Raw genomic sequence first — 72,089 nt, forward strand, 5'->3', positions numbered from 1 at the left:
CGATTATCTCCAAACCCACTTTGCAAGAAGATATTTGTTATTAGTCTTAAATATTTAACCCCTAACCTTCCACACTCTTTAAAAGTACTAACCTTAGTCCAATTTACCCAAGAAATCTTCTTTTTACCTTCAACCAGAACCCATAGAAATTTCCACATCAACTTGTTCATTCGCTTTTCAATGCTCACCGGGAGATTAAAGAGATACAGAAAAAAAACAGGTAAACTAGAGAGACAACTCTTAATAAGATCTAGAAGGCCTGCCTTGTTAAGAAATTTCTTCTTCCATGAAGCAAGTCACATTTTCATTCTCTCTAAAACAGATTCCCAAATAGAAGTACTTCTAGAGAAAGCACCAACTGGAAGACCTAAATATTTGATGGAAAGATATTCTGTTATGAACCCCAATTCCTAGCTAAATACGAGATAACATGATCATCCCCCCACGCTTACCATGGTATTGTTTTATAAATTCAACTTCATACCTGTCAATTGCTCTAAAATAAAGAGAACGAAAAGTCTAGTTATATCCTCCTCTTGAGCATTAATGAAAACATTAGTATCGTCCTCAAATTGAAGGTGTGAAATTACCGCACCTGTATCAACAACTTGGAAACCATTAAGATGAACTCTTTGAATGGAATCACCCATGAGCTTTTAGAACACCTCTACAACTAACAGAAAAACATACAGAGAAAAAGAATCGCATTGTCTTAATCCTTTAGATGGCTTTAACTTTTTCGTAGAAGAACCATTTACCAAGACAGAAAGATGAGCTGAAAAAATACACCATTTCATCCAAGAAATCCATTTATATCCAAAACCATGTTTATTTAGGATATTAAATAGAGCATTTCAATTGACGTTATCAAAAACTTCTCCATGTCAATTTTGCAGATAGTACCCGAGGTCTCAGACTTTATCTGTTGTCTACACACTCATTTGCAATGAGAAATCCATATAGATCATTTTTCTTATATTTTATAAAAGCACCTCGATAGTCTTAAATCCTTTAGTGTACAACAGTCTTCTTTTTTGGGAATTAAAGTAATGAAAGAGAAATTAAGTATCCAATCCGTAGATCTGTACCTGTGAAAGTCATTAACCATACTCATGAAGTTGTCACTTATAATGCTCCAACAACATTTTTAGAACTCATAAGAGGAACTGTCAGTCCCAGGCGATTTGTTGCATCCTATCTTTTTTATTACTTCCTAGACTTCTTTTTCAGAAAAATTACTTTCTAACCATACCTTCCTATCATCTTCAATCTGAGCAAAGTAAAGAAGACACAAAGACATATTAGAATATTTTTTTAGAGGAAAATAGATTTACATAATAGTTCCTGAGTTTTTCTTTTATCACCAACTGTTCAAAGCAGTCCAACCCATCATTTTGAATATTAGCAATAGTATTTCTTTTCTTCCTTGTTCTAGCAATTCTATGAAAATAACTAGTGTTATAATCCACCCATCTAAATCCATTTTTCTTTTCCCGAAGTTGTCACTTCCTTGCTTCCAGGTTCTCTACAGTTTTTATCTTGAGTTTGCTTTGAAGCCTAATCTCATACTTGATGAGTGCTAAAAAGTGCATATTTCTACATCTTTTTCTTGGCATTTAACTCATCTTTTTTGCATTAATTCTACATTTTATCCCATATCCTGCGTTTTCGTTGTTTTCAAGAATAAATATTTTTCTTAATTAATTTTGTATTTTTAGGTAATAAATAAAGTTTGGATGAATTGCGGAGCGAAAAAGAGCAGAAAAGTGGTGGAAGCCGAGAGGAATCACGTAAGGAAGCCGCGAAGAATGTTGTGCGTAAGACCAAAAGGCTAGAAATGGGCTTGAAGAGGAAGAAGTGTTCTTAAATAAGATATGGACTTGGCGTACCCAAGGCTCAAAACCCCCACCCAAACCCATTTCCAATATCCATACCCGCCTTCATCTTCAGGCGTCAGATTGGATCATCTCAGCATCCTACGGTGGATTCATCATAGTCCATCAAAATCTAAAGTTCCTCTCAAACACAATAGCACCTAACTCCATCTTGAGCCGTCAGTTTCGTTGTACTTCCGAATCAAACGGTCCATCCTCGATTCCTTCTATATTGCCGTTAGATCAATCCATCATCTCCACATCCGACAACTCATTATCGTTGTTCATCAAATCCGCTACTCCCCGACTCACACAATAGCACCTAACCCTATACCCATCGAAACCAAACACTCCCCTTGTCTCTTCTCCATCGACCTCACCTCTCCCTCACCGCTGCAGAAGCCATCACCACCACCTTCTCCCCTGCCATCTCCACCAAACGCCACCAACAACTCTCTCCACCAAACCAACCAGCACCCATCCTTCCCCGATCATTACCCTAGCCTTCTACCCATCTATTTCATCAATCTCTCATCTTTTCTATCTCTGAAACCCTAGGTGAAAGATTGATGAATTAGGTCGAGTTAGAAACGCAATTGGAAGGCATGGAGAGGAGCAGGAGAATCAGAGAAAGAATGGGTCGACGCTATAGGTAAGAATTGACCCATCAATTCTCTCAAATTTGTAAACCTAATTTTCACTGTTGAATTTGGGGGGAAATGTAAGAACCCTAATTTTGTATTTTGGGGTATAAATAGAGATGGGGGTTAGTGTGTTGAGGGTAAGCCTGTACTAGCCAGTGTTTCACCCAAGAGGACTAGAATAGCCTGTGCCTCAAGGGTTCAGTTAAAATGCAATTCCATGTTTTAATTTACATTCTTAGTATAATGGTTCAGTTGATTTTGATTCTGTAATTCAGTTAATGCTTTAGTTTCTTTTAGTTTCTGTTACATGTTTTAATTCAGTAATGTTTTGTTAATGTTTTAGTTAAAATTTTAGTTCATGTTTTAGTTCTTTTTTAGTTATTGTTTCAGTCATGTTTTAGCTCAATGCTAGGCCAGATGAAGCCTTAGTTTTAGGCCACAACTTAATGAAGTATCTTTGTGACTTGTAGTGCATCATGTCTAAACTAGTTAGAAGCACCTAGGCTTTCATCCTCATTGGGTTGTCCCTTTAAGTAGCCAACTAGTGCTAGGGTGAAAGAGCTCTAGTCTGTTATTCTTCCTAGTGACCTGATTTGATCCCTGGGACAAATGCAAGATGGAACTTGCATCCCTGCCTAATACCAATGGGACAAGAAACATAGAGATTTAGGAAGCTTGGCATGAGACCTACAGGTGGATTCAAAACCTAGTGTTTGCTGTTTCACATTGTTTTTGTAGCTGTAATCTTTGTCACTGCCCTTGGCTCAATGCCTTGGTTTGCTTCTTTGTTTCACTGTCACTGTTGCCACTGTCAATCACTGCCTTGTATATAACCTTAGGAAAACAACATAAAACTTCAATTACACACCCTAGTCCCTGTGGAATGACCCTGCCTTGCACACTCACTACAACAGACAACTGTGCACTTGCAGTTTAACATGTAGGCCTTTCTGTCTCCCCTTCTACTCCGATATGATATTATACATACACAATCACAATGCCTACCAATACTTCTCAGGCGGTAAAGCACCTTGCTCTTCTAAAAGGTTCGACTCATTTATTTGATTGGTTACAATCTTCTTCTCCCTCTTCACAATACCAAATACATGCATTCCCTTGGGCTTGATAAAAAACTTCAAATTTTGAAGTTTGAGAAAGAATATGGAGCATCCACTGCCCGAGGATCCCCTAGCATCCCACCATATCTTCACATTAGTGAAAAAGTTCTTGTGTTGGATCCAACTTATTTCCAATTTAAAGTAGCCTTATTATCTACAGCGGGACAGGTATTAACCAGAATGGAGTTACGTTCCGAAATTGTTCTCGTCAATGCAATCTGCAGTGCATTAGAAAAAGCATCATCAAACTCTACACTAAAGAGGAATCTGTCTAGTCTGCAAAGTAAAGGTTCTTGATGGTTATTAGACTATGTAAAAGCTCCACCAACCAACGGCTGATCCACCAGATGCTGATATAGAATTTCTACTATCGCAATATCCTATATTTCTTTCTTCATCCGTCCTTACAGCGTTAAAGTCTCCTAAAAAATATTGCGGTCCATCCCACCACTCTCTAATCACCATAATGTTCTCCCAAAAGTCTGCCCTGGGATTATAACTATCCCGTGTAGATAAGAAACCTCATTGACTAGATCCTACAAATGGAAAGTAAACCCAATCAAAATTTTCTACATGCCATAATTGCCTAATAAACCAATTCGAAAACTTTATGATCTTGGTTTCCTGTATATTGCAAATTGCATATCTTTGACTAGCAATAATGTTTTTAAGAGCCGTGATTTTGTCAAAATCGTTCAAACCCATAACATTCCAGCTTAAGATCTTAAAATCCATTACACAAATCCTTCTCCCTTGCGTTACTTCCTTCGTCAGCTGCCAACATATTATTTACTTCTGGTACAACATTATTATCACCTACTTCCTTATTAAGGTTAGCTCTTTCCTTATACTTAAGGACCAGTTGAGTCATATTAATTATCCTTCAGTAATCTGAAGTTATCCTCATTAATTTTTCCTTAACTGCATTCCAAGTTGACAAAAGCGATAACATCTTTGTCTACAGTGTCCATTCCATCGTCATGATTTGTAGCGTTCAGGTTCACTACCACCGCATTCTCCATCAGGTTTCTGCTTTCACCATCATCCTAAAGATTATTATCATCTTCCTCCAAGTTATCTTCTCTCGAAGTCTCATCTGCTCGTAAAGGAGAATATATTGACCCATACTCAGACGTAGAATGTGGATTTTGTACATTAGGTATTGAGGCTGAGTTTGAATCCCTCGTGGACTTATGAACATATATACAACTCCCTTGTTCGTTTTTTCCTAGATAATTTGACCTGAATCGGTTTGTATATGTCCAACTATTTATTTAGTTGAAACAATCCTCAACACGACTTCATCCTGACCTCAGATATTTTTTTCTCAAAATAAATCAAAGATGATGTAAGATCTTTCAGTTTTAGGTCAAAATCTTCAACTTTCCTTCGATATTCATATATTGTTACCTCCAATTTAGGAGAATTATTAGATTCCCATTCCATAGTCAATTCCAGCCTCTCACCATCTATTTTTGTTAATAAAACTGCTGGGATATAATTGAATTCTCCTTTAACAACAATCCTGAAAAAATGCAACTTATTGGACATGTTAATGGAAAGAGTCTCAACTGAGATTGATCACACCTACCAGGGTAATCAGACACGGTGATCACATATCTTCCTACATTTTCATCATATGTGCGGAAATTCTATCAAAGGATGGGAAAAGGCGCCCAGGCGCCAAATTATACAGCAATATGGGTTTTTTTAAATAAAAGGCGCTCGCCTTAGGCGCTAGGCTTGGCCCCTCGCCTCGCCTAGCGCCTTTTACAACATAGATTGAGACTGCAACGAAAAATATACAGTCAAAAAGCTATACGCATAGATAAAACCACCAAAGTTCCAGTTCACAGTTGGCCTTCCTAATACAAAACAGTACAACCCAACTGGAGACTAAAACTAAATAAGATGGTAAGTAAAGATGCTTAGAAATCCAATATTTGCAATAACCTGTAGTTTAGTTGCCTGGGAGCTGCTGAGACTGATTCTGACCAGACTGCTGCATCATATGCAACTTGTTGCAGGTTTGGAGGCATCAGCTGTGGAGAAACAGAGGCAGTGGACCTGAGGCTGGGAAACTGGCACTTGATCCACTGAACCAGATGAATGCGGCAATGGAAATGGTTGATTAAGGGAAGGTAAAATGGAGGAATTGGAAATCTGTAACTTGCCTTGTTGTGTTGATGTCGTAAGATGATACTAGCGTGTTCTGGGAGTGTAGTTGTACCGGTCAATATAGGGTTTATTGAAATTTCAAAAAGCTGAAAAGGATACATTAATTAAACATATCTGTTGGGGAACTGGAGATAGTAAAGGTGCAAGTGTTGGATGAGAACCATTTGTAGGACAACCAAATCCTTTCATGGGGCCACTCTGAAAAAATTTGGTAAGGGAAGATGAAAATTTCAGAAGAGTCTCCGGCGAGCTCCAAAGTTCAATTATGGGGATTCTCTTTTATAAGAAGTTACAATGCTAAACTATGTGCGGCAAACACAGATGGAAAACTTACGGTGGCAGATGGAACTGGTGTAACACCACTTCTAGTACCCAACTGACCACTGAAGCGTTGTGCATTTGCATCAGAAGTTGGAGACGAAACCAGGACCCCGAAATGCAGGAGACCCCCTAAGAAAGAGGAAGGAAGTACCCATCTTCGTATTAGGAAAGGAAGTACCCATCTTTGTACTCCAAAAACAGATAAACGATGAACATATAAAGAGATTATCAAGACCAAAAAAAGCAATACACTCACCCAAGTGTATTGACTGTGCAAGGCTCTAATGACCCTCTCAGCATCCTCTGAAGTTGCATATTTTACGAAACAGCATCCTGCGAAGTAAAAGAATTGGCATCCGAACACCATTAGGACACTACAGGTCATCTATCAATAATACATGCCCAGGGCTAAGTAATATACTAGTATGACATCAGCACATGGCTGTTGTGCTCTAAAAAAAAGTAGGACATGTCAATACTAATCACTGTCACGAAAAATCAACAATACTGAGAGCGCACAAACTAAGAATAAAATTACATCAAAACTGGTCAAACATCAAATATGCATTTCCATGGGAACCTATCATAACCGCCCCCTTGACTAGAAGAAGATACAAACTGCCATGCGACAATAGAAAGCCTCCGCCAGTCTTTCACAGCAGTTGCAATAACTTGCTTAATTCTGCATTGGTGAACATCCCAGTTGTACACCCGAGTGATAGTGACCTGGTACAGCAGCAACCGATGATTAGCGAAGAATTCAAACAAAATAGGATAGAGAGAGTTGGAAGTTACAGATATACCTTTGTTACCGGTCAATATAGGGTTTCTTTTCTTTTTTGGGTTCCAGTTTTACTATAGTTCATCACATTCCATGCCTTCAGCTCAGTACTAAATAACAAATTACTTATATTCTCATTTTTTTGTGATTAGGATGAAGAGAGTGTAGAGATTATCTGACTAAGAATTGAGCAGTGTGAATCAACAGTTCCTTCTCTTCCACTCAATACTGGTTACGGTGCACACATATGCATGCATATCTAATTAACTCTTTGACAATTACACAACATTAATTTATGATTTATAAGCATAACATGGCAGTAACATTTCTTTTAAAATGTTTTCCATAAAACACAAACTAAATTCAAGTTTTTTGCAAGAATGTTTCCTCGAGGACACACTAAATTTTAACTGTCCAAGGGTCCAGAAGAGTGACTTTTCGTCAAAAAGAACAGCTTCATGTACTGCAGTACTAATAAAAGAAGAAAGCATTATCACTGATATGCAAATTCTCAATACACGGACCTCTTCACCTGTGTATTCCAGCATGACATCTGCTCTCAACCATAGATCGGACCCGTGAATTTAAATCGGCTATTAGTTCCTGCAACCAGGTAGAATGAGGAAAAACTGATTATGAACCAATGATGCGAAGAAAAAGTATCAATAATGCTATGGAAGCACCAAACATAGCTTACTAAGATAGACCCCCAACTGAACCACAAAAAGTTAGTCGTATCAGAGCAAGACAGTATATTCAGCTCTGAAGAAGCAGATGGTGGTGGCTCCACGTGATTAAAAGCAGGAACTCAAGTTGTTCATAAAAATTTCAAATTTGAACATCCAGTAAAAGGATGCAGGTCCCATGGTAATGCATTACACGAATAATAACTTATCAAATCCAGTTTGAAAATTTATAAAAGAAGGCAGCACTGCTAACTGTCTTTCTGGTAACAGACACCCAGGAGTGGTCCAGAGAATCTGACAAAAACTGATACAGCTGCAAAAACTGATCGTACAAACTCACTTTTGTTTATAAGACTCAAATTACTCTCACAGTACTTACACCTATACCTCACTTTGGGTATTCACTCAATTACAACTCAAATGGTTACAACTGATGCCTATTTATAGGCTTTGATTGACCGACCTCTATAAGGTCTAGAACCTTCCCTAACTCTCTACTGTATGACCTGCTCTAGAAAACTCTAGTTTTCTTACATTTTTTTTACATCTAATTGCTGACTTTGACTCTAGATTTCTCTAGTCTAATACTTGTTCCAGAATGCTCCATTGTCACATTTCTTCTACATTTTCTTACTAATTAAGCTTCTAGAATATTCTTGATTAATCCAAATCAAGTTTATTCTTTCAACATAACGAACCTCACCAGTACCCTTCCAAGCTTGCAAACTAGCAACTACATCCAAACACTTTTCAACGCGGAAATTTTCGCCTGGTTATCAAAGAGAAAAAGAAATGCGATCAGTTGTGCGGAAAAGCCATCTTACTTCATAACAACAGCATGAAGAAGTAACATTACTATAAAGTTTAAAGTCTTCTCTAGTTAAGGTGTCGAGAGAAAACACATATCAAAATTATTAGACAAGCAGGCTTTTATTGTGCTTTTCAAGTCGAATAAAATGATGGTCCAAATTAACCGAATAACATTTTCAAGTTTCAATCAGCCACTTAGCTTATTATGAATTAAAAGTGTCTACAGACTATGCATATTCTGCATCGATTCGGTAGTTGCATTCTGAGCTACATATACTAATATCTAGCTCATATGAGATCTGAGAAAACCAAAGTAAGTCAAGGACCTGATGTCCCCACTGCTGAGCAAGAAGTTTATCTTAACACCATATTTTTCAAACTTTTTGCTGTGTTGGCATGTATTGACATTTGTACTTATGTCAGACACATGCGTAAAGGGCTATAGTTCTGCTAGCTGCTAAAATTTAATATATTGGCATTCTATAAAGCTTGAGAATATGGCAGAACAAAGAAAAGAAAGAGAATGAGAAGACACGTGACTGCCTATTACAGTCTTACTTCGTTGTTAGCCTGGATATAGATATCTTATTTCCTACACAGTATATCCGCACCAAAATGTTCTTTACATTAACTCTAAGTCCATTGTGTTTATATGTAGCTGTGTCGGGTACCTTTTATAGTTACAAAATCACCGACGCCATTGTTACTTTGCATACTTAAGAGCGCCACACCAGTATCAGACACCGACAGTCGCATCCCTAGAAAAACTATTCACAATTCTACAAGTCTTACCAAAAAATTATAAGTCTCACAATTCTACTAACGAATCATGTCCCATAGACCGAACTTTGGACCGAATTTGGGTTTTAAAAAACCATACAATACTCGTATATTTATCGTTCCGTATGTTTGCCGAATCCCGAATTGCTAACTAAGGTGCGGAGATGTAGAATCAAGGAGGCGTAAATGAACTATATATACATTTCTTATAAAGTTTAGGGTTAACTCTGACCGTTGAATTATTTGATCTAACGACAACTCGCATTCTGATACACTCTTTTAAGGAGCTAACTTGGCTTGGCTCGGTGTGTTTTGAGTTTGGCGTCACAGCCACCAAGCCGTAGCTTACATTGGCTTAATGCCTTACATTAAGCATTGTACTTTGCTACACTCTAGACCAATGTAGTCGATTTCGGATTCCGGTTTGTCTCGATCGCGGGCGAGACACTGGTACAACGTAGTTTCGGGGAGATTCCGTTTCCAAATCTCGGTGTAATCTCGGTACAATTTCAAAGAAGGAAATTTTGTAAAACATGATTATTGTCTCCATTGTTCTCGAAATGTTCTAATACCGGAATTTCATCCGAGATGTCCGGAATTTCGTCCGAGATGCCCGGAATTCCAGCCGAGATGCCCGAAATTTCCGATTCCTTTCCGTCTCGACGAAATCTTGCGTTTCGTTTTGTGGTGATCCGAAATCCGAAATTTCGCCGGAATTCCGGACGAAATGCCCGAAATTGACTACATAGTTCTAGACTCTGATAAGTGGATATATTTTTAGCAGGAAAATAAAAAGTTAATAAAATAAACTGGTTGCATTTATCATAAATCAACATTTTTGTATTTTTCATTTCCGCCATGGCTCGACTCTGGATCTGCATTCACAATACTAAGCTGACCATGCGCCTTCCTTGTTAGGAGCTGTTGCTGCTCTTATCTCATTGTAGTTATTACTGAATTTGCCCTGATTCCATTTTAACCAATGATTATTGTACACAAGTATTTTTTTAATCATCAAAATGATATAATTTACATAAAAGAATAATGAATTAGATAGTTACGATGCCTCATGACCATAATGGACCTAGGTGAAGGAAAAAGTAAAAGATTCAACAGTAAAGCGACTACCTCCCGACTAATTCTTCCCATTTGAAGACTAACGTTTCAGATCTAATGTCGCTAAGCGTCTTGGAAGGAGGGATCAATACAAAATATTTTCCTTAATTTCTAATACGATCTTTAGAGCGTCTTTCTCTTTTGCCTTTACGACAAACATCCATTGATTGTGTTCTTTCCAAATATTCCAACAAATAGCATAAGAAAGGATGTTCCAATTAAAATTCTCCGTCGTTGCAAAATCAATTCTATCTCTATTTTTAAAATAATCCTTTATGTCATCTCCTGGAGGTCTTCCCACTCCAAAACCATTTAGGAAACCATCCATATAGAGTGAGCCACTTAACAAAGAAGGAACAAGTGATTTATAGTTTCTAATTCCTTCGTGCACATACAACATCTATTTACCAACGTTTTCTCTTTCCTTTCGAAATTGTATTGTGCTAGTAAGGAATTAAGATGGACGTACCAACTACGTAAAGAAGCTAACCTTGGTCGGTACATCATTATTCCAAACAATCTTGTGGGGAAATCCTGCAAAGGAGGGCGGAGGAATTAGAGATAACTAGCACGAGCGTACCGTGAATGCGCCGTCAACTGTCCACTTCCAAATTCTCTGGTCTTCATCTTCATTTAAATTCACGTCTTGCAACTTGTGCGACAGATCCCTGGCTTCTGCAATCCCAATATTTGATAGTCTCCTTCTCAAGTCCAGATTCCAATTTGAATGTCCTTCATTATCGCTGAAGTAAAAATGATTGACTACATTATTCTTCTCCTGGCTTGATTGAGATGTAAAAATAACTATACCACCAAACCCAGGGTTAAAGTAATTGTTTGAAGATTCAATTTTACCATAAATTATGGTGGAAAAAGTAGCGGTGGCATCTTCAGTTTAAAAATCAAGGAACACGAGAAATTTTAGTCTGGTGCTTCGGAAGGGTCTAAAGAAAACTTTCCTTTGCTTTAATTCCGCGCTTCCTGTACCCTATCTTCTCAAGAAGAAACTGAATTACCAGTCATTTCTCCTCTGATTCAGCTTACATATATTCTTCAGGGTAACGGTCATGCACACAGATTGTTTTAGTGTTTACAGTGTGTGTTGAAGAAGTTCTGGATTTTCTTATTCTTTGAACCCCCCAAAAAAGAAGACATTATTGTTCATGTGAATTGGCGTCGCCATCTAAGGGGATCGAACCCTTCACCACGGGATTAAAAGTCACTGAGCTAAGTCTACTGTTGTCCTATCGTCTCATTTCTAGATATGCTCTCTAAGTTTTGTGATAATTTTCCTTGTGAGAATCTAAAATCCAAAATCTATTTGACTTCAGCGATTAAGGCTTGATCGAGGTAACTTTTCCGTTTTTTCCTTGCAAGATCTTTTTAAGGACGCCACAGAAAGTGAATCTATTTAAAGAGCAGAAAGAGAAGACATCCATTCCTCAATTGTTCTCTTCAGGTAGCCTACGTAACTTAGGCCATTCATTTTCTAGTTTTGCTCCAATGAGTTACATGGAAGTAGTCAAATGAGATTTCAAATGATTTTTTGGAGAGTTTCCAAATCTACTGTTAGTCAATAAAGATTTTTGGAGAATCTCCTAACGTCTCTTGTTATTAGTTAAAGATTTTTTTTAAGTTCTTTAAATTCCCTACAAATCCATGTTATTGGATTACGATTTGAGAAGAGTCACTCTGACATTCCCGTTATTAGAAGAAGAATTGAAAATCATTGGTTTGTTGTTTTCAAAGATTTGGAAAATAAGCATGGTAGAAATCTCCCCTGAAGAGGTGATATTTTTGGAAACTTGAAATTTTGGGGAATATTTGTTTTTAAGGGTAAACCAAATTTTTTCCCATTTTTGGAGTGGATGACTAGGACAGAGCCATTTGCGCACTAAATGGAAAACCAACGGCGAGATAGCATACAAATAAAATTTGGAATGAATGAAACAAAGAGAATGAAAATTTAGGCATAGGACAACAATGAGATTTATTTTGACAATGAACACATAATTAGCTAGGTTTCTGTGGTATTTTTATTATTATAACGTGCATGATAAAATGATCGGTAGAAGTTTTAAATTTTTGATTAAACATTTTCCATTTTTTTGTCTCTACAAATCATACAGACTCTTTACAAATCTCATTTTCCCGTCTCGTTATCTCTTGGGAGCACATCTTTCTAAAGAAGGAAACCAAATTAAATGGAATTTAATTCCGAAAAAAATCATTCTTCTTCCGATATAATTGAATCTTATTCATACTTGTTTTGTCTTACTCCGGTGATCTTCTTTTTCTCTTATCGAATTTCTTGGTATTATACTTTTACGGTATTTTCTTATTATTTTGTATTCTTTTTTTGTTTTATCTAAAACTCATTATAACCTCGTTAATATAATGGTTGCTTGTTTATCAGGAAAAAAAATAGCTGGTCAGGTCGATGTTTCAAATTCTCCACATGTATGTTGACTAAAAATCACAGCCGTCTTGAATTCAATTCCCGCCAATCACAGATTACGTAATGTCCGTCAGATAAGTGAACCCTATATTTGACGGCACTTATAAGTAGTCATTTAGATTTAATTTTCTGCAAAAGGAACCCTGAATTGTGCCTCCCATACTCTGTGTAGAGAGAAACCCTAAACAACAACAAAAAAACAGATCTGCATCTACAAAATCATGGCAGGATGTGGTGTTAGTTCAACAGCATCAACAACAATGAATTATCTTCTGAAAATCTTAATTTTCACCATGTCCTCAACATTTCTTGTCAGTTATCTCCATATGTGCCTGAAGACTTTTTTGGTTTTTTCTTCAGTTTTGTTCTCACTAATTTAAAATTATAGATTCAGTTTCACCTCACTAGGACAGAAACTGAATCTGCTAGTTTATTTCTTCATCTCCATAGTTTAGTCTTTGTTTTTTAATTCACGAAATGTATGTAATGTTACGTAAATCCAATTTCAGTATGTTACCTATTAAAAACTGAATTGTCATTGAGTTTGTCATTTATTTGTATTGATTCAATTTCAAAACAGCACCAGCAAATGTAGAATCTTCCTCCGAGCTACTTGTTTGATCGGATGTTCACACCACCAATGGGTTGAAATGTTGACACCAGTGACGGCCACAAGAGATGCAAATAATTTGCAGATCCTAGATCCCTCAAGCTCTCCTGGAACCCAGTTGCCTAAATTCTAGGAATCAATAAGACTAGCGGAACTGTCAAGGTAACTACTGATGGGAACTTGGGAAGCATATTAGTTCAGTCTATCTAGCTTATGGAAGCACAATAAATGCTGTGCATTATGGAATTGTGATAGACAACAGAGAATTGGTGGAAGAAACCATCTGAAGGTTACTCATTCGTCAAAAGTTTGAAAGCCAAATAAGTTAGAAACCCAATAGAACCAAGGACCAGATTTCAGCAAGTTCCTGGTATATCAATGTAAATTTATCACCAGTGTTTTGCGCATATTTTGTATACTATTGTAGATATAAACGAGGGAATAAGATGGATTAGATGAGAATGGCTAGCAAGAATCCAATATTTATGAAATCTATGTGAATGTATCACCTACAGTCTCCTACACGATGACATAGAAATACCAGCACATAGTGGTATGAAAGACGCTCACACGTGGTTGGGCCTGGAATCCTTATGTTGCCACAACTTCAGCAATCGGAAACCAGTCCATAGTGTCTGTGTGGAAGTCCTGTTGCAGGTACGAGTGAGGCACCAGCATTGACCACAAGATCAGGTTGGGAGTATAGGTGGGTAGTTAGACCAGTGGATAGAGAAACCATGAAACCTAAATCAGGGAACACTTGTGGAGTTTGGAAACAGATTTACACACATCTCAAAACCTTCAAGAAATGCACCAATCTAAATCTAGTAGATGGCAAGACAATCAGAATTTTGTGTAGGGGAAGAAGCATTCAATGCAGCATTTCCACATTTATTCCATTAGTTCTACTAAAAACTGGACAGTTGGAAAATGTGCTGCAACGTTATTGAAAGGTGGCTCTTCGAACCTAGCTTGGACAGAAGACTATCACAAGTTCAAATTGATGAAGTCTCTACTAATTTGCTAGTGATGATAGAAAACTTAATGGTAGGTTCCAATGAAGACTCGTTTGCCTGGTCTATTGACAAAAAGGAAGTGTTCAGTGAAATCTGCTTATTCTTGGTTTGCTAAATTTAAGCATTTGGTCAAGAGCTTGGCCACACAAAGTGGGGTTTTTCCTGCGGCAAGTTTATCATAGAAAACTAACTAGCTACAATGGATATTCTTTACAAGAAAGGTAAATTGTTGGTTAATGGTTGTCTTTTGTGCCATTGCAGCAGAGAGACTACTGGCCATCTTCTTTTCCATTGCCCATTTGCTTCTTTAGTTTGGCAGCATTTTATGTCGCGTACTAAACTTGATTGGGTAATTCCTAATTGCATTGATCTTCTTATCAAAGGATGGAGAGTTAAAAATCCATCTTGTATAGGTAAAAGTCTTTGGCAGGTACTGCCGGCAGCCATTTGCTGGTGCATTTGGAACTGCCGGAATGAAATCATTTTCAACAACGGGACGTCGAGATTCACGACTCTTGTAGAAGACATAAAAACTCAAGCTTTCTTCTGGTGTAACAAACTTGGATTCTATGAAAGGGGTCTCTCTTGATCAAGTCCTTGTCCATTGGGATTCTTTTCTTTTCGTAACTTAGCTTTGGGGTTCTTTCTTTCTGTAAAAGGCTCTTTGAGGTGTAGGGAGGTTGAGCCTGTTCTTCCTCCCTCTTTGGGTTGTTCCCTTTTCCGTTTCCCGCTTACTCTTTGTAAGCTTCTCAATATATATTTTTGCTGAGTAAAAAATGAATTAAAGCACTGTGTGGCTTTTTTTTTTTTTTTGATTGGTAGCTTCTTGCAAACTATGAATACAGTTTTGTCTGTTGCAGAGTAACATTCAAGTTCAGTAGTAAATGCTAGTGAAGAATCTTACTTAAAGAAAAAACCAAGTCACTGAACAAAAACAAGAATATGTTTCTGTTCAAGTTCAGTATGTATATGTTTACTAATAACAGACTACTCATCTACTAACACAAACTGCAGATTGGGAGAATATTATAGTTATTTGTCGAACGTCAACCTTTCTCATGCTTCACTACCATTTTTTCGCTCCTTCATCACCACCAAGTTTCTCTTCGGCGGACGGCAATAGTAGGCCAAAGTATGACAATCCTCGAGTTCAAATTGATCCCATCCACCCTTGCTTATGAATCTCTCCGGAAAAGCTGCTATGTTTTTCACTGTGTCCTTCCAGTCTATTTGTTTAGTGTTCACATAGTACTTCACATCACCAGAGTTAAAGCGATCTTTTATGGCAGCAAGCGCCTTTAGTGTTTAGTCTATTTGTTTAGTGTTCACCAGAGTTAAAGCGATCTGAGCACAGACAGATTAACAATCTCAATTGCCTCCATCGGGAACACAGTGAAGGGTGTTTCTACAAGCACAATTAGGTCATATGGAGTCAGGGAAAAGGTGGGGTGTGATTTGACGACTGATCCCTTCCAGTGAATATCCCCACTAAATTGGTACTCCTTCGCTAGCTTAACAAACAGACGAGGTGATATAGGCAGGGTATCCCATCGAGCATGAACTTCGTCGACAAAGTTCTTCAAACGTTCGTTGTCCAAGATGTTTTGCTTCCCTTTCTCAATCTTATCTGAATCATGATAAGACCTCGTCTGTCTATTCTGTCCCGGAGGGCATTTCACCAAATGGAATTCGAACTCTTTTGTCTCTTCCTTCTTCTTCTTCTTCTTCTTCAAGGGGGGATGCATATGAAAATGTAAGAGAGGCGGCATCATGCTGTCCCCAAGTCGGAAGAAGGAACATTGGATATCGTCAAAATAAAAATGCTTGTGGAAACCAGGGGCCGTGTATATGAACCCGTTTACATGGGCTTCAAGGGTACCGGTAATGGTCTCTCCTTTTCCACCTTGTCCTCCTACCTTGGGAAGGATCACAACACCATGAAGCCTTATTACCCTGTCTTTTTTTTCATGCAGAAACGAACCAGTGACAGACCCAGGTTGTCTTCTTCCAATTTCAACCCACGGAACATTTTCAAACCATGGTTTCTTTATATACCCCAACCGATACGTTATTTCAGAACTATCTGCTTCGCTGGATTGAGTAGTAGTAGCCAACAATCTTCGTTCATCTTCCTTCTTCAACCAGCGAGCAAGTATTGCCTGATTTTCCATTCGCATCTCCTCCCTTTCATCCTCTGAAAGTCTTTCAACAAACGGTGTACTTTGGAAATTTTCCAAAATGAATACATAATGTGCGTGGACATATTTATAGACCGGAGTAAACATTCATGTAGTGTGAGACACTAGGCGCCAAGCCCTTCGCCTTGCCTAGCGCCTAGGCGGCCTAAGGCGACTCGAAGAAGAAAAAGATTAGGTAGGCGCCCCTATGATGTAATTACCAAGTACAGCAACCAGTATAGATCTAAAACACGAAAACTAAAATAAGCAGATGAGCACTAACAGATAGCAAATAAATAGTACATATACATGAGTTTCCTGTTATCTATAATTAGCCAACTCCGTGTTAAAAACTCTTCTCCGACTGAACAATAACGCGAAACCCTAGATCAAAAATTAGGGGAAATCAAAGGGAGCTAAAAAAAAACTTAAGATTTAAAGAAATATCATCTGCGGGATTCGTATCGTACATACCTAAAACGTTAATCAGAAGAAGAAAAAAAATCTGATTTTTGTGATCTCGTCTCCTACTCAACGGAGCCTTAAAACTCTTCTTTTGATTATTAATGAAAATACAATGGTACCCAAATAAAGCTATCTATACCCGGTGCGTCTAGGATGTGGTCGGTGATCTCTAACGGCTTCCTTTATGGATGATTTTGTTTGGCTTAATAAAAGAAATTACATGGTCTTAGGAAAGATAATCCATGGAGGAAAAAAAATCTATCTCTAAACACATGCCTAATGTTTTTTTCTTCTTTTATACCTGCACCAGGTGACGCAAGAAAGTCACATTAGTTATGACCCTCTATATCTCTCTAGAATTGATCAGAAGTTTAGAATTTTGATTAATGGTTTTTATTTAATATTTCGGGAACTTACTGTTGCACCAAAGCCTGCGGAAACGTTAGGTTTGCACTACTACGAGGTATCTCAATATCGCCAAGAACACAATCACATACACAAGAAGAACAAGTATTTAACGAGGTTTAATCCTCGGGAAGGAATAAGCAATTTTATATATCACCGTATAGGTTGGAATATACAAAGCCTTTTTACACGAGATGAAGAGAACTCTTACTTAGCTCTTGATGTGTTTTCTCTAGTTCTCTCTATGGCTATTTATACACATCAATAGGAGTGGACACATTCCTTAACAAGGAATACTTTTCTACAAGTATAGGGTTTTCTAATCTTAGCTCTAAAAACAAACGTCTTAAACTTCTATACTTAGGACACAAGTACTTGGTTTCCTTGATCAACTAGATTTCCTAATCTAGTCCTTGACCATCCTACCAACACTTACCGTTTGTCTTTTGCCAAGAAACTTAAAACTGTTGAGAAAAACAGTTTAGCAACATCATTTTGTAAATGAACCTGAGTTCGGTTGTTATTTTTTTTTGTAAAAGAAAAAATAAACACGACCAAAGGCTGAATGTGGCATCGTTGATGTTACTGAAAACCTGCCACCAATCTCTCTTTGAGGATTTAATTCTCACGGTTTTCGTATTACTCCAACTGATCATTCTTATCCAAAACTGTGTGAATCTCTTCCATTATATGAGAATGTATAACAAAGTCACCTCTTTATGTTTTTCTTCTTACTTGACTTTGTTTCTCATGTAAATTTACCCCAATGTATCTCTTTTATTATGATATTACATGGTGCCTGAGGATTATATGGTTTAACATTTGACATGATTTTATACCGGACATGAATGATCACAAATAGTTCCTCGAGTTACTTTCTGATAATTTATATACAAAATGAAGTTATCCAAACACAAGGCTGAATCGCATGTATGTTTCTTCTCGTGAGAGGATAAAACAATCCTTGAGTTTATCATATGTAGACAAAATAAACCTTGTTGTAGCGAGTTACAGATACTTTAGTCCTGCTACTAGAATTCGGATAATTCACTTTAGTTTTTAAACCTATTCCTGTTTTACGGCATTTTTACATACATAAAAGACATGTCAGAACAGTCTTCTTTTACAGCTGATTTTTTAGTTTTTTACTCAATCAATCAAAGCTAGCTGAACGTAGTCTCTCGAAAGGCATGTAAATAACTGCTAATATTGTATGCGGAGATGGCATAAGTCTAAGTTTACAACTTGGTAGTGAAAACTCTACAGTGAAGAAGTAGGAAAATAATTGGTTTTGTCCTACCAATCCCACTTAAAATATCAATAATCCTTCAATGTATGAAACTGACATCAATTGGTGTAACTGATATGAACAAAACTATAACAGTTCTGGAATAGTAACATACTGTGCTCATGGCTCAACGGAAAAATGTCTTATATATAGGGTTCATTTACACCAAGCATCAGGAAAAATGTTAGATTTGATAGTAACCACCCCATTACAATAATAAAGACACCCAGTGTTTGGTTAAAGGCTACCTACTTCTTGGATTACGCTAAATACTGGCATCAAAATGATATGGGCACTCTCCCCTAGGCTTGGGACATGAGTCATGACATAGTCTAAAAGCCTTGTGTAAAAACTAGAATCAAAAATGTTCTTACAGTGATTTATGTTTACCACATTAGCCGATTGTAAGTAGTTCGTTGTAGAGGTGCAGAGTGCAGTTAATCAGTTTATAATGTCTTACCAAAAGAGGTGATGTCACTCCAGTCTTACTTTATAGCTGAGTTTTTTTTTTCACTCTCAATACCAGTGTTTACTGCTAGTTTTTCCACAATCAAAGCTAGCGAAGTTTAACTGCCAAACCTACTGGCTGCCCCTTTCGGTTTTGGTGTCTAGTCTCCTAAAAGTCATGTAACACGCCAATTAGTTATAGCTGACTGTGAAGTACTATGAGAAGTCAAATGGGTCTTTCAAACTGCTTTTTGTTCATTTAGAAAGTGATCTTATGTCCGAGGCAAATGAAAATACGTTCCTGAAGAGTTTTATTGATTACTGATTGGATGTGCAACATGTTATCAAAGATTGTTGGAAATGATTTTGGAGTTAATGGGATAAATGGGTATTGGATAATTTGAAAATGGGCTCACAACACTCAATAAAAAAAAAACTGAATTTTTATTTCTCTCTCAAAACTATAGTTGTACATACAACTTCTTACATAAACTCACTTTGATTTTCACCTTGCCACTAACTTTGGTTTTCACTCAATTACACCTTCACTTGGTTGCACTACCTCCCTATTTATAGCCAACCTAAGAATTCTCTAGAACTCCCTAGAGAAATATCTATCCCCAACTAACTACAACATGTGCTAGATATTTCTAGATAGTTTAGAACCTTTTGTACATTCATGAATATTCTAGTAAGCTTGGGCCCTCATAGCCATGAAGTCTCTAGATGAGCTAGAGTATTATGGAATAATCTACAATACACTAGTTGGGCCTAGATAATTCTAGATAATTCTAAACTAAAATCAAGTTTATATTTTTAACAAAGATGGATCTAACGAGGGTTTCTTTTTCCAGCTGCTTTAATGTTTCATCTAAGGTTTTTGAGTGTAATTTTGGATGCAGTCAGTCATGGAAATGTGATTCTTCCTGCAGTTAGTCGAGTTGGGTCGTGTCGGAGCATCTAGGGGGCAATGGTATCTCTGGTATCGGCAGAAGTCAGGTTGGACCTGACACAGCAGAAGTCAGGTTCATTTACAAAATGATTTAGCTAAATTTTTCTTGCCACACTGCGGTAAGGGGACATAAAGGGTTGTTTATCCTTTTCTGCAGATAGAAAATGGTGATGCAAAATGTGAATTTCTTAAGGAAGTTGAATTACTTTAGTCCTGCTGGTAGGATTCGGATAATTCACCTTATTCTGAAGCAGTGATGGTAGAATCTTGACGTGCTGAGATTTTTATTCTTTTGCACAGCCTCTTATAGGAGTTTGGGTAAGAGAACTCTTGGACAGGGCTTACAATAACGCAAAGACCATTTTAACTACACACAGTAACAAACTCCACGCACTAGCTAACGCTGTACTTGAGAAAGAAACACTCACAGGAAGTCAAATCAATGCTTTACTTGAAAAAAAGCAAATGAGGTTTACGCAGCCTGTTTTGGATAACCCTAAACTTGGGAAGGAATGAAGAAGTGGATATCAGGGAAAGAAGCGGGCAATAGTCTAATACTTGTAGGCTGTTGCCATTGTTCAAGTTTGCTTCTCCTTCTCATAGGATGTTGTTGCCTTTGTTTTATCTTTTTTTCCTTCACTTTGTGGTGTCTCTTATACTTATCCTCCTTTGCAGGACTGAATCCGGAAATGGAGGGCAAGTCACTTGGAAAAGCAAAGTGATTGAAGCCTACAGATCAATGTCGCCTGAGTTACCCTAAGAAGGTAGTGCAGTTTGAGAAACAAAAAAAAAAACGCAAAATCACAAAGAAAAAGCATTGCGAGCTTATTGTATGAGAACTCTAGCAAACAAGCTGCAATATTTATCTTTTGATTTTTGGTAGGGGGTGCGCCAGTCCTTTGCAGTTGTTCTGCAACGCAGATGCGACGCATGGGAACCCCCCAGCAGCAAGCTGCTGTGGTGGGAACTCCCCCATGAAAAAAAAAATTAATACCTTGCCGTCGAAGAGACCTGCACTATCAGATATTAATCTAATAAATCTTAGCCAGAGGGCCGAGAAAGGTGTGCTTAGACTCTGACTTCAGCTTCAGTTTTTAAAGGTTGAAGTTCTCAGGCATCTGTTTTAATAACATTGTTTTGGTTTTGCTCTGCTTGCAGATTTTTTAAGTTTCAGGCATGGCCCTAGTGACCATGGAATTAACAAGAGTTGAAGCAAACTTCAGCTTCGATGGACATGGAAAAGTCCTCAAAATTCAGTAAAAGTCTGGACGGGTTTACCCATAAGTTTCGCAATAGATTGAGAGCTTGAGAGAACCAAAAAGGTTTCAAAGTATGGTACAGGTTATTTGCATCAAACTTGGCTATTAAGTAATAACTAAACTTGTCTAACAAGTATTAAAGAAGTCTATCTAAATAAGGAAACTAACTGGTTTAAACCATTCATAAGCAAATAAGGAAACTAATATACTGGAGGAGTTGGCACCGCAACAGAAAGGGACATTCCTTTTAACTGAAATTGGAGTGATACTTTTTTAAATTGTTTTGTTGAAATCCAAAATGGTGTACTAAAAATAAAAAAAATAAAAGAAGGTTCCTAGTTTAATTATAATATTTGCAATAGGATGATCAATGCATAAAGACCTCTTTTCAGTAAAAATAAAGCATGCCGAGTCGAACATCTCTTGAAAGTGTCCATGCTATAAGCGGGCTTTAGAGATAGCTTGACAATAGGCCGCAAGTGGCTTTAGATTTTTAAGTTTTACAATTTGTGTATTCTTCTGCTGATACTCTTTGTATCGCAGAAATTTCTTTGCTTTATCTTTATTTTTGTTTTGTTGCATTTTGTGTAGGTTTTTCTCCGTTAGTCAGTCGTACTCGTCCGCACACAATTTTACGTGCATTTTAATATATTCTCTTTGAAGGATCAAAAAAAAAAAAAATTAGCATGATACCTAGACTTGTTGGTTTAAGAACTATTGACTGCACATTTTCATACCTCTTATTGCCGCAGCATCCTTGTGGTGACAGACCTATAATGTATCAGAGCGTGATTAATGGTGACAGGTCTATGACTAGACCTTGTGGCTGTACGTAGATGATTGTTCTCAGCTTGGCTTTGGTTTGGGCTGCTGTGATGATCGTGCGGTTGTCTGACACTCCATAATCTTATCGTTGGGTTCAGCTAATGGGAAAATTGTCTTTTGGCACTATAAACGACCAGGGCTACGAGTTCAAACAGATTATGAACTCTACGGATTAAATCATCGCAGTATGGGAAGGTGTTGAAGATCCACTTCAAACTCAAATCGAATCTGTTTCAGTAAGTACACAAAATGGATATCAAGTTTTGCGAAACTTTTGTGGGATTCCGGTAACGAACAAAAGGAATCCAACAAGCACCAGTGGTCTAGTGGTAGAATAGTACCCTGCCACGGTACATACCCGGGTTCGATTCCCGGCTGGTGCATTTTTATTTTTATTTTTCTTCTCATCCTTGTGTGCTGCATTTTGCAGTAGTCATTGAAGTCCCACATTGCTCGGTTTGAAGGAAAACATTTCGGTTAAATACAACCTGCTGTCGTTTAACGTCCGGGCAATGATATAATACGCACAATGTGGATAGGGTTCCCATAATTTTCGGATTCTGAAGAAAATGTGCCCATATGAGCTCACTGTTTTGCTGCAATCGCGGTTCCTTATCAAATGCATCCTTAAGCCGCCGCAGGTATTAGCTAATTTTGTCGTAGTTTGGGGTGTTTTGACAGTCATAACTGATTTCTGGAGTTTGTGCAAGAATTCTTTGTACTCCGTGGGGTATCCAGCTGATCAGAAGGTTAATTCGATGAGACCATCCTTCCAAGAATTCTAAGAAGGTCATTTACTTTAAAAGTGTGATGACACTAACGATTCATTTGCCAGACTCTAGTCAAGTACAGGTCTCTTTGTTTGCCTTTCTAATTTCCTTTTGTTGAAGCTGTTTGTTTTGGTGGCCCTTTGTTACAGTTTGCCCCTTCAACAATCATTCTTGTAGCCGTTAGAGCAGCTTATAAGTTGAACAACACGACGTCACGGTTCACACTTGCAGTGCTCAGCTCAGTAGTTTCGGCTTTTACTAGCACTTACTGGGATATCATTGCAGGTTAGGGACTTCTTCGGAGGAACTCCAGAAAAAACATTTTTGTCCCACGACCAAATAATGTATACTTCGGAGCCATTGGTAGCTAATACTGGCACTAATAAGTTGATATTCTCAAGACTACTTGAAGTTTTGTATGTAACTGGAATTCAAATGCAGGTAATGAATATCTTGCTTCGGTTTGCCAAGAATTCTGCAATTTACAATGAACTAAAGACGTGTACGTATTTTAAGTGGAAATTCAGGTTGATATGAGAATGGTATATTCGCAGGGGGTTCACGTAACTATACAATTCAATATTTGCACAATGAAAGGATTTTGCAGCAGCATGGATAAAAAATAAATTTCTCTAGCTTACACAATGTGTTGGAATATTCACAAGATAATCCGAAGACTTAGTCTGTTAGTCTAGTATTCTAGCAGCATAGGCCTAGTCAACTATCTGTTGGAGAAAATGAGTTTTGATTAAAAGATGTTTTGGTCATGGTGTGGGTTGATCTAATAACCTAAGAGCATCCACAGTGGGCAACTAAACCCAAATATTTGGTCTTTCGAACAGACGTAATGGGACGTACTATCGATCAAATTTGGATCAACGACTAAAGCCTAGAGTATATTTAGTCTGGGACCAAGACTAACCCCTAATATAGTCGAGCGTTGGTATAGTCCACGCCCCACCACCAGGCGGACGTATAGTCCCCGTCCCAAACCAGGCGTTGGTATAGTCCACGCCCCACACCAAGCGGAAGTATACTCCACGCCCCACACCAGGCGGATGTATAGTGCACGCCTGGTTTGTTTTTTTTTTTTCTTTTATGTGGGGCGTGGACTATACCAACGCCCCACTCTTAAAATTTGCAACTAAATTTGGGGCGTTGACTATACCAACGCCCCATTTGTTTTTTTTTTTTTTAAAAATCCACTTATCTGGGCGAACGTATAGTCTCCGTCCCACACCAGACGTTGGTATACTCCACGCCCCACACCAGGCGAACGTATAGTGTACGCCTGACCAAATTTAGTCTTTCCACCGTAGCGTCACACAGCAGACTAAACCCAAAATTTAGTCTTTTTTTTCCTCTTTGATCTTTGGTTATACTCGCACCACTGTGGATGTTCTAAGGGTCTAGGAAAACTTACTCATATTTTACTAGTGAATGAAGTGAACTTTAGTCTCACATCGGATAAAACTAAAGAGTCTCTCCACTGTATAACCATATCTTTATGGATATACTTGCAAACTAGGGCAATTAGAACGAATAATCTTGTTTTAATAGTTTTTTAATGAGAAAATATAAAAATAATCAATTAAATGGTCGGTGCAATCAATTGGAACGAATAATTCCGGTTTAATAGTTTTAGTTTTTCTACTTTAGGAGAGCTTGGTCGAGATACTATGTGTTTTTTCAAGCGCTTGAAAAATTGCTTAGTTAGCAATGATGCTAGTAGTGGCTTTGGTAGTTTTATTTTCCATAGACTAGGTGTAGCTATTCAAAGAGGGGCTGGAGCTCATTTTGTTGCTAGGCTACCGATCAAACGTTTTGGTTGATTTATTGTTTTATGTATCAATAATGAGAAAACATAAAAATAATCAATTAAATGGTCTTTTTGTTCCCTACCCTAAGTAGTCACTGGTCAACAAAAGAGAAAAATCATATTTTCTCTCACCTCTCTTAATCCCTACCCTAAGTAGTCACTGGTCAACATAAGAGAAAAAACGGCAAAACAAAACAAAAAACAGAAAAATTAAAAAGGCAATCAATATGAGGACTTCCCAAAAAGTCACCCATCTTAGTATTACTCTCGCCAAAGCACACTTAATTGCAAAGTTCTGGTGCATTATTGCTGGTATGATCGATTGCTGAAATTATTCCACCAATTCTACTACGTAACATATTTCCAATGCAATGGCTCGATCAACCAATTACGACAATCAGATGTTCGGGCAATTCCGTTCCCAGCAAATGGCGGCTCGTTGAAAACCTTACGACGACGGACGAGATCGTGTCGGTGCAACCAATTAGAACGAATAATCCTGTTTTAATAGTTTTTCAATGAAAAAACATAAAAAATAATCAATTAAATGGCCTTTTAATTGGTTCAGATTTTCACAAAAGTCCCCGTACGGACAAGATCGTCTCGGTGCAATCAAACGGAACGAATAATTCCGTTTTAATAGCTTTTTAATGAAAAAACATAAAAATAATCAATTAAACGGTCGTTTTGTTCGGATTTTTCACAAAAAAGGGCAGACGCCATTGCAGGTGAAAAATAATCAATTAAGGCTAACTGATGCTATGATCATCCTTCCCAAGGTAGGATGCCAAGGTGGAAAAGGAGAGACCATTACAGGTACCCTTGAAGTCCATGTAAACGGGTTCATATACACTGCCTTCGTTTCCGTAAGCATTTTTATTTTGACGAAGCGGACAGAAAAGACAAAAGATATCGAATTCCATTTGCTGAAATGCTATCCGGGACAGAGAAGAAGACGGAGAAGACAGAAGAAGTCTGATCATGATTCAAATAAGATTGAGAAAGTGAAGCAAAACATCTCTGATGACGACGTATAAATAGGTTTGTCGACGAAGTTCATGCTCGATGGATTTCCCTTCCTATGCGACCTTATTTGTTTAATGTGATAGAGGAAGAGAACGAATTTCAGGGGGTTATTCACTGGAAGGTATCAGAAGTCAACTTAGCCACCGGCACCGCCTTTGCCCTGACTTCAAATGAGCTAATTTTGCTTGTAGAAACACCTTTCACTGTATTCCCACTAGAGGACATTGAGATTGTTAATCTGGCGCTGCTCAGACCTGGGATAATTGATATGACAATCATTTTTCGGGACTTTAAGGAGGACAATGTGCTTGAAGTCAAATCAATTCCCTTAAAGTCACTTGCTGACATAAAAGATCACCTTAACTATGGTAACGTGAAGTACTATGTGAACACTAAACAACTAGACTGGAAGGCCAAGGTGAAAGATATAGCAGCTTTCCCGGAGAAATTCATAAGGATGGGTGGATGGGACAAATATGAACTCGAGGGACAGTCATGCTTTGGCCGACTACTGCTATCCAGAGAGGAGGAAGTTGGCGTGATGAAGGGAGCGGTGGATCAGATGGGAAGAGAAATAGTAGTAAAGCAGGATGAAGGCTGATTTAGACAAAAATGTGCATCTCTTTTGAATGTTACTCTTATTTTTGTTTCAGTGGTTGTTATTTTCTTTCGATGATTTTAGACAGAGACGTATAGGTCTTTTTTGAATGTGCATGCAGATGCTCGTAGTATTGAGATGCAAATGAGTCATCTATTATTACTTAGCAGATGCAATAAAAGGGTCACCTTTTTTTTTTCTTTTTTTTGAATAGTAGAAGAGACAAACATTGCAGCCTGAACTATTCATTCAAGTCGCGTAGCACATTCAACATCTGACATACTCTGTCATGCAAAGAAGCAAATTTCAGTTGAGACTTTGCAAATCCATATTTGTTTGAAGGACAAGTAGGCTCAATCTCAAGGTTTATAGTTTCTAAAGCATAAACGGTAATGAACATGACTGAAGAGAGAAAGCGAGGGTCCAGTAACTAATTCCCACTATCTTACGAGAATTTTGAGTCAAGAGTGAGGTCTCTCTAGATTCTAGTACTAGTACGCTATGATCTTGTTATCTTATACATACGAGTTCTTCTTTTTATTTGGTTTCATAGAAAGCTTCTTGAAGGTTTTCATTTAGCGCTCAATGATGGATCCAGGGATTTTACCCGATACGATAACCTTTAACATATTGATAGAATCACATTGTAAAGATGGGATAACAGAAGATGCTTGGGGGTTATTTGAACTGATGGAAGAGATAAATATAATACCTGGTCAGATTACGTATAGCTCAATGATCGACGGTCTATTTTTGGCTGGTCGGCGGTTAAATTGTTTGACCCGATGGTGGATAAGGGCGCACAACCGGATGTTATTACTTGCAGTATTGATGGATGGTTATTGCAAGAACCCTAAGTTGGATGAAGCTGTGCAGTTATTCAAGAAAATGAAACAGAATTGATTGATACCCACGATAATTACTTACACTATTCTATTAAGGTGAGTGTACCGAAATGGAATAATGAAGACTGCAGAAAGGTTTCTTAATGAGATGTCTTTTGGTAAATCTCCAAATAAAGTGACATACACTACCATCGTGGATGGTCTCTGCAAGAACAGAAAAATGGAGGAGGCAATGGAATTGTTTGAATCCATGGAGTGTGCAGGAATCTCAGCTTATAATTACAGGTATAGCATTATTATACATGGTTTGTCTCGGGTTGGCCGGTTGAAAGATGCAAGAAAATTGTTCAATCGGAATCCAGGCATAATTTCAGTTAGGTTAGAGATATTTCATGGTGTTCTTTAAAACAGAACACTGTAATAGGAAGACCCATTATTAGGAGTAACCAAGGTGTTAGTTGCAGTTGCGAAGAATTGGTGGATCACTTCATCAACAAACACTGACAAAGAGGAGGCACTGGAAACAGCTTCTGTCGACAACTCAAATGATACAAATGCTCCAGGCTTTCCTATTAGTATGAGCAAGGTTGAAGATGCAATATCTTTATTATAGTTGGTTCCAGTGTGGGCCATATGTTTGATATGTCCAGTGATAATTGTTGTAAACATGACCTTGTTTACAAAGCAAAGCAGCAGGATGGGCAGATGATTTGGTCCCAAGTTTCAAAATACCTGCTGCATCAATTTAGCTCTTCATTGGCTTAGCTATCAGTCTCTTTGCTGCTGTGTACGACCGTCTATTTGTTCCTCTTTGCTCGACTTATTGCTGGCATATTATTTTCAGCAATATCCATGATGATCGCAGCTGTATTGGAGCATAAAAGACTTCAAACTGCAATGGACTTCCGCTTAGTCGGTACAACAAATGCAACAGACCCAATGAGTATATTGTGGTTGATTTCGCAATATGTGGTGTCTGGTCATGCTATTATTGCATTCACCAGTATCGGTTTACAAGAATTTTTTGTGCGATCAAGTGCCAAAAGGATTAAAAACGACGGGTCCCTCCTAATAGCGTTTTTGGTGCAGGAAATTTCTTCAGCGCGCGGCTTCCTAATATCCAGTGTTCAAGAGGTAACTAGTGGATGACCAATATGGTTGGTTCACTGATAACACATCTGGATTACTTCTATTTGCTTCTTGCAGGACTTAGCAATGAGGACATTATGAAAACTAGATGAGATGTGCAAACAAAATACACCACTAATCCTGTCACGAGTCGAGTTTTTATTTTAGCTGGAAAACCGAAATTTCTGCTATGCCACCTGAAATCAGTTCAAGCAAGATTAGGCCGAACCAGTAGATGCCGGATTCCTGAGTGAGTTTCTAACCTCCAACAAATTCAGGTGCCGACAGCTGAAAAACCTTGCATGGCTAGACTCGTCTTGTGCTGGCGAGAAATTGTTATAGATGTGTACACAACTAACCCACTCGCAAAAGATCAGACAACAAGAGAAATCAAAAGGAATTAACCTTTTTTTTTCTACAGTCAAATATTTCAAATCCTTAGTTCTATTTTATAAGGAGTTATTTTTGCCAATTACGGGTTCGAACCTCTACGACCATTAGACCACTTGATGGTCGTCACAAATTTTTTTAGTTGGATCCTAGTAAACTAAAAGCATTCAGACACTACCTCGTCATCTTATTCCATGGATCCACATGTAAAATTGACAACCGAGTTGTTTTCGCTATTTGTTTTTTCTTGATTTGGATTAAGTTGAATGATTTTTCTCAATATTTATCTTATTTTTTAATCATGCCGGTAACATTATGTCGGAGAAAATGAGTTTAAACTAAAATGTTTTTTTGTTCTTGGTATGGTTTGATCTAAGGACCTAACGGTTTTATGGATACACACTCTTTTTTTTTGAGTAATGAATCTCTTTAGCCCCGTACTGAGCATACGAGAGAATATGGACCATTATGTAACTATTTTCTTATGGATATGTAGACATTGCATTGAAGACACATTAAGTAATAAAATCGGGGAAATATTTTCAGCAATCGATCATACCAGCACTAATGCACCAGAACCCATCAAAACTCTGAAATTAAATGTGTTTGGGCGAGAGTAGTACTAAGATGGGTGATCTTTTCAGAAGTCCTCGTGTCGATTGCTTTTTTGAATTTTTTGGCATTTTTTTAGCATTTCTTCTTATAATGACCAGTGACTACTTAGGAACGGATTAGGTGATAAAGGATACGATTTTTATGGCAGTATGTATGGGAGGGGGCACCTACTATATGTTTTTGAAAATCCAAACGAAAAGGCTATTTTAATTGATTATTTTATATTTATTCATCAAAACGGGATTATTTGTTCAAATTAATTGCACCGAGACAATCTGCTCGTCGTAAGGTTTCCAAAGCACCATCATTTGCCTGGATCGGGGTTGCCGCGAAGATATATTTGGCGTTAAGTTAATCAGGCCATTGCATTGAAGACACGTTAAGTAGTAAAATTGGTGAAAATAGTTTCAGCCATCGATCATACCAGCACTAATGCACCATATCTCATCAGAACTCTGCATTTAAGCGTGAATTTTGGGAATTCCTCGTGTTGATTGTCATTTTTTATTTTTGTGGCATTTTTTTAGCGTTTTTTCTTATGATGACCAGTGACTACCTACGAAGGGATTAGGTAAGAGAGAAAACAATTTTTATGGAATTATGTATGGGAGGGGGCGCCTACCATATGTTTGTGAATATCCAAACGAAAAGGCCATTTTAATTGATTATTTTAAAAAAATTCTATAAAACGGGATTATTTGTTCAAATTAACTGCACCGGAACAATCTGCTCGTCGCAATGTTTCCAACGCACCATCATTTGCCTGGATCGGAGTTGCCGCGAAGATATTATTGGCGTTAAGTTAATCAAGTCATTGCATTGAAGATACGTTAAGTAGTAGAATTTGTGAAATAGTTTCATCTATCAATCATACCAGCACTAATGCACCAAAACTCATCAGAACTCTGCAGCTAAGCGTGCTTGGGATAGAATAGTACTAAAATGGGTGACGTCCTGGAAAGTCCTCGTGTTGATAGCCTTTTGTTGATTTCATTAGCATTTTTTAGCGTTTCTTCTTATGATGACCAGTGACTACCTACGAAGGGAATAGATGAGTGGGGATACGATATTTATGGAATTATGTATGGGAGGGGGCACCTGCCATATGTTTGTGAAAATCCAAACGAAAAGGCCATTTAATTGATTATTTTAATATTTTTCATTAAAATGGGATTATTTGTTCAAATTAACTGCACCCGAGATAATCTGCTCGTCGCAAGGCTTCCAACGCACCATCATTTGCCTGGTGGTGGACCCGGAGGAGCGTATAAATTAAGCACAATAAAAACGGGCCTACAGTAATACCGCAAGTGCACGGTCGTCAGTTGTAGCTCGTGCAAGTACGGGTCGATCCACAGAGACTGGGTGTGTTTGGAGTTCTCTAGCTATTTTGGGCTCTAATTTGTTGTTGGATTTTTGAATGGTTAATGGGCTTTTGAATACCAAAAGGGATATGGGTACCAATGAATTATGGGTTTGTTTGATAATGAAGTGAACTGAGCTTGGGCTCAGTTGATCTTGAAATGCACTAGGCTTGACCTTTGAAGTGCAATGGAATGGACTCAATTGATTTGGTCTTGGGCTTTTGAGTTTAGGCTTTTGGATTAAGCCCACAGTTGACTGAATTGGGCTTCTAGATTAATCCAAGACTGAACTGGGCTTTGAGCCTTAACCTAAACTGTGGCTGGGCCTTGGGCAGCAGGACAGTGGCCAAGGCAGGAGCTGGAGAAACAGCAGACAGCAGGAGTGGAAGCAGACAGCTGCAGTAGCAAAGCTGGTTGAGGTAGCAGCAGCAGCAGCAGTGGAAGGGAAGCAATGCAGCTGTCAGACCAAGATAAGGCTCTAGGCCATGACACTGGCCAAGGCAGACTAGCACAAAGGCTAAGTCAAGATAGCTAGCTCTAGGACCAAGCTGAGACAGGGCAAAACAGGGTCAAGGAAGTGCAACAATGCAGTGAGTTAACATGGGAGAATAAGGCATCAAGCCAAGACAATGACATAAAGAAACCATGAAGCATAGGGCAAGGCTGCAGTGCTTATGTACAAAGTAAGGTTACAGTGACAGTGGCAATGGTGTTGCATATTTACAATGTGGTAATGGCAATGACAGTAGAGAAGTGACAATGCAGCTGGAGTATTTACAAAGGCCAAAAACAATTATGAAACTAAGGTGGCATTTACAATGAATGGTGACATAGTGCTAATGTGATAGTGCAAGCCAAGTAATAACAAAACAGAGATAGTTGCAAACCAAGGCTACAAACCAAGGGCAGTGGGAGAACAAGGCACAAAGGAAGCTAGCCTAAGACAAAGAGTGAAGAAAGAACAAGATACAAAAAATGAAAGGCAAAGTTGGGAGCCTAGGCATACAACTAGAGTGGGAAGAGAACCAGTTTTCTCACAGTCACTAGTGAGCACTAGTTTCTCCCCACTGCTCAATCAATCCAATGCTTCAAAGGCTTTAGCCTAACATTCACACAAAACAGTAAACATCACAGAGATAACATAGTAACATACACAAATCAGGAGCATTTACAGTGAAATTAAACAGTGCAACATTCTAATTAAACTATCCTAACATAGATTAAACAATGAAACATTAACAAAAATTACAAAATAAAATTAACAGTAACACAGACAATTAACAGCAAACACTAAGAATAAAATTGAAAATTGAAATTAACTGAATTTGAAATTAAAACTAACCTAAACATGGAATTAAACAATAAAGTATGGAATTGAAATTTGGACAGTGGCAGCAAATGAAGAACCCTAAATTAACAGAACCCTAACTGTTTATGAAATTGAAATTAGAATTTTACAAACTAAAATTAAACCTAATTGGTAACTTGGCTAGTCCAAGAACACCCTTCTCTCTACACATCAGTTGCCTTTTATAGTTTTACAAAATATCCCCAAATTTCGAAACCCTAACTTGCAAACCCTAATTTTTGAATTGAAAAGTCCACTCACCTAATCCCTGAATTGATGTCGACCCATGCTTATTCTCTCTTCTCTGCTCCTCTCCATGTCTTCAATTGCGTCTTATAGCCTCACCTAATTTATTGATTTATCACCTAGGGTTTCAGTGGTGAAAAATCAATGAGTTAGATGGCTATAGAGGTAGGGGAGGTAGCTACGGCGTGTAGGTGGTGTTTGGTGACAGTGGAGGAAGTGGCGATGGCAGGGTGGTGGTGCGGCAGGGTATGGTGGTGGTGGCAGTGAGAGCAGGCGGAGAGGGAGTTGCAGACAGAGAGGTTGAGAGGGAGGAGAAGACTCGAGTGTTTTGGGATGTAGGGAGTGTTTGGTTGGGTATAGGTGCTTCGGTCTAGGGTGTGAGGCAAGTGTAGCGAGTTTGATGCACAGCGAGAGGGAAATCATCGGATGACCAGATTTGGATTTAAATGAACGGCGCGATGGGATGAAGCTTGGAGAGACCGTTGGATTGCGAGATACAACTAAGCTGACGGCTCCAGATGGAGTTAGGTGCTGTAGTGTTTAGCAGGAGCTTCAGACTTCGATGCACGATGATGAAGCGACCATTGGATGATGAGATGGATCCAATCTGACGGCTACAAAAGAATGGGTTTGGGTTTTGGAGTTCTGGGCTTGGAAAATGGGTTTAGTTTTGGGAAATAAGTTTGGGCTTGGGATATGTTGAGCCCACTTCTTCTTTAAGAACAAATCTCTTCCTTATTAAGCCCACTTTCTAGCCTTTGGTCTTGCACACAATATTCTTCGCGGTTTCCTTGCGTAATTCTTCTCGGCTTTTCACCACTTTTCTGCTCAAGTCATCCAAACTTTATTTATTACCTAAAAATACAAAATTAATTAATAAAAATAGTTATTCTTGAAAACAATGAAAATGCAGAATATGGGATAAAATGTAGAATTAATGCACAAAAGATGAGTTAAATGCCAACAAAAAAAAGATAAAAATATGCACTTTTTAGCACTCATCACCTGGATCGAAGTTTCCGCGAAGATATAATGGCGTTAAGCTAATCAAGCTATTGCATTGAAGACATGTTAAGTAATAAAATTGGTGAAATTGTTTCAGCAATCGATCATACTAGCACTAATGCACCAGAACCCATCAAAACTCTGCAATTAAGTCTTCGTGTTGATTTCCTATTTTGATTTTTTTGGCTTAGCGTTTCTTCTCATGATAACCAGTGACTACTTAGGAAGGGATTAGGTGAAAGAGGATACAACTTTTATGGCATTATGTATGGGAGGAGGCGCCTGCCATATGTTTCTGAAAATCCAAACAAAAAGGCTATTCAATTGATTATTTTAATATTTTTCATTAAAACGGGATTATTTGTTCAAATTAATTGCACCGAGACAATATGCTTGTCGCAAGGTTTCCAACGCACCATCATTTGCCTGGATCTGAGTTGTCGCCAAGATATAATTAGCGTTAAGTTAATCAAGCCATTGCATTGAAGACACGTTAAGTAGTAAAATTGGTGAAATAGTTTCCGCAATCGACCATAGTAGCACTAATACACCAGAACCTATCAGAACTCTGCAGTTAAGCTTACTTGGGTGAGAGTAAAACTAAGATGGGTAATCTCTTGGGAAGTCCTGGTTCTGATTGCCTTTTTTGACTATTTTGGCATTTTTTTAGCGTTTCTTCTTACGATGACCAATGACTACCTAGGAAGGGATTAGGTGAGAGAGGATACGATTTTTATGGAATTATGTATGGGAAGGAGGCCTGCCATATGTTTGTGAAAAATCCAAACGAAGAGGTCATTTAATTGATTATTTTAATGTTTTCATTAAAACGGGATTATTTGTTCAAATTAACTGCACCGAGACAATCTGCTCGTTGCAAGGTTTCCAACGCACCATCATTTTCCTCGAATTATGTAACGGAGGGGGGCGTCTGCCATATGTTTGTGAAAATTCAAACCAAAAGGTCATTTATTTGATTATTTTAATGTTTTTCATTAAAACGAGATTATTTGTTCAAATTAACTGCATCGAGACAATCTGCTCATATAAAGGTTTCCAACGCACCATCATTTTGCATTGAAGACACGTTACGTAGTAAAATTTGTGAAATAGTGTCAGCAATCGATCATACCAACACTAATGCTCCTGATCCCATCAGAACTCTGTAGTTAAGCATGTTTTGCGAGAGTAGTCTTAAGATGGGTGATCTCTTGGGAAGTCCTTGTGTTGATTGCCTATTTTGATTTATTTGGCAATTTTTTAGTGTTTCTTCTAATGATGACTACTTAGGAAGGGATCAGGTGAGAGAGGATACGATTTTTATGGCATTATGCATGGGAGGGGGCGTCTGCCATATGTTTGTGAAAATCTAAATGAAAAGGCCATTTAATTTATTATTTTAATGTTTTTCATTAAAACATGATTATTTGTTCAAATTAATTGCACCGAGACAATATAATCGTCGCAAGGTTTCCACCGCACCAACATTTGCCTAGATCGGAGTTGTCGCGAAGATATAATTGGCGGTAAGTTAATCAAGCCATTGCATTGAAGACACATTAAGTAATAAAATCGGGGAAATATTTTCAGCAATCGATCATACTAGCACTAATGCACCAGAACCCATTAAAACTCTGCAGTTAAGTGTGCTTGGGCGAGAGTAGTACTAAGATGGGTGATCTTTTGAGAAGTTCTCGTGTTGATTGCCTTTTTGAAGAAAAAAATTGCATTTTTTTTAGCGTTTCTTCTTATGATGACTGGTGACTACTTAGGAAGGGATTAGGTGAGAGAGGATACGATTTTTATGGCATTATATATGAAAGGGGGGCGCCTGCCATATGTTTTTGAAAATCCAAACGAAAAGACCATTTAATTGATTATTTTAATGTTTCTCATTATTCGAAGCTGCGTTCAGCAGGTTGCATATAGCAACACTTTGTATGGCTACAAAGAGATTTTTATGCGATTGTTAATCAGTAGGTTTACTAAAGCAGGTAAATTTTTCTATAAACCCTAAGAAATCTTATTGATCTTTCAACTGACACGGGTTTATTGTTTTTTTGGAGTTTCTGTGATGTTGTTGTTAGAGTTTATATGAATTTCAAATAGAATCAAACGGTATATGTATTAGTTGTTTGACGATTTTACCTAATGATCCGGCAAGTTTATTCATCTTAAAAAACATAAAATCGCATATATTCAAAAGTTTGCTTAACAGTTTTCATTCTTTTCAGGAAGACATCTTAAGGATATAAAATGATTTTTCTTTTCAGAAAGACATCTTAAGGATATAGAATGAAATAGATGATACGAAGTGGAATTTTTTTATTGGTGACGATGAAAGAGAGCATTTAGATGGTTCAACTCGATATGGTGAAGGTACAAAAAATAAAGAGGTTGGTGTTTTGGTTTCAAATTAATTGTTTATCTTATGCAATTAATTGTTTATCTAATGCAATGGTCACCTGGTTTGTTTTGGTTTTGGTATTCGCGAACATGTTGATGTTTGAACTAACTAAATTCTTAACCACCATCTTATTCCATTTTGTTTTCTGTTCTATTAGATAAAGCACCAAGGAACGCAAATGGAGCTACCAGTAAAATCGTCAATACCTTATTTTTAACAATTTAGCAAATAAATGACGAAGTATAAGTTAACACCTACTTATCGACGTTTGAATTGCGGAGAGGTCTTTTTGTTGGGTAAGTCAAGAAAAAACCCGTTAAACTCTATAATTTGATTTCCCTATTAACTCATGTTTTAATTTGGTTTGCTCATTTTCTTTATTTTCTTTTGATTTATATTTATGAATTTCTTTTAATTTATTATGCATATTCTTTTGTTTTTGTTGATTCCATTTTTTTTTTTGAGTTGTTTGGAAAATGTGCTCGGTGTATTGTGTTGCATTGTTGCAAAAGTATTAATAATTTATATTCTTTTAATTCCCTATTGCACCAGTTAGTCGCACCTCCTGCCAAGCAAGTCTTCGTAAATTTACTTCGTATCAAATATATATTGTAGTTGCCATACGAATTCTTTGAGGTTTGTGTTTGAATATTTATTTATTTTGTCTATTTTAACTTTCGGCGACTTGGTATTGGCAGGGTAAAATTTAATCCATCAAGGTTGTGGTGGTAGTAGGCAAGCAGCTGTCCGCAATTATGAAAGATAAATTTGTTGTTATGACTGGACTTTCCAAATGGTCAAGCTTTAAATCATTTATAATGTTTGTCCATCTGATTCATGTTTATTTAATGTAAATGGACAGTTTTGTTAGTTTTTTCAGGATTATTTTTAAATGTATTGATTCTTAGTTATCCAGTTGGTTTTGCTTAACTATTTTATGTGTGGTATGTTCATGCAGGGCGTAATTGTTGGGTCCATCACACGCAATTTCTACGTGTATGAATCATGTAGGATCACTTCTTTAGAGACATCTTTCTGAATGCTTTACAGACATCTTTCGGAATATGATATTTCATTGCAAGAAGTAGTTTGTACTGAAAACTTAGCATTTAATTGATGTTATTACAGGATTCAACAAATCAATGCTTGAAATCGAATTCTTAGTTTTGTGGATTACTTTGTTCATCATTGTTGGTAACTTTGAGAATATTTCTTTATGTGTTCCATAATCTGAGAAGCCATATAAATTCATGGATGTTTCCATAAAAAGCTAATGACAATTCTGTCGACCATCTTATAATTAATAGTAAATGTTGATTCACAATTTTACTGAAATAGCCTTGATAATTTAGCAGGTTACAGGGGAGCAATGCAATAATCTCAGTTGTTGGAATGTGCGACATGCATTGCCTGATATTGTCTTCACCGATCCAGGTATAGGAGTATGGACCTGATGAGGTTCTTTAAAAAGAATATTTCTCTCTGTGACTTCATGAAATCCAGGTATTTCAACAATAAATATATATGCGTTTGCGCATTTGTAGAAGAAACTAATAAATTTCCAATGTTTCTCCAATACAAGAATGAGAAGTTAGGAGTCATGTTGTTTGCTGCAGGGTTTTTAGTTGGTAGCAAGCAGCATCCATCCATTAGATTCTGAAAGATGAGAGTTGATGATCATTTCGTGAAACATAACCACCATTAAGGTAAATTTCTACATGGGGCCTAAATATTTCCCCCTTACTTTCTTCTCCTTAGGTAAAGCTTATAAATGTTTTTCATGTTTTCCTTTCTAATTTCCGGGGATGCAAGTATCTTTTTCGCATTGTAATATACAACATGCAACACACTCATAACTTAAATAATTGATGCTTACAACCCCTTTTTATTCAATATATACCTTTGGTGATATCTCTTAGCACAACGATGAAGTACAATAGGGTATTGTTACGTTTCTCTTAACATTTTCATTGGGAAACTGCTGGACATTTGTTGGCCGAACTTACATCCGTGTTGACCTCCTTTGCTAAGCATTACAGTAGGATTTGGTACTGTATAATCGCGAGTTTATTTTTCGTTAGATCGAATTTTCATGTGAAACTCTTTAAGCTCGACAAAATCCTTTAAAAAATCTTATTTAACCGGTGTGATTATGCATCGTCTGCCATTTTTGCCCTCCTTAAGAAATTGCATATGCTGCCAACCATATTTTGGCCTCCATAGGAATGCTCATATTTTTAATTTCAAAGGGAAATGGGTAGAGGCAGCATATAAGAAAGGAAATGAGGCGAAGGAAATTTGAAGAAGGATGATAGTTGCAAATTGAGAACAACCATGCTATTGTTTCCTCCTTTTTAATTATTTGACATACTGAACAAAGATGTCATTCTGACCATTTTATAATCCTTTTTGGCAGGGCCGTTCCTGAACTTTATTTGCCCCAAAGCGAAATCCACAAATGTTGCCCTATTGTAATTTTCATGAAGCGATTTGAGAGTATTTTCTTCCCACTTTGAAAGATAGAACAATGCAGAGGGGGATAGACACAAAGACCAAAAATAAGTTTCCATTTTTTTATTGAAATGATGATCAAGATCTGAAGTTGATAACCGGTAGACATTATATTCTATATTGGGACACACACTTAACAATAGTTACAAGAAAATTCATGGAAACTATAAGATCTTGCAGAAACCACATTACCACTACATAGTATGCCTATATTAGTGTCCGCAATAAATGGAATTTTTTGCCCCCATATGCTTGATGCCCCAAAATGGGGCTTGTCCTGCTTCCCCTTCAGGACCGGCCCTGTTTTTGGACTCCACTTCACGTTTTAGTCCTATTTGGACATATTGGTATATTATGTATGATGGAATGGTATGAAAATATTTAATTAAATTATGTGTTGTTTAATCCTGGTATGGAAATGAATCGGGTGTCTATTCGGGATATTCGGGATAACAGTATGGAATGAAGGTTTTAGAGCATTGAACAAGGGGTCGTCTCTTAAGTCGCTGAAGGTCAGACTTCTTCCAGGTTCCAAAACAAGTTTCGTCTATATTACTTTTTTTGTTTTTGTTGTTGTTTCTTTTTTTTTTTTGCAATTTTACTTTTTAGTCAAGGTATTAAGGGAGATGAAAGGTTTTTATAGTAGGTAATCATTTACTTTATCAATTATTAATATCAGTGGTTAACTAATATGAGTTTTGTTGGAAAAAAATTGGGTTTCACAAAGGATGAATGACACAGAGAAGAAATTGTTGCACTCCAAAACTTTCAAGGCTTGTATAAATTTCTTTTAGACAAATATTTCTACCCTCCCAATAACAATTGGCGATTACAACAGGTATGCGAAATATTGCCTTCAGGATACAATGAAAGCCCTGCAACGAAAACTGAATTCAAGGTTTGTACCCCTTGATTCAATCAAGAACACACAAAGAGATTTCTGATTTCTGATGATGCTTTTTGAAACAGAGAAAACAGATTGATTTTTCTTATATCTTAAACGAAACTGGGAGAAGCTATTTATAAAGGGTTTTGCACCTGTTGGGAATAGGTTTTTTTTATTCGCCAACAGGTTTCTATTCACGAAACGTCAGGTTCCTTCATCAACAGACATCAATTGTGTCTTTTGGATTCGAAATTTTCGAACAGGCTTTTATCGGCCAAATAAAACCTTCAGTTCGAACAGGCGATGCCCCCCAGGACCCCCCTTTGGTTAGCGGCGTTGAAAATATTCCAACATTCTCCCCCTATTTTCAAAAACCATAAAACAAAGTTAAAACTTTTAAATCAGAGTGACTGCATCACCGAAGTGACTGCCTACGTACCCGAGTGGGATCAAGCCAACGTAGTTCAAGCGCAATTGAGACTAAGCATCATCGTTGAAATCAACACATAAATGATAGGTATTTTTTGGATTTGAACCTTCACTTAGTGTAAGAAACTCAAAGCCTTATCGAGGTTCTATGGTGAAACCAGTCTTGAACCAAGTACCCCTTATGATAAAACCGGAGTCTCCACACATATTGATTTCATAAAATCATGTGTTCTGTAGCCAAGCACGTTAATGGCCATGTGCTTATATCCTTGTTCATGAGTCTTCTTTAGAGAACGGTCTTCTTCTCTTAGGAAACGGCCTTATTTCCATACTCATATAGGTAAGTCTCGAAGGTGTTTCTGCGATACACCTTTTACTAATCATAGACTCATTAAGGATTTACATCCATCCTATTTTCTTGCAGAAACCAGCACTAATAAGAAATGGGAAGTTTTTATATTAGTGCTCCATAATCCACATCCATAACTTGTTGGTACCACATTGAACCTTGTTTATCCTTTTCAAAACATAGGTTGGGTTTCTGCTATGGGAGATCAAACTTCCTTCACAGACCTTAGTCCCATTTCTTTCCTTTTTATTGAAACCACTGAACTTGGTAGACTTTTCGTAAATGGGTCTGCCAAATTCCTCTTTGATTCAATAAAGTTAACCGTAACTACTCCCCTCTTGAGTAGTTGTCTAACCATGTAGTGTCTAAGACTTGCATGTCTATACTTTCCATTATAAGTCTTATTAGAGACATTATAGATTGTAGCTTGATTATCACAATTAATCAAGACCGCCGGAGTTGGCTTCTTCCAAAAAGGAATTTCCATAAGTAGGTTTCTAAGCCAATCTGCCTCCTTACATGCATCAGTTAAAGCTATCAATTCTGACAACATTGTTGAATCAGAGATACAAGTCTGCTTCTTGGAACTCCAAGACACAGCAGCACCCCCTAATGTAAAAATCCATCCAGAAGTTGACTTGGAATTTGATTCTACATTGTTCCAGTTAGCATCGCTGTACCCCTCTAGTGCAGCGGGATAGCCTTGGTAATGCAAACCAAAATTTATTGTTCCTTTCAAGTAAGCCATAACTCTTGAAACTGCTTTCCAGTGTTCATATCCTGGATTACTTGAGAAACGACATAATATTCCCACGGCTTGGGCTATGTCCGGTCTTGTGCAATGCATAGCGTACATAAGACTCCCAATAACACTAGAATACTCAAGTTGAGCATGAGTACGGCCGGTGTTCTTCATTAACTTGATAGTATGGTCTAAAGGAGTAGGTGCTGGATTGTCATCAAAGTGACCATATTTCTTGAGAAATTTCTCAATATAATGAGATTGAGTTAAAACCAACTCATCTCCCTTTCTTAGGATCTTAATTCCCAAGATTACATCAGCCTCTCCTAAATCCTTCATATCAAAGTTAGAACTAAGAAACTTCTTTGTTTCTTCCACAACAGATATGTCAGACCCAAAGATTAACATATCATCAACATACAAACAGAGAATCACACAACCAGAACTATCATGCTTACTATAGATACATTTGTCCGCATCATTCACCACAAACCATATGACAAAACTACTTTATCAAACTTCTCATGCCATTGCATAGGGGCTTGCTTCAAACCATAGAGAGATTTCACTAACTTGCAAACTTTCTTCTCTTGGCCTGGTAATATGAAACCTTCAGGTTGTTCCATATATATCTCTTCTTCTAAATCCCCATTTAGAAAAGCAGTTTTGACATCCATTTGATGCACAACCAACTTATGAATAGAAGCAAGTGCAATCAAGCAACGAATGGATGAGATGCGGGCAACAGGAGCATAGTATCAAAGTATCAACCATGTCTTTGTTTATAACCCTTGGCAACTAGCCTTGCCTTAAACTTATCAACTTCACCATCAGCTCTCAACTTTCTCTTGAATATCCATTTACTTCCTATTGCTTTAGCACCAGGAGGTAAATTTACTAATACCCAAGTCCCGTTAGTCAAAAGCGAATGCTTTTCATCATTGATGGCTTCTTTCCAGAAATTTGCATCTCTAGAACTCATGGCTTCAGCATAAGTTTTAGGGTCATCATCAGTATGCATAACATACTGGTTAACACTAAGAATTCTATTCTTATTTGCCTCTACAAGGTAATAAATAAAGTTTGGATCAGGCTTTTTCTCAATCCTTCCTCTCTTACTCCTTCTAGGTTCGATATCTTCAGTAGGCACTGAAATATCATTGTCATGAGTAGGAGAGGGATTTTCATCATTGTTATCAATCTCCATAGGTTCTAGATCAGGTAACAATGGATTCTCCATGGGTTGCATTTGAGAACTGTTCCTATTTAAGTTCTCAAAGAATTCCACATCTACAGATTCTATAATCTCAAAAGTGTCAAGGTTTATAAATCTGTAGGTGATACTATTAAGAGAGTATCCCACAAAAGCACATTTATAAGCCCTGTTTCCCAACTTTGGTCTTTTGGGATCAGGCTTTCGAACATATGCTAAACAACCCCAGACTTTAAGTCTTCTCAAGTTTGGTTTCCTCTTAAACCACAACTCATAAGGAGAAACACTCTTCTTTTTCAAAGGAATTCTATTCAAAATATAACATGCAGACAACATAGCTTCACCCCACAAAGAATTAGGCAAACCAGAACTTATAAGCATGCAATTAACCATATCAATCAAAGTTCTATTTTTCCTTTCAGCCATACCATTTTGTTGAGGTGTGTAAGGTGCAGTACGTTGATGAACTAAACCATGCTCTTGACAAAAGGAATTAAATTCAGTAGGAAAGTATTCACCACCACGATCAGAACGTAAAATCTTAATTTTGTGCTCTAATTGTGTCTCTACTTCTGCTTTATCCTAAATTTATCAAAGACTTCATCCTTAGATTTCATTAAATATGTATAAGCATATCTAGTACTATCTTCTATAAAAGTGACATAATACTTATTTCCACCACGAGTGGCAGAACCATGCAAATCACCCACATCACTATGTACTAATTCAAGTAAGGAAGAATTTCGTACTACAGACTTATGGGAAATTCTAGTTATCTTTGCTTGCACACATATTTCACATTTAGAAGCATGATCAAAATTGCAATCAGAAATCAAGCCTAATCGATTCATGTTTCTAAGAGAACCATAATTCACATGCCCTAATCTACCATGCCATAAATTAACAGAGTCAACAATATAAGCAGAACCATTATTTATTAAATTAAGCTTAATCATCCCATTACAAGCATATCCTTGTCCAACAAACACACCATTTTTGGACAACACAAACTTATTAGACTCATAGGTCGTCTTGAATCCAGCCTTCATAACAAGGTCGCCGGAAACAAGGTTCTTCACGATGTCAGGGACATGTAAAACATTAGTAAGAGTCACAGTCTTTCCCGAAGTAAACGAGAGTTCAACAGTGCCTTTCCCAATAACTTTGCTGCGTTGACCGTTTGCGGAGACAACATCGTTTCCTTCTCCACTAACCGGTTCGTATGTCTTGTAAAGATTTCTATCCTTACAGATATGGATGGTTGCACCATTGTCGTACCACCATCCACCCCCAGTTTCAGCAACAGCATTGGCGGCTTGCACCACGATCACAAGTTTGTCATCGACCATATTTGCCTCCTTTTTCTGGTTCTGCTGTTGTTTCTTTTTGAGACGACAGTCACGAGCAAAATGGCCGGGTTTGTCACAGAAGTAGCAAGGGCCGACAGCGCCCTTCTTCTTACTCTTCTTGTTGGGATGCTTCTTAAACTGAGTATCATTCTTAGGTTTCAAGGAATTCGGTGTTTTAGATTCTTCTACGCTATTCACCTTAGAATGGTTTTCAGAATGTGGACTATCCTTAAGTTCTCGCTTACGAGAGTCCTCTTCTATGCGAAGATGACGTTGTAAGGCCTCTAAATCATAGTCAGTCTCAGCATGCTTAAGTTTCTTCTTATAACCATTCCAAGAAGGGGGGAGACGAGAAATAATAACCCCAACAACAAACGCAGAAACAAGATCAATTCCACCAGCATCCTTAAGATGATTAACTATGAGTAAAAGTTCACTGACCTGGGCAATGATTGACTTACTGTCAACCATCTTAAAATCCATGAAATTGCAAATCAGGAATTTCTTGTTGCTTGCTTCAGAAATCTTGTATTTGTTGTCAAGCGCAGTCCACAATCCCTTTGCAGTCCCAATACTCCGATGTGCATTGTACACATGTTTGTCCAGAGCATTCAAAATATGACCACGACACATGAAATCATCTTCCTGACGCTGCTTTCGTCTAGCCTTCAATTCCTCAGTGTCATTGTCAGTTGCAGCAGGAATTTCCTCCAATCCATCTTCAAGTATGTACCACAACTTGATGGTGATCAGGAAAAACTTCACAGTCTCTTGCCAACGGGTAAAACCTTCACCATCAAAACGTTCCAATCGAGTAAAGGTTTGGTTCATCACTTGCAGAGATTGAGCAGTAGCATTCGAATTCGAAGATTCACCCTCCATTGCCAGAAATATTTGTCTAAAAATGTTGGAAAAAATTGGGTTTCACAAATGAATGAATCAGAGAGAAAGTGTTGCACTCCAAAACTTTCAAGGCTTGTATAAATTTCTTTTAGACAAATATTTCTACCCTCCCAATAACAATTGGCGATTACAACAGGTATGCGAAATATTGCCTTCAGGATACAATGAAAGCCCTGCAACGAAAACTGAATTCAAGGTTTGTACCCCTTGATTCAATCAAGAACACACAAAGAGATTTCTGATTTCTGATGATGCTTTTTGAAACAGAGAAAACAGATTGATTTTTCTTATATGTTAAACGAAACTGGGAGAAGCTATTTATAAAGGGTTTTGCACCTGTTGGGAATAGGTTTTTATTCGCCAACAGGTTTCTATTCACGAAACGTCAGGTTCCTTCATCAACAGACATCAATGGTGTCTTTTGGATTCGAAATTTTCGAACAGGCTTTTATCGGCCAAATAAAACCTCAGTTCAACAGGCGATGCCCCCCAGGACCCCCCTTTGGTTAGCGGCGTTGAAAATATTCCAACATTCTCCCCCTATTTTCAAAAACCATAAAACAAAGTTAAAACTTTTAAATCAGAGTGACTGCATCACCGAAGTGACTGCCTACGTACCCGAGTGGGATCAAGCCAACGTAGTTCAAGCACAATTGAGACTAAGCATCATCGTTGAAATCAACACATAAATGATAGGTATCTTTTGGATTTGAACCTTCACTTAGTGTAAGAAACTCAAAGCCTTATCGAGGTTCTATGGTGAAACCAGTCTTGAACCAAGTACCCCTTATGATAAAACCGGAGTCTCCACACATATTGATTTCATAAAATCATGTGTTCTGTAGCCAAGCACGTTAATGGCCATGTGCTTATATCCTTGTTCATGAGTCTTCTTTAGAGAACGGTCTTCTTCTCTTAGGAAACGGCCTTATTTCCATACTCATATAGGTAAGTCTCGAAGGTGTTTCTGCGATACACCTTTTACTAATCATAGACTCATTAAGGATTTACATCCATCCTATTTTCTTGCAGAAACCAGCACTAATAAGAAATGGGAAGTTTTTATATTAGTGCTCCATAATCCACATCCATAACTTGTTGGTACCACATTGAACCTTGTTTATCCTTTTCAAAACATAGGTTGGGTTTCTGCTATGGGAGATCAAACTTCCTTCACAGACCTTAGTCCCATTTCTTTCCTTTTTATTGAAACCACTGAACTTGGTAGACTTTTCGTAAATGGGTCTGCCAAATTCCTCTTTGATTCAATAAAGTTAACCGTAACTACTCCCCTCTTGAGTAGTTGCCTAACCATGTAGTGTCTAAGACTTGCATGTCTAGACTTTCCATTATAAGTCTTATTAGAGACATTATAGATTGTAGCTTGATTATCACAATTAATCAAGACCGCCGGAGTTGGCTTCTTCCAAAAAGGAATTTCCATAAGTAGGTTTCTAAGCCAATCTGCCTCCTTACATGCATCAGTTAAAGCTATCAATTCCGACAACATTGTTGAATCAGAAATACAAGTCTGCTTCTTGGAACTCCAAGACCACAGCCTGGGGGGCGATGCCCCCCAGGACCCCCCTTTGGTTAGCGGCGTTGAAAATATTCCAACAAGTTTTCTATTTTTCTGAATGATTTCTCTATCATTTTGGGATGTACGAAAGATGCACTTTTGCTTACCTATATTCAAACATTTTTGTATCATTGTAGAATCTATTGCGTATGGTAGGACTATCGCATTTTTCTTAGTAGAGAAAGAACCTAACAGCAATAGAAATGTCGACACATTACTAATTATCTTTTCGTCTTTGGTTTTCTAAGATGCAAGGATTTCTTAAATGGAATGTGAGTGTCGGAATCCTGGTTATTTTATACACTATTCCACGGTTCTTTTTTTTAAATAACTTGAGACTTGGTTTGATATTTAGGGAGACGGGGCATTTCTTGCGAAAATTTATTTTGTTGCCAAAGCAAGGATACGGAATAGACACGGTCATAGTTGTAGCAAAAGTCAGTTTCATTTTTTTCCAATAGCATTTCTATTAGATTAACATGAAACCGTGTAGCAACACTGAACGATATCGCATCATACTGCATCTCAGAAGTCATATAATCATTGTGTTCATCTGTGACTTCAAATAATTGACTGAATTTTGGTTCATTTTAGTCTTCTGTCTAAATGAACCAAAGAGGGTCATTGTCTTCTTTCTGGAAGTTTCAATAAAAATTCCATTATGTGGCAGTGGAAAATGAATTCCTTGGAACAGACAACTATCTGAATTTCAATTTGGTTTGTGCCTTGAACATTAATCATCTGTTTACTCAGACTCTAGCGGCCATGTAAGGTTAAATCATATATCATGTGTTTTTGTAGATCCAAGTGCAGTCCTTGATGTTGATTTCCACGATTGGGATACATTTGCACCAGGTTTAGATTCCAAGATGGTATACTTATGCTCCTATTTAATGCTTTTATTTGTCACCAAGAGCGCCATTGTTTTCTGGATTGAAGGTTAGTTACAATGGGTACCTGGTTATACGAGTTCGATACAGATGATGCTGCTCATTATGATTAACCTTCAATACCGATCCATATAAGGTCCAGGTTTCTAGGTAGATTACATCACCGAGTTCACAGAAAAAATTAAAAGCTGGTTGGTAAAAGGAAGAACCCTTTTAATTGATGAATAAATTACGTGGGTAACCAAATCGTCACAAATATGAAGTGACGAATATATAGATATATGATTCTCAAAAACAATGTTATACAAACCTATTTTAATTTTATTTTAAAATAAAGTACATGAAACAAAAGGCATCCAGTTGGGTGTTAAGATAAATCAAATACATCTCCAAAAATTACCCAACGGTTTACGCATTGCATTTACAACAGAATATGTTTTCATTTGCTGACTAAAGAAAAATATCAGATACAAATGTCATTTAATCTCTCCCAATAATCCATTTTCAAATTTTAAGCACCTGAAGGTACTTCTCACTCAATAAATCATTTGTGCCAAAATACCGTTCACCAATCTCTCCCTATATTTGTATAACCCGTAACTACTCATTTAATGCATCATTGATACAAGATACATATGTATATATGTACAGTCAATATATATTTTCTCTAAATGCACATGATCCTACTTTAATGGATATGATTATTCATGACAACTCTCGCCCTACACTTCATGATATTATCTTACTATTCACGAAGTTGAATAGTTGAACTGTTATGATTTGTTAGCAATATATCTTGGAACTAACAAAAGGTTTTTTCGGTAGGAAATATATTCCCGCTACGTAGCTAAGTGTTTAAAAAAATACAAACCAGACAGAGGAGGAAATGCACAACAATCCGTGAACTATCCAAGATGTAACATGAGAAAAAAAAGATGGCGAGATTTAACGATGAGTTCAGTTTATTAGACTTACTCCGTCTAGAAGAATGATTGTCAAGAATGAAGATAATCTCTATAGGGTGAATTGGTACATATGTAATCAATGATAGAATGCCAGAGAACTCTTGGAATGTATTGATGGTGGTGAATCTGGTGATAATTACTGGATATAAGAAGGATTATTTGGGTAGTAACTTTTTTTTGTATTGCTTTTGTACGTAGAAATTGGTTTTGTGTTGTTGCGTCTTTTGATTCACTGTAACATTAGAGGTACAATTAGCCTTTGTATAGCTGGGTATTCATCGATCAGCTGGATGCTCAAAAAGTACATAATTTCATAGAAAAATGTAAGTCAAAGGCGATATTACACAAAATTAACACACACGATGTCACATCCAACTCATCGTAATGCTTTTTCCAGGATTTTGGAGGCTGCGGATGTTTGTAAATTCGAGTTAAAGGAAGGATAAGATCATCACAATGAGTAACAATAAAATGATTTGGAGGAAGAGAAGGTCTGGAAAGTCGAGCTGAAGGAAGAATAAGGTCATCCCAAGGAGGAAGAAACAAATGAAAAGGTAGAGAAAAATGAGTATCAAAAATTTTATACGAGTAAAATGAAAAGGTCATGCTTCTCAGCTTAGTTCTTATCCCCTCATTCGGTACCTAAAAAATAACAGGAAAAGGAATAAAAAAAATTCATACGAGTGGAAATGACATGTACCTTCTATTCTCTGCCAACATTTCACATGATCACTGATATAAGACCTTTAGTGTTCATGACCAATCCAAGAGTGACTGACCTCAAGGTACTCGGTAAGCCCGCATCCGGAGGTGCTAAAGGGATAACAAAATTGGTTAAAAAGATCCAAATCAACAATTCCTAGGTGAAAAAGACATGTAAGATTTGATATTGTTTAAATTGACGAAATTGTAAAAATAGTCAGGATGTAAAAATATCATCCTGCACATTTTCAAATATTTTTTCTTATTTTTAAATTTACATTAGGATGCATCCAGTTTCATCTTCACTATTTTTTGAGTTTAAGCTAGGATGAATCCAGTTTCATTCCTACTATTTATTTGGTGTCCATTTCACCCATATTAATTTTTACTCGTCCATTTAAACCATGTTTTAAGAATATTTAGACATTTGACCCAATTTCCGAATGGATACCGTAAGGACCAACTAATAAAGATGGAGATTCGGTCTCCTCTAAATCGGGATCTAATCCTGGCAATGTTGGCACGCTAAACCTGATGCCATCCTGATGAAAGAATTAGTGATAGAAAACGGGATGCTTATAATAAAAAAAACATGATGGATGTGTAATGGACTAACCCAATTGAGTTGTTTTGGCTAGGACTTGATATCAATGCGAAAGAGTAGATGATATTTTAAGTAATTTTTTTAATCTATCGCAATTTGAGCTCATTTCATATTTTTGTCACCGTTTTAATGAATTAATAATTTTTAGTGATTACATGAATATCATTGTTGTCTCATATTCGGTAGTCATCATCAAAATTTAAGGCACACTGAAAGGAATGCTTCGGATATCCATTGCGGAGGGGAGACTCAACTTTTATTCTGTCTGACATGGTTGGTTCTCCATTGAAGGTTACAGAATCAAACTTTACTCTCTAATTCTCTTTAAGGGTCTCTAATTTATTTGAATGCATCCATGACAGTATTTATTATTGGCATGGCCATAGATATCCAGTTGCAAAGGTTGGTGATAGTTGTTTCATTTTTCTTTTCTTAATGAAGTGCTTAATTAATTAATAGAAGTAGCATAAATTATTTGGAGTTGAAGTTTTTCTCAACTTCGGTATGAAACACTATTCACTGTCCAATTTCATAGTTTAAATTTTTACTCTACAAAAATGAGTTTTAATCATCTTACATGCTTATATCATCATCATCATGGTATACTGCTTGCTGAAAAAAGAGAGTAAAAGTTGTTTTATACTTCTCCAAAGTTTTCATTTGTTTTGTGCATGGTATGAGAGGACGTCAAACTCTTACAATGCAGATTCAAAATTGGTAAAAGAGAAAGGTGTTTGACTGTGTGTCTTTTTTGCGACTAAGGTGCAATTGTCGATACGAAGTAGAAAACAAGAGATTTCATAGTCTTCCGTCATTCTTTGTTAGTGTTTTTAGCTTGGAACTGTGTTTCGTCTCATGATACTTCATATGAAAATAATTGAAGTGTTTTTGGAATTTAGATATTTCTGATTTTCTTTGCATCGGAAAAAAAAAAAGGTATTTCTGATTTCCAGATAACAAATTAATTGACTTACTTGACACCGTTAAGGGTATAATAGTTGACTCATTTAAGTAAAAAAAATCCAAGCTGACATCGCTAAATTGTCAAAGAAATTTATGGAGTATATGCACGGTGCTTTTACTTTTTATTTTCATTTGCATTGTTGATAAATTTTCCATCTTAAGTAAATTTAGCAAAATGAATTTGGTTGTGCCTATGGAACAGTTGGAATCATTTTTTTCCTATACGATAAAAATAATCAGACTAATTAAGAAAAAAAAATTAAAGATATTCCAGCGTATCTGAAATTTTAAATGTTCGTATCTAATTTCTGGTTTGAAGAATGGAGAAAGCACGGGACATATTCCGGACTCAATACCCATGATTACTTCAGACTAGCTCTCGATCTATTCTTGAATTTAGGAGACGTAGTTGGCCATTTCAAGGAGCGCCATTTCATACAACCTAAGGCTGGTGGTGGATTTGCTATAAATGTTACAGAGGCTTATTTGGCTCTAAAGGAGGTGCTAAAAGTGGATACTTTTCTAAAATGCAAGCAAAACGCCATTATGCAAGATGAACTTTATGAAATTGAAATACTCTACGACAAATTCACCCTTCAGAGATTAGATCGTAAAGTTTGGTTTGGGAACATTAACTATCATCACAACTGCCGTACTGAAATTTTATTATTATTGCTTATGTGTTTCCATATTTAGTGCGTTTTTTGAGTTATCTGATTACTTTTTTCCTCTCCATTTGATGATTAATTGATATTAACGATCAATAATAATTTCAGTTTCATATTTATGATCGGGTAATGAATCTTTTAGTAATGAATTCCGTTTATTATTTAGTTTTTCATAGAGAAAGCGATGTGAGTCGTAAGCACAACAAATTGCTCAAGATGTTTTCCACTAATTAATTAACTAGTAATATAACGTTAGTAAGGATTGTCCACACAGAGAGTGGTTTAATTGGGATGTTATTAAGATTAGCAAACCAGAATAATAGTAAATAGGGGGATTGGTTTATATATTAACTAAAAAGAATAAGAACAAATGTAGTTAAGAAATCCTTCTCCATTAGATGTGCTTAATATGTTCCAAACTTTTGTTTCCGTCCTCCAAAATTTCACCAATAACAACTTTTTTGTTCATCATTTCTTCAGGCCTTCCCTTATTCAAGGACAAAGAAGACCTAGTCTTTTCAGCATTCTGTTGAAACTTGACAATCTTTCTTCCTCCCTCTCGATGGTTTGCAACAAATTCCCCGTGGTTTTCAAAGTCCTATAAACCCTTTTCTGAAGTAAATCAAGATCTCTTGCCATGTTGAAATATCGGTCAATCCATACTACCACCAGCAAAACAGTTATGCCACCGCCTATGACATGATCTATTACCTGTTCCTTAGTACCTTCCGGGTGGGTTTTGGGACACCTATTAAATATAACTCTTTTCTTTTTCGAAATATGTTATCAGCATATAGTTATGATTACTAAGCTGCAAATAATAATCAATATTTTTTCAGTAGGTTTTTTTCTTGATTTTGTAGTTACTTAATGAAAACCCTAGATTTAGTTTTTAGGTTTTATTATGTGAGGTCAAATATTAACATATGCTTATGTTTATTTTTTAAAGTATATCTCTAATTTATATATTAGAACCATCAATATATTTTTAACTTTGCAAAAGCAAGTTTAATAAGGTTATGCTCGCGGTCATACCATGGTTTTAGTGCTGCATATATCAACATTAGTTCACTAAGGTTTATCAGTATCAATTGTTATTTAACATTTATATGCATCTACACATTCCAAGAAAGATTAGAAAAAACTTAAAATATTCTTAGCTTACGAACTTTCTTTTAGGAACACCTTATGTTACTTTAGGTTCTAAAAAAATACTTATGTTACTTTGTTAACATTTTATTATTAATCTAGTTTTAGTTTCACTTTTCAGGTTGTTGTTATATGGAAGGTTGACCAGACCTGGGTTAAACCAATGATACCTGCAATGGTGGTATGCTAATTAAACATAATGATTCATTATCATATACCATTCATTATTATTGTTTATGTGCTTTCATGTTTACTGCGTTTTTTGAGTTGTCTGATTAATTTTTCCTTCTCTATTTGATGACTAATTGATATTAACGATCGATAATAATTTCAGTTTCATATTTATGATCGGGTAATCAACTTTTAATAATGAATTTTCTTTATTATATTATTTTTCATAGAGAAAGCGATGCGAGTCGTAAACGCAACAAATTTCTCAAGATGTTTGTCACTAATTAATTAACTAGTAATATAACGCTAGTAAGGATTTTCCCCACAGAGAGTGGTATAATTGGGATGCTATTAAGATTAACAAACAAGAATAATAGTAAATACTAAGGGGGATTGGTTTATAGTAACTAAAAAGAATAAGAAAAAATATAGCTAAGAAATCCTTCTCTGTTAGCAAAAGTTAACTCGGTTATCATACTTATCTATTATTCATCAATTAGACTCATTTATCGCCAACCATACAATAGCAGCAAGTGCAGTTTTATCCCCAAATATCACGTATCATTGAATGTCGAAGTGCTCAAACACCAAATTTTTATCCAATTGTGCCTCAAAGTAGTAGTGCGCTCAAGGTGTAACTCAATCGAGTGCATTAAGATTTTTTAATTTATGTTGACCCAGCATCAGGGTTCTTAACATAAGGTTTTGTTTACTAGTGTTATCTTACACATGATTGCCCCACAAAATCCCTCTCCAAGGTCTCACATTCTCTACTTGTGTAGAAAATGATTGAGATTTTCCAATCACTCAACTTTATACTAGCTTAGAATGATCAACATATTAATCTCACGTGCAGTCCAAACAATCTAAGAAATCAAACAGGAACCTTAGATATAGTTATAATGAATGTTTAAGAGAGGTGAGAGAAAATATGATTTTTTGTGACGTGATGTACCCGGGGGGGGGGGGGGGGGGGGTTTGCCCTATTTTTGTGAAAATATGAACAAAAAGACCATTTAATTGATTATTTTTATGTTTTCTCATTATTGATACATAAAACAATAAATCAACCAGAACGTTTGGTCGGTAGCCTAGCAACAAGATGAGCTCCAACCCCTCTTTGAATAGCTACACCTAATCTATGGAAAATAAAACTACTAGCATCATTGCTAACTAAGCAATTCTTCAAGCGCTTGAAAAAACACATAGTATCTCGACCAAGCTCTCCTAAAGTAGAAAAACTAAAACTATTAAACCGGAATTATTCGTTCCAATTGATTGCACCGAGACGACCATTTAATTGATTATTTTTATATTTTATCATTAAAAAACTATTAAAACAAGATTATTCGTTCTAATTGCCCTAGTTTGCAAGTATATCCATAAAGATATGGTTATATAGTGGAGAGACTCTTTAGTTTTATCCAATGTGAGACTAAAGTTCACTTCATTCACTAGTAAAAAATGAGTAAGTTTTCCTAGACCCTTAGGTTATTAGATCAACCCACACCATGACCAAAACATCTTTTAATCAAAACTCATTTTCTCCAACAGATAGTTGACTAGGCCTATGCTGCTAGAATACTAGACTAACAGACTAAGTTTTTGGATTATCTTGTGAATATTCCAACACATTGTGTAAGCTAGAGAAATTTAATTTTCTTCGGATTATCTTCAAAATGAAACGAAGATGTTCTAGTTGATTCAAAATTCTTTTTTTTATTGAAATAGATAGATTTTATTAAAGAAGAAGTTACAATACAAAAGCTACAAGCAGTAGCTATAAAACTAAGAAAGATTAAACAAATTTTTTAATACGTACTGATTCTGAATATAAACAAGTTATAGAACCTACACATTCACCTGTAACGCCTGTAAGTAAACTAAAGCTGTAATATTCGAGTTAATCTTGTCATTCCAATAACCTCTTTTGATTGCTTATTTGGGAACTCGGAGAAGCTTGAGGAGAAACATCAACCTCATATCAACCTGAAGTTCCACTTAAAATACGTACACGTCTTTAGTTCATTGTAAATTGCAGAATTCTTGGCAAACCGAAGCAAGATATTCATTACCTGCATTTGATTTCCAGTTACATACAAAACTTCAAGTAGTCTTGAGAATATCAACTTATTAGTGCCAGTATTAGCTACCAATGGCTCCGAAGTATACATTATTTGGTCGTGGGACAAAAAGTTTATCTCACAAAAATCTTTTTTCTGGAGTTCCTCCGAAGAAGTCCCTAACCTGCAATGATATCCCAGTAAGTGCTAGTAAAAGCCGAAGCTACTGAGCTGAGCACTGCAAGTGTGAACCGTGACGTCGTGTTGTTCAACTTATAAGCTGCTCTAACGGTTACAAGAATGATTGTTGAAGGGGCAAACTGTAACAAAGGGCACAGGGCCACCAAAACAAACAGCTTCAACAAGGCAAATTAGCAAGGCAAACAAAGAAAAGCAAGGCAAACAAAGAGACCTTATTAAAGTACTTGACTAGAGTCTGGCAAATGAATCGTTAGTGTCATCACACTTTTAAAGTAAATGACCTTCTTAGAATTCTTGGAAGGATGGTCTCATCGAATTAACCTTCTGATCAGCTGGATACCCCACGGAGTACAAAGAATTCTTGCACAAACTCCAGAAATCAGTTATGACTGTCAAAACACCCCAAACTACGACAAAATTAGCTAATACCTGCGGCGGCTTAATGCATTTGATAAGGAACCGCGATGAACATTCTTGCAGCAAAACAGTGAGCTCATATGCGCACATTTTCTTCAGAATCCGAAAATTATGGGAACCCTATCCACATTGTGCGTATTATATCATTGCCCGGACGTTAAACGACAGCAGGTTGTATTTAACCGAAATGTTTTCCTTCAAACCGAGCAATGTGGGACTTCAATGACTACTGCAAAATGCAGCACACAAGGGATGAGAAGAAAAATAAAAATAAAAATGCACCAGCCGGGAATCGAACCCGGGTCTGTACCGTGGCAGGGTACTATTCTACCACTAGACCACTGGTGCTTGTTGGATTCCTTTTGTTCGTTACCGGAATCCCACAAAAGTTTCGCAAAAGTTGATATCCATTTTGTGTACTTACTGAAAAAGATTCGATTTGAATTTGAAGTCGATCTTCAACACCTTCCCATACTGCTATGATTTAATCCGTAGACTTCATAATCTGTTTGAACTCGTGGCCGTGGTCGTTTATAGTGCCAAAAGACAATTTTCCCATTAGCTGAACCCAACGATAAGATTATGGAGTGTCAGACAACCGCACGATCATCACAGCAGCCCAAACCAAAGCCAAGCTGAGAACAATCATCTACGTACAGCCACAAGGTCTAGTCATAGACCTGTCACCATTAATCACGCTCTGATACATTATAGGTCTGTCACCACAAGGATGCTGCGCCAATAAGAGGTATGAAAATGTGCAGTCAATAGTTCTTAAACCAACAAGTCTAGGTATCATGCTAACTTTTTTTTTTGATCCTTCAAACAGAATATATTAAAATGCACGCAAAATTATGTGTCGAGAAAAACCTATACAAAATGCAACAAAACAAAAATAAAGATGAAAGCAAAGAAATTTCTGCGATACAAAGAGTATCAACAGAAGAATAAATAAATCGTAAAACTTAAAAAACAAAAGCCACTTGCGGCCTATTGTCAAGCTATCTCTAAAGCCCGCTTATAGCATGGATACTTTCAAGAGATGTTCGACACGGCAAGCTTTATTTTATTGAAAAGAGGTCTTTATGCATTGATCATCCTCTTGCAAATATTATAATTAAACTAGGAACCTTCTTTTATTTTAATATTTTCAGTACACCATTTTGGATTTCAACAAAACAATTTAAAAAAGTATCACTCCAATTTCAGTTAAAAGGAATGTCACTTTTTGTTACGGTGCCAACTCCTCCACTATATTAGTTTCCTTATTTGCTTATGAATGGTTTAACTCAGTTAGTTTCCTTATTTAGATGGACTTCTTTAATACTTGTTAGACAAGTTTAGTTATTACTTAATAGCCAAGTTTGATGCAAATAACCTGTACCATACTTTGAAACCTTTTTGGTTCTCTCAAGCTCTCAATCTATTACCAAACTTATGGGTAAACCCATCCAGACTTTTACTGAATTTTGAGGACTTTTCCATGTTTATCCAAGCTGAAGTTTGCTTCAACTCTTGTTAATTCCATGGTCACTAGGGCCATGCCTGAAACTTAAAAAATCTGCAAGCAGAGCAAAACCAAAAAAAATGTTATTAAAACAGATGCCTGAGAATGGACTGTGTTTTTATTGGACCATGAGCATGCAACTTTACGAGCCAGTTTTTGGAAAAATCAGTTTTAATATTTAGTCCCACGTGTGCTATGTCGTAAATCGTATTGAGAACTTCAACCTTAAAAAACTGAAGCTGAAATCAGAGTCTAAGCATACCTTTCTCGGCCTTCTGGCTAAGATTTATTAGATTAATATCTGATAGTGCAGGTCAGTATTTGACGGTTCGCAGAGTCCTTGTACTCAGTTTTTAAAGAAATGAGATTTCTCCCTAGATCAGTATTTGACGGTTCGCAGAGTCCTTGTACTCATATTACTGGTTTATGTGAAGAACAGGTTCACAAAAATGATGCCATTAATTTGTTTGGCAGAGAAGTTAAGAACTAAAAAGGAAAATGAGTAATAAAACTTCACAGTGAAGTAGGGTCTCTTTTTCTTTTAAGTTTTAATTGCTGGACTTGTGTAACAAGGAGATACACGCTCTCAAATGGAACGATGTCAACCATTTCGATAAATAGTTGATTGGGATAATTAGTATTCATCAACAGATGGATTGATTACTGTTGCAAGTGATGGCAATCCAATTGAAAACTAATTATAATGGAATCGAGACGAGATAAGATCAAGACAAGATAATAAGATGAAGAAGAAAGGTGTTATTTCTCTTGCTTTTCTCGTTACAAAAGAGGCTCATATATAGAAGAGCTTTGATGCAAAAAGATATTATGTAATCTCCTAACAAAAGTAAATATCTTTATATCTAGGTAAGTGAATATATTGCAATATATACAAGAATATACATTTAATACCCAATACCCCTCCTCAAGTTGGAGCATGAAGAGTCGAAATGCCTAACTTGAGAAGAAGATTTTGGAATTGCTGACGTCCCAAAGCTTTAGTCAAAATATCAGCTAACTGAGAAGTAGTGTGAACATAAGATGGAATAATGGTTCCTCGTAGTATTTTATCGCGCACAAAATGACAATCAATCTCAATATGTTTTGTACGTTCATGAAAGACCGAATTATTAGCAATATGCAAGGCAGCTTGACTATCACAGTGAAGCGAAACTGGTTGTGGATGTCCTATACCCAGACCTCGAAGTAATCCTTTTAACTAGATAATCTCACAAGTTGTTGAAGCTAAGGCACGATATTCTGCTTCGGCTGAGGAGCGAGAAACTGTTGTTTGTTTTTTCGTTTTCCAAGAGATAGGAGAACCGCCAAGAAACACAAAGTGTGCAGTAAGTGAACGACGACTAAGTGGACAACTAGCCCAATCTGCATCACAATAAGCGTTAAGAACTAAGTTTGAATCTGCCCGTAGTAAAATACCTTGTCCAGGGCTAGATTTCAAATAGCGAACAACTCGAAGTGCATCATCCCACTGGAATTGAGTTGGATGTTGCATGAACTGAGACAAAATATGAACCGAGTAGCACAAATCCGGTCGTTTAATATTTAGATAAATCAGTCGTCCCACCAACCTTCTATAACGAGCATGATCATTCATGAGCGTGTCTGATGCAAGAGCTAGACGATGGTTTTCCTCCATAGGAACACTAGATGGCTTAATTCCAAGTAGACCGGTTTCTGTCAAAATGTCTAGAGCATATTTACGTTGGCAAAGAAAGATCCCTTTGGAGCTTCTATCTACCTCAATACCAATAAAATATTTTAATTTTCCCAAGTCCTTCATATGAAAACATTTGCTGAGATACTCTTGAAAATCTCGAATGGCAACTCTATTGTTTCCAGCAATAACAAGATCATCCACATATACAAGAACATACATAAGAATATTTCCTTTGCGATAGATAAATAATGAGTAATCTAAAGAACTTGTAGAGAAACCATATGTACGCAAAGCAGTTGCTAACTTTGCATGCCAACACCGGGGAGCCTGTCGTAGACCATACAAAGACTTGTGAAGTCTACAAACTTTGCCTGATAAACCATTATTAAAGCCAGGGGGAAGTCGCATAAATACCTCTTCATTTAAATCACCATGAAGAAACGCATTGTGAACATCCATTTGAACTAGCTCCCAGTTATTGATGGCAGCAACAGCAAGAAGAGTTCGTACAGTAACTATCTTTACTGTGGGAGCAAAAGTCTCAGTGAAATCGATTCCTTCCTTTTGATGATTACCAAAGACAACCAATCTAGCTTTGTAGCGCTCAACAGTGCCATCAGATTTCCGTTTAATCCGGAAAACCCACATACAACCAATAGCATATTTGTCAGAAGGAAGATCTTCAATTGTCCATGTGCCATTGGCAATCAGTGCATCAATTTCTTCCTTCATTGCTTTGCGCCATCTCGGATCACGCATAGCCTCCTTGAATGAAGTTGGTTCAACATCATTGGAAATAGCTGCAACAAAATTGCGATGTGCAACAGAAAAAGCATTACAATTCACATAATGTGTTATAGGATAGGGAGTACCTGAGGACTTGATTGGTATAGGTGAAGACTCGGGGGAAACCAATGTCGTGTTAGTCTTATTAGGAATACCCTCCCATCGAACAAAATCCTTGTTTCGAATGTTATCAAATTTGGTGCGTTTACCTCTTCCCAATACTTCATTAGACAGGGTTACGGTATCTGGAGAAGTAATAGAAGTAGGAGATGCTGCTAAGTTAGGAACCCCTTCAGCAGAACTCACAGCTGAGTTACGAGACCCTTCAGCAGAACTCACTGCTATGTCACGAACGTCGTCAGCAGGGCTCACTGTCAAGTTGCAAGCTTCTTCAGCAGAATTCACTGCTGAGTTACGAACTCCTTCAGCAGAACTCACTACGAAGTCACGAAATTCGTCAGCAGGGCTCTCATCATGTACAGCAGGCTCAGAATGAGGAAGCACCTGTACGTCTTCTTCTTCTGTGCTGTTGACTGTGACCTGAATTATTTCCTGGGGTGTAGATGTACTGCCTGAATGCGCCTGTTGAAGTGCAGTAGTGTCAGAAGTTGGAGCAGCAGTGGAGTAAGAACTAGTAGAGTGTATTAAGTCACTGCAATCAGCCTCAAAGTGAACAGCAGACATGTCCCGACATGCTAAACCAACATCCTCATCAGGATACAACGAGTGCAGTTGCAGACGCTCCTTGCTGTTAGCTAAAGGAAATTGGTCTTCAAGAAATTTTACGTCGCGTGACTGAAAGTACTGTCCAGTATCTAGATCAAATAAGTGCCATGCTTTCTTCCCGAAGGGATAGCCAAGAAAAATACAACGACGACTTCGACTATCAAATTTATCGCAAGGATTAAGATTTTTCGCATAACAAAGACATACAAACACTCGAATAGAAAGAAGAGTCGGAGCTGAACCATAGAGAAGTTCATATGGTGTCTTGAAATTAAGCACTCGAGAAGGAGTTCTATTGATCAAATATGCAGCGGTTAGCACACACTCCCCTCAAAAATCAATTGGTAAACAAGCCTGAAAACGTAAAGCACGGGCCACATTGAGGATATGACGATGCTTCCTTTCTACTCTTGCATTTTGCTGTGGTGTCTTAACAACAGAAGTTTGATGAACAATACCGTTATTCCGAAAATAAGAAGATAGACCTTTAAACTCAGTCCCGTTATCACTACGAAAAATCTTAACTCTCTTTGTAAACTGTCGTTCAATCAACGCAAAAAAGTTGTAATCAAACGAGGAACCTCGTCTTTGCTTTTCATCAAATATACCCAAACACATCTAGAAAAATCATCCACAATAGTTAAAAAATATCTTGAGTTACAGGCACGATTTGCACGATAAGGACCCCAAACATCACAATGGATTAACTCAAACAAATTAGCTGCTTTATTATCACTCATCGGAAAAAAATTACGAGTTTGCTTGGATCTATGACAGACTTCACAAGCATGAAAATCAAACTGACTACTACTACTGACTTGCGGTAGAAACTGCAACGCTTGTAAAGAAGGATGCCCAAGCCGTTTATGCCATAATTCTGTAGAAGCCTTTTCTAACACGACGTTAACACGAGATGGTTCCCCCATTATCAAGCAATAAATCCCATCAGTGAGCTTACCCAGACCAATATTCGTCCTCAAGGTATGGTCCTGTATAACACATTCAGAATTAGTGAATTGTAAACTGATAATGTGCTGCGTTGCATGCTTATCATGCGATGAAGACAAGAGGTGAGACACAGGTATAAGATTACAGGTAAACTGTGGAACAAACAACACATTATGCAAGACAAGAGAGTTATTCAACTTCACAGTCCCAATTTTTGTCGCCTCTATACTTACACCATTAGGAAAACCAACTTGAATAGGGAATGGAAGAACACGACAAGACTCAAACAAAGTGTCATCGTAACAGACATGATTAGAGGCTCCTGTGTCAACAATCCATGCATGACCACTCTTACCATTGAGACGAACGTGATTTTTAGTGGCTGAGGCTTCACCAAATATAACATTTGCTTTAGTTGATGGCTGATTGCTGGTAGGTGCGAACTCTGTTTTGGTACGAGCCGCAGGTAGACGTCGTGGTTGACGACCATCAGGATATCCATGTTTCTCCCAACAGCGATCCTCAAGATGTCCATTGTGACCACAGTGAGTACACTTCAGTGGAGGCTTGGACTTCTTCTTCTTGTATGAGACGAGAATAGACAGTATGTAGGGAAGGAAGCAGTTCGGTCCCCAGAATACTGGAACGTATATTAGCATAATAGGGTTCGAGACCCATTAGAAGTTCACGTACCTGATCATTATTGCGTCGATTACGAAGAATCACGTTCAAACCGCAGGTACGACCAGAACACGAACAATAAGGTAGAGCATCAAAATCATTGATGTCATCCCAAAATTTATTCAACCTCCCGTAAAAATTTTGAATGGATTCTCCATCCTTTTGTTTGCAGTCAGCAACATCGGATTTTAGTTTCCCTAAAGAAAAACGAAGCCTAATATCTTCCCACAAATCAAATGCAGTATCACGATAAGAAATTGAAGAGCGAAAAACTGGATCAATTGTGTTAAATATCCAAGCAACAATCATAAAATTAACAGTCCACCAATCGTCCAAGTCAGGAGAATCAGCAGAAGGTTTAGTAACTTTACCATTAATGAATCCAAGTTTCCGTTTCGAACCCAGTGAAATACGAAACCCTTTAGCCCATTCTTCATAGTTCGATCCTTTGAGAACCACATGAGTTATTATAGTTCCTGGTCCATCGTTTGAAGCTATAGCATAGAGCGAATTATGATTTTGAGGTGAAGATGAAGTAGATTTATCTGATACCATAATGGAATCGAGACGAGAAAAGATCAAGACAAGATAATAAGATGAAGAAGAAAGGTGTTATTTCTCTTGCTTTTCTCGTTACAAAAGAGGCTCATATATAGAAGAGCTTTGATGCAAAAAGATATTATGTAATCTCCTAACAAAAGTAAATATCTTTATATCTAGGTAAGTGAATATATTGCAGTATATACAAGAATATACATTTAATACCCAATAAATTATAATTAGTTTGAACGGGATAGGTATTCATGTATACTGTATAGATTTTGCAAATTTTTAAATTAAGTTTGGCACTGGGTTTGTCACCTGATGAATTTTCTTTGGTGTACCACAGGATTGTGGGGGTGGTCTGTGGTCATATAACAAGAATGTTATAATGAATGACAAAGTCATCAAAATGTTGGGGTGTCTAAAATGGTGTTATGGTACGTTCCTTCAAATACAAGGTCAACGTAATATCATAAAGTAATTGCTCTCAAATGCGCGCATATAAAAGAAATAATGTTTGAAAATTGTATCGAGTCGTGACAGAGGATACAAATTCAAGAGAGAACTTATAATTGCATGTCGAGGGGAATGGGCTTATAGTCTTACTAAAGAGTAAGTTGCAGCGGTAACCCAACCTACACGATTGGAGATCTCATGGTCTAGGTTCAAAAGGGCAAACTAAGTTGTGACGAACTCGCCAGATAACACTAAAAGAGATTTTCTCTTTCCCATTCCTATGATAAGAGTCAGTTTTACCTGTCACGTAAGAGGTTGAGATTTTCTCTTAATGATTCCTATAGCTTAGTCCAACTAAGAAAAGTATGGCAGGATACTTTCAATTAGGAGATCACCTATATGAGTGAGAAGTGGGGCCGCTTCTATGATAACTTTAAAAGGCTAGGTTAATCTAGAGCACTCATAGAATTCCAAGAACGTTCAGGGCCGAAATGAACACAACCGAGAATTTGACGATTATAAGGAGATACAATGTGTGAGATTTATTGTATCGATTTACATCAATGGCTGACAGTTCAACGACATCGCGTCCACTGATTGGCCAGTAAATCCGGTAAATTTTCACTAGGTTTGGTTCAAAGCCAAAAACTACCATTTACCGATGCATTATATTTCTGCTTGTGCTCTTAAAAGTTTGTAAGTTTGTTGAGTCAGTATTTTCATTCATATGGGGGATTGTTGGAACTTTTAGTATATGTGAGTGAAAATTGGTTTTCAAATGTTAAACTCCAAGAGATGTGCCCTTTCACCCATAAGACACCTAGTCATGAATAGGTGTTATGGAGAGTCACCATTGGGTGAAAAGACACCTTGTAGAGTCATCATTGACCCTATGTAAACCATTCTCTTAGTTTTGTTTTCACGAGTTAACATGAGTTTTTACAAGGTTTTGAGAAGTAGAAAACAGATTTTGAAGTCAAGAGTCAAAGTCAATTAAGAGCACAGTAATTGTCAACATTCGATGGCCTAAAAGTATTGTAGTGCTACTTACTATAAGGCATGATCGTTGTATCTTGGAAGGAAACATCCATAGAACCGTGAGCATCGTATGCGAGGATTAATTGTCTTTAAGGAAAGAGGATTACATCGTCTCGATCAACCAATCCGATAAGTCTTTCTAACTCTCTTTTTATTATTATTGTGTTTGTCACGTGAACATGATTTCCGAGAAACCGAAACCGCATAATATTTCCAACAAAATCAAATCAATCACTATTTCAGATAATCAAAAATCACTTATTTTTAATCTTACAATCAACAATTATAATAATACCACGTAATTTACAAAAAAATAAAAATTGACTAATAATTAATTATTTTTGTTTCAGCTTAAATCCAATTTTTTTCTCAAGAAAGAATATAGATCTCACGTATAGTTATCTCAAGCCATTTTATTCATTTTGTCGTAAAGTCCTCATGTTTACTAGAAATTGTCATAACAGCTCACTCCCAAAATCATGGGTCATCTCATCCAACCAGCAACCAAATCTGCATGTATTTTGTACGTCAATAGTTTAATGTTGTTTCCGGATTTCAAATTTATGGGATGTTTTTGTTCTTTTGGTAGAAAGTTTACTGATTGCGCGATGGAATTTCAATTTACTGGGAGCTAAGAGCTTTTCCAATGGTTATTATGTGTGCTTTCTATGTGGCAACACAAATAAGGCATCCTTGATCTGTTTTTTATTAAAATTAGGGAGAAAAAAAATTCATCTCCAACGGTATTGCATGTAACCTCTTCATTTAATTAGTATAATTTTTATTTTCCATAATTAAGATTTTACTAAAACTAAAAATGGTTAGTTAATATATTAAAGTCAATTCAATTAATTAAAAGCTGACTAGGATGGTATACATTGTCTACCGAAAGTCATCTATACATTGGTTTTAGACATCATGGTTGGAGAATGATTTTCGAAAAAATGGATGTGTATCCTAGGTGGATTTTGAAATTTATCTCCACACACATGCCATTGGAGAAACTCTAATGGAATAATATCATACTATTGACGATTCTCTTACAAATTATTATATTTGTTCATGCTTTTCATGAAATATTGTGATAAGATCACATGTAGAGACCGTATCGGTATGTATAATGGACTTTGTGGTCAAAGGTCCATTCAAGGAGGATGGAATGATAAGATCACGTCTTTTAGACCATGGAAGTACTGATGGAATAATTCACATATCCATATTTAGTGTACTTGTTTGGTCAATTATCCATATTTGGTGTACTTGGCCAGCAGAGGTGTAGGGCGCGACGACCACACAAGTCCAATACAAGCATAATAAGTATAAATTATTTATTATTAGAGATAATATATTTATTTAAATATATTTTTAATATTTATTCTATTAGAAATTTATATTTGTTAAGAGAAATATTGTTTTATTATTTCCAAGTACTATGTAGCTTATAAATAAGCTTTATCAATTCATCAAGAGTAATATGAAAAACATTAAGAAAATTTCTACCTTTTGGTTTGTTGATTCTTTGAATCATGGCCTTTGAGAATTAGATCTGCTGACAGTTGGTAAGAAACAAATCGTTTCTTATCAATTGATATCAGAGTAAGTTCTTTCGAATCCAACATCTTTTCATATTCTGTCAACTTAGATTCATGTGACAAATTTTAGATAGAATGTTTGAATAATTTATCATATTTTGTCAATTTAGAGTCATATACAATCCTTGAATTCGATTACGGTTTTAGGGCTTAGGAAAGGCTGAATCACTGAATCCTGAAGGCATAATTCGAGAGACATGTTGTATTCGCTAAGTTATTAATTGGGAAAGGTCGAATTATTGTCTAAAAGAATTGAAAGAGCCTTGAAGTCATGGGTACACCATTCTTCTGTTTTGTTTTCATCCTATATTTTAACCCAATTTTCCAACAAATAATTCATTAATTGGCGGTGGATTTACAGATTATTTAATCCTATATTTTAACCTATTTGAAATGTCATATTATGTGAATCATCCACTACAAAGTGCTAAAACGAGCAAGGAATTGAAGTATACCGATGGAGAGTGAAAAAGGATTAAATGAAACTCGTTCAAATTCATGACTTCTTATAGAGAACGAAATACGAAGTGAATGCAAAAAAAAATGAGGTCATTGTGAGCTTCGACGAATAAGTAATGGAAAAAATAACCGAAGCAAGAAAAGTAATCAACATCTCAAGAACCGGCACTCTTAGAACTATGCCGACCGTGGCATTATTTAGGGTAGAAATTGATGTGTTTAAGTCCCCAAATTCGGCACAGCTCAATGGGAATCGACAATGCCGATTGTACCAACTTTTGGGGAGTGATTTGGAACTATTTTGGTCCTAAAGTTGGCATGGTTCAATGGGAATCGACCATGCCGAATGTGACTAACCTATAGGGTGCGCTTTGAAGCGCTTTAGACTTATACGTCGAGGAAATTTAGTTCCATTGGGATTCTAAATCCCAGGAAGAGAGGATACTTAAAGAACAAGCATTGAAGGCTATAACATAAGACATTTAAGGCTCAAACAATTATATCTATCTCTCATACCATAAATTCTATATCTTAAACCTAGGATTTACCTCTTCAGAGGGAAACCATTCTTTTTTGTAATATGAGCAGCTAGTATTTTTTTGATTAAGGATAAATTTGATTAGTTATACAAGTATATTAAGAATTTCTATCACCTTATCGTTTGTTTTCATTATATCTAAGGTTTATGATTGATTTCTTAGACTGTTTGGAGTGCACGCAAGATTAGTTTATTGATGATTGTAATGTTAATACAAAGTTAACCAATCAAAAATCGTCGAGCATATCCTACACAAGTAGAGAACGTGAGACCTTGCATGGGGATTTTGTAGAGCAAATTTGTGTGAGGACAACACTAGTAAGTGGAACCTTACGCTAAGATCTCTGATGCTGGGATCAACCTAAATTTACAAACCCTAAAGCATTCGATTCGGTTACACCTTGAGTGCGCTACTACTTGGTGGCACAATAGTATGATTTTGTTTTTATTATTCGTCAGGTGCTATGCATGCTGCAATTTTTACACCTAGTCAAGTAGTATGCACAACACTTACTCTTGTTTCTTCTATGGATTCTGACTCTCCTCCTCAATTCGGTAATTGCTTAGAACTGATATGCCATTTACTGTTCTATTATATAATTGTTTTGATCATTGTCATTGTTTTCCCAAATTCTTAGAATTGTTTTTCCCTAGGGTGTTGCAGTAGTGATTTGAAAAGGTTAAAGGCTGTAATCAAGTCAATTTGGTCCCACGTACATATGGGATGACTACTAACTCTCGTACTTCTCCTCAAGCAACTTCTTATTTTTCTTCTTCCAATGTTTCAATTTTCTTCTTGTAGTTTGAACTTGTTTGTTTTTTCTATTCAAGGGTTTCATTAATACAATGTGTTAAACCATTTGGAGAAATTCTGTAATGATATTATGATATTCTTAATGATGTTTGGAATGGGGTAAGCAACTCTCCTTTATGATCTCAGACTCCAAATTTAGTTTATGATAAAAAAATATATATTATCATCTAAAATCCGCTCGGACTCCAATTTTGGATTATGATAGTAAAATATTCACCTGAAATCCGTAACTGACAACTCTTTATCTCTCTATATTCGTGTAGTAAAAAAATGAAAACTAATTTAATTAAGTTGCATGTAGTAGTAGTTTAAAATTTGTAAGTCCCAAAAGTACATGTGATCAAACGACGTATAATATAACGTGGAAATTTATCTAAAATCAAACGTCTGAAATGAAACTCTAAGTTTAATATTATGTAATGTGTCATACAGTAGTAAAACAACGACTTTCCCTCCTATGCTTTTTGTTCACAACACAAATTTCTTCTTTCTTTCTCTCGTGTGAGATAAAAGAAGAAACCAGAGAACAAGAAAGAAATACTTTGGGTAATTGGAGGTGAAGAAGGAAAACAGTGAGTAAGCAGCATCCAAGTCTCTTTACCTAGGTAACTTATCATCATCATCTGCTTTTTCTTCTATCAGCTCATTTGTTAAGTAATAAAGTAGGCATATTTCTACTTTTCATCTTTTTCCCTTCTTATTTGCTACATTGTTTTTGTTTTAGATATTTTAAGTAATTTTTAACAGATTTATAGTGTTTTGAAGAGATTTTGAAGTAATAATATGTGTAAAATGATTGTCTTTTTATTATTTTTCTGGTGCCATGCATGCTGCAATTTTTACACCTAGTCTAGTAGTATGCACAACACCTATTCTTGTTTGTTTTGTGGATTCTAACTCTCCTCCTCAATTAAGTAATTACTTAAAATTGATAGGCTATTTACTGTTCTAATATATAATTGTTTTGATCGTTGTCATTCTTTTCCCCAATTCTTAGAACTGTTTTTTCCCCGGGGTGTTGCAGTAGTGATTTGAAAGGGTTAAAGGCTGGAATAAAGTCAATTTGGTCCCACATAAATCTGGGATGACTAATTGAGTTCTGCTAAGCTTTATCAATACTAACTCTCGTATTTCTCCTCGAGCAACTTCTTATTTTTATTCTTCCAATGCTTCAATTTGCTTCTTATAGTTTGAACTTGTTTGTTTTTCTCTTAAAGGGTTTTATTAATACAATGTGTTAAATTATTTGAAGAAATTTTGTGATGATTTTATGATATTCTTAATGATGTTTGCAATGTGGTAAGAAACTCTCCTTTATGATCTCGGACACCAGATTCAGTTTATGATAAAAAAAAAATAGATTATCAACTAAAATCCGCTCGGACTCCAAATTTGGATTATGATGATAAAACATTCACCTGAAATCTGTAACTGACAACACGTTCTCTCTCTATATCCTTATAGTAAAAAAATGAAAACTAATTTAGTCAAGTTGCATGTAGTTGTAGTTTAAAATTTGTAAGTCCCAAAAGTACATGTGATCAAACGACGTATAATATAACGTGGAAATTTATCTAAAATCAAACGTCTGAAATGAAACTCTAAGTTTAATATTATGTAATGTGTCGTACAGTAGTAAAACAACGACTTTCCCTCCTCTGCTTTTTGTTCACAACACAAATTTCTTCTTTCTTTCTCTCGTGTGAGACAGAAGAAGAAACCAGAGAACAAGAAAGAAATACTTTGGGTAATTGGAGGTGAAGAAGGAAAACAGTGAGTAAGCAGCATCCAAGTCTCTTTACCTAGGTAACTTATCATCATCATCTGCTTTTTCTTCTATCAGCTCATTTGTTAAGTAATAAAGTAGGCATGTTTCTACTTTTCATCTTTTTCCTTTCTTATTTGCTACATTGTTTTTGCTTTAGAGATTTTAAGTAATTTTTAACAGATTTATAGTGTTTTGAAGAGATTTTGAAGTAATAATACGTGTAAAATGATTGTCTTTTTATTATTTTTCTGGTGCCATGTATGCTACAATTTTTACACCTAGTCTAGTAGTATGCACAACACCTATTCTTGTTTGTTTCGTGGATTCTAACTCTCCTCCTCAATTAAGTAATTACTTAAAATTGATAGGCTATTTACTGTTCTAATATATAATTGTTTTGATCGTTGTCATTGTTTTCCCCAATTCTTAGAATTATTTTTTCCCAGGGGTGTTGTAGTAGTGATTTGAAAGGGTTAAAGGCTGGAATAAAGTCAATTTGGTCCCACATAAATCTGGGATGAATAATTGAGTTGTACTAAGCTTTATCAATACTAACTCTAGTATTTCTCCTCGAGCAACTTTTTATTTTTATCCTTCCAATGCTTCAATTTGCTTCTTGTAGTTTGAACTTGTTTGTTTTTTCTCTTAAAGGGTTTCATTAATACAATGTGTTAAATTATTTGAAGAAATTTTGTGATGATTTTATGATATTCTTAATGATGTTTGGAATGTGGTAAGAAACTCTCCTTTATGATCTCGGACACCAGATTCAGTTTATGATAAAAAAAAAATATTATCATCTAAAATCCGCTCGGACTCCAAATTTGTATTATGATGATAAAACATTCACCTGAAATCTGTAACTGACAACACGTTCTCTCTCTATATCCCTATAGTAAAAAAATGAAAACTAATTTAGTTAAGTTGCATGTAGTTGTAGTTTAAAATTTGTAAGTCCCAAAAGTACATGTGATCAAACGACGTATAATAACGTGGAAATTTATCTAAAATCAAACGTCTGAAATGAAACTCTAAGTTTAATATTATGTAATGTGTTATACAGTAGTAAAACAACGACTTTCCCTCCTCTGCTTTTTGTTCACAACACAAATTTCTTCTTTCTTTCTCTCGTGTGAGATAGAAGAAGAAACCAGAGAACAAGAAAGAAATACTTTGAGTTTGGAGGTGAAGAAGGAAAACAGTGAGTAAGCAGCATCCAAGTCTCTTTACCTAGGTAACTTATCATCATCATCTGCTTTTTCTTCTATCAGCTCATTTGTTAAGTAATAAAGTAGGCATGTTTCTACTTTTCATCTTTTTCCTTTCTTATTTGCTACATTGTTTTTGTTTTAGAGATTTTAAGTAATTTTTAACAGATTTATAGTGTTTTGAAGAGATTTTGAAGTAATAATACGTGTAAAATGATTGTCTTTTTATTATTTTCTGGTGCCATGCATGCTGCAATTTTTACACCTAGTCTAGTAGTATGCGCAACACCTATTCTTGTTTGTTTCGTGGATTCTAACTCTCATCCTCAATTAAGTAATTACTTAAAATTGATAGGATGTTTACTGTTCTAATATATAATTGTTTTGATCGTTATCATTGTTTTCCCCAATTCTTAGAATTATTTTTTCCCAGGGGTGTTGCAGTAGTAATTTGAAAGGGTTAAAGGCTGGAATAAAGTCAATTTGGTCCCACATAAATCTGGGATGACTAATTGAGTTGTGCTAAGCTTTATCAATACTAACTCTCGTATTTCTCCTCGAACAACTTTTTATTTTTATTCTTCCAATGCTTCAATTTGCTTCTTATAGTTTGAACTTGTTTGTTTTTTCTCTTAAAGGGTTTCATTAATACAATGTGTTAAATTATTTGAAGAAATTTTGTGATGATTTTATGATATTCTTAATGATGTTTGGAATGTGGTAAGAAACTCTCCTTTATGATCTCGGACACCAGATTCAGTTTATGATAAAAAAAAATATTATCATCTAAAATCCGCTCGGACTCCAAATTTGGATTATGATGATAAAACATTCACCTGAAATCTGTAACTGACAACACGTTCTCTCTCTATATCCCTATAGTAAAAAAATGAAAACTAATTTAGTTAAGTTGCATGTAGTTGTAGTTTAAAATTTGTAAGTCCCAAAAGTACATGTGATCAAACGACGTATAATATAACGTGGAAATTTATCTAAAATCAAACGTCTGAAATGAAAAGCTCAGTTTAATATTATGTAATGTGTCGTACAGTAGTAAAACAACGACTTTCCCTCCTCTGCTTTTTGTTCACAACACAAATTTCTTCTTTCTTTCTCTCGTGTGAGACAGAAGAAGAAACCAGAGAACAAAGAAAGAAATACTTTGGATAATTGGAGGTGAAGAAGGAAAACAGTGAGTAAGCGGCATCCAAGTCTCTTTACCTAGGTAACTTATTATCATCATCTGCTTTTTCTTCTATCAGCTCATTTGTTAAGTAATAAAGTAGGCATGTTTCTACTTTTCATCTTTTTCCTTTCTTATTTGCTACATTGTTTTTGCTTTAGAGATTTTAAGTAATTTTTAACAGATTTATAGTGTTTTGAAGAGATTTTGAAGTAATAATACGTGTAAAATGATTGTCTTTTTATTATTTTTCTGGTGCCATGCATGCTGCAATTTTTACACCTAGTCTAGTAGTTTGCGCAACACCTATTCTTGTTTGTTTTGTGGATTCTAACTCTCATCCTCAATTAAGTAATTACTTAAAATTGATAGGATGTTTACTGTTCTAATATATAATTGTTTTGATCGTTGTCATTGTTTTCCCCAATTCTTAGAATTATTTTTTCCCAGGGGTGTTGCAGTAGTAATTTGAAAGGGTTAAAGGCTGGAATAAAGTCAATTTGGTCCCACATAAATCTGGGATGACTAATTGAGTTGTGCTAAGCTTTATCAATACTAACTCTCGTATTTCTCCTCGAACAACTTCTTATTTTTATTCTTCCAATGCTTCAATTTGCTTCTTATAGTTTGAACTTGTTTGTTTTTTCTCTTAAAGGGTTTCATTAATACAATGTGTTAAATTATTTGAAGAAATTTTGTGATGATTTTATGATATTCTTAATGATGTTTGGAATGTGGTAAGAAACTCTCCTTTATGATCTCGGACACCAGATTCAGTTTATGATAAAAAAAAAATATTATCATCTAAAATCCGCTCGGACTCCAAATTTGGATTATGATGATAAAACATTCACCTGAAATCTGTAACTGACAACACGTTCTCTCTCTATATCCCTATAGTATAAAAATGAAAACTAATTTAGTTAAGTTGCATGTAGTTGTAGTTTAAAATTTGTAAGTCCCAAAAGTACATGTGATCAAACGACGTATAATATAACGTGGAAATTGATCAATATTCAAACGTCTGAAATGAAAAGCTCAGTTTAATATTATGTCACGTTTCATACAGTAGTAAAACAACGACTTTCCATCCTCTTTCACAGCACCAATATCTTCTTTGTTTCTTTCTGTGAGATAAAAGAAGGAACCAAAGAACAATAAAGAAATACTTTGGGTAATAAGAGGTGAAGAAGGAATACAATGAGTAAGCGTCATCTAAATCTTTTTACCTAGGTAACTTTTGAAGAGATTCTGAAGTAATAATACCTGTAAAATGATTGTCTTTAATTTATTTATTTGTCTGATGTTATGCATGCTGCAATTTTTACACCTAGTCTAGTAGTATGCACAATACTTATTCTTGTTTCTTTTGTGGATGACTCTCCTCCTCAATTAAGTAATTACTTAGAACTGATAGGCTATTTATTTTTCTATTATATGATTGTTTTGATCATTGTTATTGTTTTCCCAAATTCTTAGAATTGTTTTTTCCCTGGGGTGTTGCAGTAGTGATTTGAAAGGGTTAAAGGCTGAAATCAAGTCAATTTGGTCCCACATACATCTGGGATGACTAATTGAGTTGTGCTAAGCTTCATCAATACTAACTCTCGTACTTATCCTCGAGCAAATTCTTATTTTT

General features: G+C 36.4%; 4 non-coding genes and 3 pseudogenes across 4 annotated transcripts; 5 read left to right on the plus strand and 2 right to left on the minus strand.

Annotated features, from left to right (window-relative positions):
- Positions 1-21,007: 21,007 nt before the first annotated feature.
- On the minus strand, positions 21,008-21,192 carry LOC113314475. The gene has a single exon (XR_003342419.1). It is a non-coding gene; the product is annotated as a U2 spliceosomal RNA (small nuclear RNA).
- A 1,330-nt stretch (positions 21,193-22,522) lies between these two features.
- On the plus strand, positions 22,523-22,593 carry TRNAG-GCC. The gene has a single exon. It is a non-coding gene; the product is annotated as a tRNA-Gly (tRNA).
- A 6,738-nt stretch (positions 22,594-29,331) lies between these two features.
- LOC113314473 lies at positions 29,332-29,450 on the plus strand (annotated as a pseudogene).
- Positions 29,451-30,261: 811 nt separating this feature from the next.
- On the plus strand, positions 30,262-30,380 carry LOC113314479 (annotated as a pseudogene).
- A 4,102-nt stretch (positions 30,381-34,482) lies between these two features.
- Positions 34,483-34,600, plus strand: LOC113314488 (annotated as a pseudogene).
- Positions 34,601-34,953: 353 nt separating this feature from the next.
- On the plus strand, positions 34,954-35,072 carry LOC113314704. The gene has a single exon (XR_003342583.1). It is a non-coding gene; the product is annotated as a 5S ribosomal RNA (ribosomal RNA).
- Positions 35,073-54,802: 19,730 nt separating this feature from the next.
- On the minus strand, positions 54,803-54,873 carry TRNAG-GCC. Its single transcript has one exon. It is a non-coding gene; the product is annotated as a tRNA-Gly (tRNA).
- Positions 54,874-72,089: the final 17,216 nt, after the last annotated feature.

Source organism: Papaver somniferum, chromosome 9, assembly GCF_003573695.1.
Source record: "Papaver somniferum cultivar HN1 chromosome 9, ASM357369v1, whole genome shotgun sequence".
In the NCBI taxonomy this organism is placed as follows: Eukaryota; Viridiplantae; Streptophyta; class Magnoliopsida; order Ranunculales; family Papaveraceae; genus Papaver; species Papaver somniferum.